We start from the raw sequence: 72,089 nt of genomic DNA, 5'->3' as shown, positions 1-72,089 counted from the left end.
CTACCCACCCATTTATCTATCTAATGATTCACTATCTATCCACCTACCCAACCACCCTCCCATTTATCTACCTATCTATCTGTCTATCCACATTTAGTTTGCTCAGTGAAAAAATATGTGGGTGCCAAAGGATAACAACTCCCTGCTGGCCGAGCTGCACTATTACACAAGGAGTGAGGTATCACCCACATATTCTTTTACAGTTATTGAAATCCACCCACCAAACTATCAATCAATCTAATGATTTAACATTTATCCACCCAACCGCCCAGTTATTTGTCTATCTAATGATTCACTAACTATACACCTACCCACCCATTTGTCTACCTACCCATCTATCTATCTACAGATAATGTGCTCAGTGAAAAAATATGTGGGGCCCAAAGGATAACAACTCCCTGCTGGCTAAGCTGCACTATAACACAAGGAGTGAGGGATCACCCACATATTTTTTTACAGGTATTGCGCTTCACCCACTCACCTATCTATCTAATAATTTACCATTTATCTACTCACCCACCCATTAATCTGTCTATCTAATGATTCACTATCTATCCGACCTACCCAACCACCCTCCCATTTATCTACCTACCTATCTATCTATCTATCTATCTACAGATAGTGCGCTCAGTGAAAAAATATGTGGGGCCCAAAGGATAACAACTCCCTGCTGGCTGAGCTGCACTATAACACAAGGAGTGAGGGATCACCCACATATTTTTTTACAGGTATTGAGATTCACCCACCCAACTATCTATCTAATGATTTACCATTTATCCACCCACCCGCCCATTTATCTGTCTATCTAATGATTCACTAGCTATACACCTACCCACCCAACATCCCACCCATTTATCTACCTAACCATCTATCTATCCATATATCTATTTATCTATCTACAGTTAATGCGCTCAGTGAAAAAATATGAGGGGCCCAAAGGATAACAACTCCCTGCTGGCTGAGCTGCACTATAACACAAGGAGTGAGGGATCACCCACATATTTTTTTACAGGTATTGAGCTTCACCCACCCAACTATCTATCTATCTAATGATTTACCATTTATCCACCCACCGCCCATTTATCTGTCTATCTAATGATTCACTATCTATACACCTACCAACCCAACAACCCACCCATTTGTCTACCTACCCATCTATCTATCTACAGATAATATGCTCAGTGAAAAAATATGTGGGGCCCAAAGGATAACAACTCCCTGCTGGCTGAGCTGCACTATAACACAAGGAGTGAGGGATCCCCCACATATTTTTTTTACAGGTATTGCGCTTCACCCACTCACCTATCTATCTAATGATTTACCATTTATCTACTCACCCACCCATTTATCTGTCTGTCTAATGATTCACTATCTATCCAACCTACCCAACCACCCTCCCATTTATCTACCTACCTATCTATCTACAGTTAGTGCGCTCAGTGAAAAAATATGTGGGGCCCAAAGGATAACAACTCCCTGCTGGCTGAGCTGCACTATAACACAAGGAGTGAGGGATCACCCACATATTTTTTTACAGGTATTGAGATTCACCCACCCAACTATCTATCTAATGATTAACCATTTATCCACCCACCCGCCCATTTATCTGTCTATCTAATGATTCACTAGCTATACACCTACCCACCCAACATCCCACCCATTTATCTACCTAACCATCTATCTATCCATATATCTATTTATCTATCTACAGTTAATGCGCTCAGTGAAAAAATATGAGGGGCCCAAAGGATAACAACTCCCTGCTGGCTGAGCTGCACTATAACACAAGAAGTGAGAGATCCCCCACATATTTTTTTACAGGTATTGCGCTTCGCCCACTCACCTATCTATCTAATGAGTTACCATTTATCTACTCACCCACCCATTTATCTGTCTGTCTATCTAATGATTCACTATCTATCCAACCTACCCAACCACCCTCCCATTTATCTACCTACCTATCTATCTATCTACAGTTAGTGCGCTCAGTGAAAAAATATGTGGGGCCCAAAGGATAACAACTTCCTGCTGGCTGAGCTGCACTATAACACAAGGAGTGAGGGATCACCAACATATTTTTTTACAGGTATTGAGATTCACCCACCCAACTATCTATCTAATGATTTACCATTTATCCACCCACCCGCCCATTTATCTGTCTATCTAATGATTCACTAGCTATACACCTACCCACCCAACATCCCACCCATTTATCTACCTAACCATCTATCTATCCATATATCTATTTATCTGTCTACAGTTAATGCGCTCAGTGAAAAAATATGAGGGGCCCAAAGGATAACAACTCCCTGCTGGCTGAGCTGCACTATAACACAAGGAGTGAGGGATCACCCACATATTTATTTACAGGTATTGAGCTTCACCCACCCACCCAACTATCTATCTATCTAATGATTTACCATTTATCCACCCACCGCCCATTTATCTGTCTATCTAATGATTCACTATCTATACACCTACCCACCCAACAACCCATCCATTTGTCTACCTACCCATCTATCTATCTACAGATAATATGCTCAGTGAAAAAATATGTGGGGCCCAAAGGATAACAACTCCCTGCTGGCTGAGCTGCACTATAACACAAGGAGTGAGGGATCCCCCACATATTTTTTTACAGGTATTGCGCTTCACCCACTCACCTATCTATCTAATGATTTACCATTTATCTACTCACCCACCCATTTATCTGTCTGTCTAATGATTCACTATCTATCCAACCTACCCAACCACCCTCCCATTTATCTACCTACCTATCTATCTATCTACAGTTAGTGCGCTCAGTGAAAAAATATGTGGGGCCCAAAGGATAAAAACTCCCTGCTGGCTGAGCTGCACCATAACACAAGGAGTGAGGGATCACCCACATATTTTTTTACAGGTATTGAGATTCACCCACCCAACTATCTATCTAATGATTTACCATTTATCCACCCACCCGCCCATTTATCTGTCTATCTAATGATTCACTAGCTATACACCTACCCACCCAACATCCCACCCATTTATCTACCTAACCATCTATCTATCCATATATCTATTTATCTATCTACAGTTAATGCGCTCAGTGAAAAAATATGAGGGGCCCAAAGGATAACAACTCCCTGCTGGCTGAGCTGCACTATAACACAAGAAGTGAGGGATCACCCACATATTTTTTTACAGGTATTGAGCTTCACCCACCCACCTATCTATCTAATAATTTACCTTTTATCTACCCACCCACCCATTTATCTGTCTATCTAATGATTCACTATCTATACACCTACCCACCCAACATCCCACCCATTTATTTACCTAAACATCTATCTATCTATCTATCTATCCATATATCTATCTATCTATCTATCTATCTACAGTTAATATGCTCAGTAAAAAAAAGGGGTCCCAAAGGATAACAATTCCCTGCTGGCCGAGCTGTACTTTTACACAAGGAGTGAGGGATCACCCACATATCTTTTACAGATATTGCACTTCAACCACCTAGCCATTTTCTATTTCATGATTTACCATCTACCTACCTACCCAGTTAAGGATCCCACCCTCCCTGCTGGTCAAGCTGCAACATTACAAAGGGAAGAAAGTTGCTGACTGAAAAAAAGTGGGTTACTGACTTCCCTCCCACCCCTATGTCCATTAAGCTGCCTTAGCGGACAGTGGAGGAAGGTATCAGTTTATCTTTTACTCTTTCTATTTATCTCTACCTATCTCTATCTATTTAACTGTACACTAAGTAATCACAAAGTACAATAATAGAAGAGTTCATAGCTAGAAGTCCTATTTGTGAAGACCAAATGTATACCAAAAACATATTATCAGTAATTAATTTTCATTAATTACCTGACTTCGGTCTCCTGTTGCTGTGCTTAATCTTTGTTTTTTGACTTGAGGAGGATTCTGCAGTCCAGGTCACTTTGCAGTAGTCAGCTGTTATGACCTCATCACATGTTTTATGGAGAATTCTCACCTAAAAAATGGAAATAGGCATGATAATATGTTCTCAGTATACATTGACCCTAAAGCCCTGTACACACTGGGAGTCTAGGGGCACCATCTATATAGTCAACTATATCTGTGGTTCCACTATTCACACTGAAAGAAATCTGTTACCGATATCATTCAATGATGTCCCAGTGACCTGCTGAACATGCGGGTAATAGGCTATATGGCCAAAGATGACCTGTATGTTCAGGTGAAGGGGCAGGAGGGTGGTCGTTAAGGATGCGCGGGAGCACACATCATTAACTATATTGAGTATACATACTACAGATTTGTTTTAAAGAAAAGAGATAGCTCAAAAATGCCATTCTGAGCGATAACTTTTCTTTTTGAGTAGCGTTTATGGGGCTTTAGAAAAATGAGAGGGATCCCTCACCTCTTTATCCATGCCTCTACTTTAAGAACTATTCTAGCTATGATTTGTCTATTTAATTAATAATTTACCATCTATCTACCTATCCACCCAATTTATCTGTCTATCCAATGATTTACTATCCATGTGCCTACACATCCATCTATCTATCTATCTATCTACGGTTAGTGCGCTCAGTTAAAAAATATGTGGGTCCCAAAGGATAACTCCCTGCTGGCCGAGCTGCACTATTACACAAGGAGTGAGGGATCACCCAAATATATTTTTACAGCTATTGCACTTCTACCACCCACCTATCTATCTAACGATTTAACATATATCTACCCACCCATTTATCTGTCTATCTAATGATTCACTATCTATCCACCTACCCAACCACCCTCCCATTTATCTACCTACCTATCTATCTGTCTATCCACATTTAGTTTGCTCAGTGAAAAAATATGTGGGTGCCAAAGGATAACAACTCCCTGCTGGCCGAGCTGCACTATTACACAAGGAGTGAGGTATCACCCACATATTCTTTTACAGTTATTTAAATCCACCCACCAAACTATCAATCAATCTAATGATTTAACATTTATCCACCCAACCGCCCAGTTATCTGTCTATCTAATGATTCACTATCTATACACCTACCCACCCATTTGTCTACCTACCCATCTATCTATCTACAGATAATGTGCTCAGTGAAAAAATATGTGGGTCCCAAAGGATAACAACTCCCTGCTGGCCGAGCTGCACTATTACACAAGGAGTGAGGGATCACCCAAATATATTTTTACAGCTATTGCACTTCTACCACCCACCTATCTATCTAACGATTTAACATATATCTACCCACCCATTTATCTGTCTATCTATTGATTCACTATCTATCAGACCTACCCAACCACCCTCCCATTTATCTACCTACCTATCTATCTATCTATCTATCTACAGTTAGTGCGCTCAGTGAAAAAATATGTGGGGCCCAAAGGATAACAACTCCCTGCTGGCTGAGCTGCACTATAACACAAGGAGTGAGGGATCACCCACATATTTTTTTACAGGTATTGAGATTCACCCACCCAACTATCTATCTAATGATTTACCATTTATCCACCCACCCGCCCATTTATCTGTCTATCTAATGATTCACTATCTATACACCTACCCACACAACAACCCACCCATTTGTCTACCTACCCATCTATCTATCTACAGATAATATGCTCAGAGAAAAAATATGTGGGGCCCAAAGGATAACAACTCCCTGCTGGCTGAGCTGCACTATAACACAAGGAGTGAGGGATCCCCCACATATTTTTTTACAGGTATTGCGCTTCACCCACTCACCTATCTATCTAATGAGTTACCATTTATCTACTCACCCACCCATTTATTTGTCTGTCTATCTAATGATTCACTATCTATCCAACCTACCCAACCACCCTCCCATTTATCTACCTACCTATCTATCTATCTACAGTTATTGCGCTCAGTGAAAAAATATGTGGGGCCCAAAGGATAACAACTCCCTGCTGGCTGAGCTGCACTATAACACAAGGAGTGAGGGATCACCCACATATTTTTTTACAGGTATTGAGATTCCCCCACCCAACTATCTATCTAATGATTTACCATTTATCCACCCACCCGCCCATTTATCTGTCTATCTAATGATTCACTAGCTATACACCTACCCACCCAACATCCCACCCATTTATCTACCTAACCATCTATCTATCCATATATCTATTTATCTATCTACAGGTAATGCGCTCAGTGAAAAAATATGAGGGGCCCAAAGGATAACAACTCCCTGCTGGCTGAGCTGCAAAATAACACAAGGAGTGAGGGATCACCCACATATTTTTTTACAGGTATTGAGCTTCACCCACCCAACTATCTATCTATCTAATGATTTACCATTTATCCACCCACCGCCCATTTATCTGTCTATCTAATGATTCACTATCTATACACCTACCCACCCAACAACCCACCCATTTGTCTACCTACCCATCTATCTATCTACAGATAATATGCTCAGTGAAAAAATATGTGGGGCCCAAAGGATAACTCCCTGCTGGCTGAGCTGCACTATAACACAAGGAGTGAGGGATCCCCCACATATTTTTTTACAGGTATTGCGCTTCACCCACTCACCTATCTATCTAATGATTTACCATTTATCTACTCACCCACCTATTTATCTGTCTGTCTGTCTAATGATTCACTATCTATCCAACCTACCCAACCACCCTCCCAATTATCTACCTACCTATCTATCTATCTATCTATCTACAGTTAGTGCGCTCAGTGAAAAAATATGTGGGGCCCAAAGGATAACAACTCCCTGCTGGCTGAGCTGCACTATAACACAAGGAGTGAGGGATCACCCACATATTTTTTTACAGGTATTGAGATTCACCCACCCAACTATCTATCTAATGATTTACCATTTATCCACCCACCCGCCCATTTATCTGTCTATCTAATGATTCACTAGCTATACACCTACCCACCCAACATCCCACCCATTTATCTACCTAACCATCTGTAATACCTGCAAAGTGTATGCGGTCATGTTGTTAAGAAAATAAGTATGTGATGGTTAGGGTAAAGTTATGTCGACAAGACAACCAGTTGATCCATGAGGGTTATAAAGGACATATAGGTATAAATACGTGCCTTCACAGAAGGCAATAGAAACTTTCATGAAAAGTAAAACTGAAACCCCTCCCAGAGGGAAGTGGACTGGTCTCATCAGAAAATCCACACCAATTGATAGTGACCGCTTGGTCCAACACCGCTGACTGCAGGGGAGGATTGTTTTGAGCCCCAAACGGACAGGCGGGTGTGCACAAGTAAAATAAAGTTTTCCTGCTCGAGGGGAGAGCGGGTAGGCAGGGGCACGAGGAGAAGGATATAAGAAGGCTGAGCCGGTAACGGCTGTTGCGCAGTTTCGGAGGAGAGCTTGGGATTCGGCAGAGCTGCGCAGCAGGGAAGCTGGAAGGGTATGCGGAAAGACGCTGAGTGACTCACCCGGTGCAAGTGGAGTAGCCAGCTGGAAATCCGGTGTCCGGCAGCGACAGGCGGCGGCGAAAGGGAAGCCCTGACGGAGATCCTGCACGGAGGCGGGCGCCGGCTGGTAGTGACGCAGTACCGGAGGCGGGGTTCCGGCATTGAAATCCGGCAAGGAGACGATCGCTGAAGGCTGGGAGGCGGGCCGCGGCTGGCGGTGACGCAGCAGCGGAGGCGGGGTCCCGGCCAAGCTACAGAGCCGATCAGCTGGGGGATGACGACGCTGAGTGAACAAGGAGGCGGTGTCAGCTGAGAAAGGAGGTGGTGAGTGTGAATCTTACCCCAGTTAACCCTTATCCAGATAACTGCCCTCAGTGGGTCCTGCCATCTGTACCTTACTAACGCATAGAAGGCGAAACCCGACCTACTTGGTCAGGGGAGGCCATAAAGGAGATCATCCCTAACCCTTCGTTTAGGCAGCCACTACCAAGCCTCATTCAGCACTTAGTCGCAGCACCGCATAGCAGGCGAAACCCGACCTACGTGGTCAGGGGAGGCCATAAAGGAGATATTACCAACCCCTTCGTGTAGGCAGTCACTACCAAGTCTCATTCAGCACGTAGTCGCAGCACCGCATAGAAGGCGAAACCCGACCTACTTGGTCAGGGGAGGCCATAAAGGAGATCACCCCTAACCCTTCGTTTAGGCAGCCACTACCAAGCTTCAGTCGGCACTTAGTCGCAGCACCGCATAGAGGGTTAAACCCGGCTCGGAGGCCAGGGGAAGCCCGCAAGAAAAGCAGTACAGCCGTAATATCTCGTGCAGGTTAGGAGAACAGGATATTCTGACTAGGAGTTTCTGTTTAAATCATCATTCTCAGTGCCAGAAAGCAGAGGGTGAATCATACTCCGTAGGTCACTAGATACGGAACAGACTCGCTGCAGGACTGGTATAGTAACTGTATCAACCTCAACTAAAGAACTAAACTGGAGGGATACAAAACAATTACTCTGCAGTTCACATAGGGAGCACTCTGAGATTGAATGTTTGAAACATAGTAAATTTATAGAGAATTTCATTATAATATATTTGTACTTACCTGGAGTTAGATTGTAGTGTGAGTTAGAGTTGATAAGGAACCTGTAATAAGAGAAAAGTTAAAAGTTTAGTATTTTTATAAAATAAGCTAGACATTATTGCGCAATAATACCATAATACACCCGGGTTAAGAATTTGGTGAAAGGCCTATCACAAAGTAGAGTCGATTGTGCATTATAAATAGTGTTATGTCTAACTGTTATTGAGCCACAAAGGTAAGCGTTATTGTGGTCCACGGACGGAACAGCGAGGGAGAGCAGAAAACCTGGGAAACCAGGTCACGTTCCGGTATAATAAAACTTTTGTGGCTATTGTCGTTTGGCTTGCACGCCAGTATATTATTGTTAATATTTGCTTGTTACTCTTGTTTATAAATAAATATTGTTGAACTACATCCCTGTGCATCCTTGGAAGAAACAACTGAAAGCTATATTACCCTATCTGTTGGGGACTGATCCGAAAAGAAACAAAAGGAGTTTACATAAAAATTGGCGTCACACGAACAGGATCCGACCGAAGAAAAGATGGCGGATGAAGAAGCAGAGAGAGGAAAGGCATCAGGGAGTCAGGAACAACCAGAACAGCCCGTGTTGATTAGCTCCTCGGTTCCAGAACAACCCGTGTTGGTACCAAACCCGATACCTGGTCAGAATGTTACAATTGGAGGAAATGCTATTACAATGCCATATTACTTTGGCACGCCCTGGTTACCAACGTTCTCGGGAGAGTATCCAAGGAAAGAAACCACCACTTTTACGGATTTCCAAAAGAAAATGCGGTCTACGTTTAAAATATACCCGTTGACGGTACCACAGCAAATAGAGATTCTAGTTGGCCAGTTGAAGGGGTCGGCACTAAGGGAAGTGTTATCCTGGCCAGATACAGAAAAAGAAACTGTAGAGCATATATTTAAAAGGTTAGGCACCACTTTTGATGTTACTACCCTATCCGAGCTAAAATCTAGATTCTATTCGAGGAAACAGAAGGCCACGGAGACATTGAGAGACTTTGCCCTGAGTATCTTGGAAGCATATCAGGATATTAAAGCTATAAGCAACACCGAGATTGCTGATGTGGATAACACCCTGATCAGCCGACTCGTTGAGGGAGTCTATTGCAATAATATCAAGTCGCAGCTGAAGCTATTACGGCTACAGAAAACAGGAGTTTCGTTTCTAGACTTTAAAGAGGCCGCTATTAAATTGTTTGGGACAGTACCAAATGCGGAGGTGTCGTTTCCAGAACTACCGGGTTATCAAGAAACAAGTGCAAATGAGGAAGGGGAACACTCAGGAATCCCCCGGAATACCCCCACCGCCACCCAACATGCTCAGGCGTCCGCTCCTGATTCGCAAGGTGTGCTAAAAAGTCAGATAGAGGACCTCTCCATGGAGATGGCCAATATGAGGAGGGACATACAGAGGTTGGTGGAACAAGGGTCCTCGGGGAGGCGCGACAGTGGCTGGCATTCCGGGTCTCGCAGATCTAGAAACGAATGGCAAGGTCGCACCCAAGGGCCGGGGAGAAGGGCCTCTGACCAGTTTGATCCCCAGGGGCGACCCATTTGTAGGCGATGTGGCCGTGCTGGACATGTAGAGAGGTTTTGTCGAGAGGAGGAGCCTTTAAACATGAAGACCCCGGGGACAGGGACCGACCCTCGGGGGTCGTCACCCCAATAGGTCAACAACCCGATGGCTGGTATGAGAAGTATGTGGGACCATGCCCCATCATACCAGTCCAGATTGGAGGAGTGAACTTCGTGGCAACTCTAGATACCGGGTCCCAGGTGTCTACTATCCAGAGTAATACGTATCAACACTTCTGGGGCTTGCAGAACCCGTCACCTCCTCCTCCCACATGGATGCGGTTACTAGCCGGTAACGGCCTCGACATTAACTGTATTGGATACTGCGAATTTGACTTTAAAGTAGGCCCGGCCCTCTTGTCCAAACAGGGTTTTATTGTCACCGACATAGATGACCCCACTGTCCCCGCCATCATAATAGGCATGAACATTTTGGCATGTTGTCCAGAAGCACTAATTGCGGCTTTGACATTTGAGGTCCGACACCTGCCTCCAGAACAGAAATTGCCTCTACAAAGAGTTATTCGGATTCTTCAAGCACAACAGTGCTTCCTAAACACAGAGGGGGGAGTGGGGAGGATCAAAACAACAGATCACAAAGCCATTTTCCTCCAACCAAATTCTGAGACTGTCGTGTGGGGTAAAGCGCGATGCGGTCCCGCGGGTGCCTCATATGACGCTATTGTGGAGCCTTGTCTTATGCCCAGCAGGACTGATATTATCATCGCACGCGCACTGGTGACGGTGCATAACGGCCGAGTCCCGGTTCGGATCTTAAACCCTCACAATTATGTTGTGAGGTTGCATCGCAATTACACCCTAGCTGCATTATCGTACGTCACGTTTCAGGACATTTACGATGCAGTAACTTTAAATATGATGCCGACGGAAGGGGACTCCGCCGCTGAAGAGTCGAGATGGTGGAAAGAGCTCCACATCGGAGAGGAACACACCCCCATTGAACTGAAAGAAGGCATACTCAGACTTGTACAGGATAATGCAGATACTTTCAGTAAGCACGCAGCAGACTTTGGCAAAGTAGAGAACGTCAGACATTACATTCCAACCGGAAGTGCACCCCCCATCAAAGAGAGGTATAGGCCCATAGCCCCGGCTCTTTACCAACCTGTTCGGAAATTGTTGGAGGAGATGAAGGCCTCAGGGGTGGTACATGAAAGCCATAGCCCGTGGGCTGCGCCAATTGTGATTGTAAAAAAAAAAGATGGGACTTTGCGTTTTTGCGTAGATTATCGCAAATTGAATCAGATCACGCATAAAGACGCGTATCCACTACCGCGCATTGAAGAGTCACTTACAGCCCTAAAGGCGGCCACTTACTTTTCGACACTCGATCTCACGTCAGGGTATTGGCAGATTCAGATGGCAGAGGAGGACAGGGAAAAAACAGCCTTCACTACACCCATGGGACTCTACGAGTTCGACCGCATGCCATTCGGGTTATGCAATGCCCCCGGGACATTCCAACGAGCCATGGAGCACTGCCTGGGGTACAAAAATTTCGATATGGTGCTTTTATATCTGGACGATATTATTATTTTCTCAGAGACCTATCATGAGCACCTGACCCACTTAAATGAAGTGTTCAAACGTCTGGCTGAATATGGGTTAAAAGTCAAGCCTTCCAAGTGCCATTTGTTAAAAGAAAGTGTAAAGTACTTGGGCCATGTAGTTAGTGCTGCTGGCGTGGTTCCGGATCCCGAGAAGATTGAAGTGATTAAAGACTGGCCTGTACCCAACAACATTAGGGAGGTCCGCAGCTTCCTGGGGTTTGTGGGGTATTACCGCAGATTCGTCCAGAACTTTGCACAAGTAGTAAACCCCATCCATGAATTACTGCGTGGAGTTGATAAAAGACATAACAGCAAGCATCAGCCAATTCAATGGACCGAGCGCCAACAAAGTGCATTTGATACGTTAAAGGAAAGGATGACCGAGACGCCTGTGCTGGCTTATCCGGACTTCAGCCAGCCTTTCATATTGCATACGGATGCTAGTTATTTGGGGTTGGGAGCTGTTCTGTCCCAACGACAGCAGGGCCAGGAGCGCGTCATTGCCTTCGCCAGCCGAAGCCTTAAGAAAACAGAAAGGAATGATGCCAATTACAGTGCTTTCAAACTCGAACTCCTGGCACTAGTGTGGGCCATTACCGAAAAATTCAAGAACTACTTATTCTCCAACTCCTTTGTAGCCTACACAGACAACAACCCGGTCGCCCATTTGGCCACTGCTCAGTTGGGTGCGCTGGAACAGCGATGGTGTTCCAGATTGGCTAATTACGACTTCACCATAAAATATCGCAGTGGGAAAATTAACAAGAATGCTGATGCGTTATCACGACTTCCTCAGAAGGACCATGTGGAGGAAAAGGAGTCGGACGTGTGGGAGGAACTGGAAATGCCTGCCTTTTACACACTCCTTGACTGCCAGTCTGGCTTAGACTCTCCACCGCAGCAGATGTTTATGACAAGTGCGGTAACAGTCAGTGAGGATGACCATGAATCGCGATGGGTCCGACTTCAGGCTGAAAGTACTGTATTAAGGGAATTAAAGGCACTGCTCGCCTCTAAACAGAGCTGGAGTAAGGAAAAACGGCAACAGGCCGACCCCGAGCTGATAAAATTGTGGGGCCAGCGAGATAAAATACGGTGTAAAAAAGGTCTACTCATCAGGTCCACCGTTCACCCGAAAACTCACATGCCTCTCACTCAAATTATCGTCCCCCGACAGCAGAGAGATGAAATCCTCCAAGCGTATCACGATTGCTCGGGACATTTCAGCACTGGGAAAATGGAAACTACGATCCGTCGGCGGTTTTACTGGATTAATATGGCCTCGGATATCGAAGAGTGGTGTCGGTGTTGCTCTACCTGTGCTGTCAAAAGACCTCCTTCGGGGAGACAGAAAGCTCCTTTGCATTCCATCGTCAGTCACCAACCATTAGAAATAGTTTCAATTGATCACGTGAAGCTGGAACCCAGTTTAGGCGGCTACCAATACGCCATAACTATCATCGACCACTTTTCCAAATTTGCTGTGGCCCTTCCGGTAAAAAACTTATCAGCGAGCACCACCGCGGAGATTGTGTGGAGGGCCTTTGTGCGGCCCTATGGCTATCCGCAGAAGATTCTGACTGATCAGGGACCAGCTTTCGAATCCCGCCTTTTTCATGAGTTGTGTCATCTGTATGGCTGTAAAAAAATACACACTACAGCTTATCATCCCCAGGGGAATGGCACGTGTGAGAGAATGAATAGATCGTTAATCAGTATTTTGAGAGCCATACCCGATTCAGAACGGAGAAGCTGGCCGACGTTACTACCGGAAATAACCTTCATTTACAATAACACTGAACACAGCACCACAGGCTTCACACCATATTACTTGCTATTTGGAAGAGAAGGGAAGTTGCCTGTTGACCTCAGGTTGGAGGTCTCCCCGGAGCATAGTTCTGAGGAATTGTTACAGAGTGATTGGGTGCGAGATCATCAGAAGCGACTCCAGGCCGCATATAAGATTGTTGACCACACGTCCAAGCAAGCTCAGCACCGTCAGACAGAACAGTATAATGAGATGGCTAAGGCTGCACCTTTAGACGTCGGTGAACTTGTATGGAAGAGAAATAACCGGCGGCACAGCAAATTGGATCCGTTTTGGGAAGATATTCCGTACAGAATTATCGACAATGCCAAGATGGATATAGATGTATATCGAGTGGCCAAACTAGGTGAAACTGCAGCCATTAACGTCCACCGAAACCAACTAAAGAAATGCTACCAGGCGGATATTGAAACACGTAGGGTCTCCACAGAAATAAGGGAGAGCCCAAAGCCCATTGAGGACGTTACCAGTCAACAATTCTTTAATGAAATGTTAAAAATGTTCTGGCCTATTCATGGGAATCTGATAATAACTTCCCCTGATGTGAACTCAAATGCTGTGATAAAAACTGTTCATGTGAATGTGGGAGGAGAAGCTGATGCTCCCCTGCGTGAGTCGGCTGTCCTGTCTCCCGGGCCTAGAGCTATCCCGATTGGGGGGCCGGGGAATAGCACAGCCGATGGCACTGTTAAGTTAAGAAGGTCCACTAGGACCACTAAAGGGGTTTTACCCCATCGATATTGTGTTTAATCGTTATTGAGTGCTGGAGGACCAGCAAGCTTTAGCGGGGAAGTGTGTAATACCTGCAAAGTGTATGCGGTCATGTTGTTAAGAAAATAAGTATGTGATGGTTAGGGTAAAGTTATGTCGACAAGACAACCAGTTGATCCATGAGGGTTATAAAGGACATATAGGTATAAATACGTGCCTTCACAGAAGGCAATAGAAACTTTCATGAAAAGTAAAACTGAAACCCCTCCCAGAGGGAAGTGGACTGGTCTCATCAGAAAATCCACACCAATTGATAGTGACCGCTTGGTCCAACACCGCTGACTGCAGGGGAGGATTGTTTTGAGCCCCAAACGGACAGGCGGGTGTGCACAAGTAAAATAAAGTTTTCCTGCTCGAGGGGAGAGCGGGTAGGCAGGGGCACGAGGAGAAGGATATAAGAAGGCTGAGCCGGTAACGGCTGTTGCGCAGTTTCGGAGGAGAGCTTGGGATTCGGCAGAGCTGCGCAGCAGGGAAGCTGGAAGGGTATGCGGAAAGACGCTGAGTGACTCACCCGGTGCAAGTGGAGTAGCCAGCTGGAAATCCGGTGTCCGGCAGCGACAGGCGGCGGCGAAAGGGAAGCCCTGACGGAGATCCTGCACGGAGGCGGGCGCCGGCTGGTAGTGACGCAGTACCGGAGGCGGGGTTCCGGCATTGAAATCCGGCAAGGAGACGATCGCTGAAGGCTGGGAGGCGGGCCGCGGCTGGCGGTGACGCAGCAGCGGAGGCGGGGTCCCGGCCAAGCTACAGAGCCGATCAGCTGGGGGATGACGACGCTGAGTGAACAAGGAGGCGGTGTCAGCTGAGAAAGGAGGTGGTGAGTGTGAATCTTACCCCAGTTAACCCTTATCCAGATAACTGCCCTCAGTGGGTCCTGCCATCTGTACCTTACTAACGCATAGAAGGCGAAACCCGACCTACTTGGTCAGGGGAGGCCATAAAGGAGATCATCCCTAACCCTTCGTTTAGGCAGCCACTACCAAGCCTCATTCAGCACTTAGTCGCAGCACCGCATAGCAGGCGAAACCCGACCTACGTGGTCAGGGGAGGCCATAAAGGAGATATTACCAACCCCTTCGTGTAGGCAGTCACTACCAAGTCTCATTCAGCACGTAGTCGCAGCACCGCATAGAAGGCGAAACCCGACCTACTTGGTCAGGGGAGGCCATAAAGGAGATCACCCCTAACCCTTCGTTTAGGCAGCCACTACCAAGCTTCAGTCGGCACTTAGTCGCAGCACCGCATAGAGGGTTAAACCCGGCTCGGAGGCCAGGGGAAGCCCGCAAGAAAAGCAGTACAGCCGTAATATCTCGTGCAGGTTAGGAGAACAGGATATTCTGACTAGGAGTTTCTGTTTAAATCATCATTCTCAGTGCCAGAAAGCAGAGGGTGAATCATACTCCGTAGGTCACTAGATACGGAACAGACTCGCTGCAGGACTGGTATAGTAACTGTATCAACCTCAACTAAAGAACTAAACTGGAGGGATACAAAACAATTACTCTGCAGTTCACATAGGGAGCACTCTGAGATTGAATGTTTGAAACATAGTAAATTTATAGAGAATTTCATTATAATATATTTGTACTTACCTGGAGTTAGATTGTAGTGTGAGTTAGAGTTGATAAGGAACCTGTAATAAGAGAAAAGTTAAAAGTTTAGTATTTTTATAAAATAAGCTAGACATTATTGCGCAATAATACCATAATACACCCGGGTTAAGAATTTGGTGAAAGGCCTATCACAAAGTAGAGTCGATTGTGCATTATAAATAGTGTTATGTCTAACTGTTATTGAGCCACAAAGGTAAGCGTTATTGTGGTCCACGGACGGAACAGCGAGGGAGAGCAGAAAACCTGGGAAACCAGGTCACGTTCCGGTATAATAAAACTTTTGTGGCTATTGTCGTTTGGCTTGCACGCCAGTATATTATTGTTAATATTTGCTTGTTACTCTTGTTTATAAATAAATATTGTTGAACTACATCCCTGTGCATCCTTGGAAGAAACAACTGAAAGCTATATTACCCTATCTGTTGGGGACTGATCCGAAAAGAAACAAAAGGAGTTTACACATCTATCTATCCATATATCTATTTATCTATCTACAGTTAATGCGCTCAGTGAAAAAATATGAGGGGCCCAAAGGATAACAACTCCCTGCTGGCTGAGCTGCACTATAACACAAGAAGTGAGAGATCCCCCACATATTTTTTTACAGGTATTGCGCTTCACCCACTCATCTATCTATCTAATGAGTTACCATTTATCTACTCACCCACCCATTTATCTGTCTGTCTATCTAATGATTCACTATCTATCCAACCTACCCAACCACCCTCCCATTTATCTACCTATCTATCTATCTATCTACAGTTAGTGCGCTCAGTGAAAAAATATGTGGGGCCCAAAGGATAACAACTCCCTGCTGGCTGAGCTGCACTATAACACAAGGAGTGAGGGATCACCCACATATTTATTTACAGGTATTGAGCTTCACCCACCCAACTATCTATCTATCTAATGATTTACCATTTATCCACCCACCGCCCATTTATCTGTCTATCTAATGATTCACTATCTATACACCTACCCACCCAACAACCCATCCATTTGTCTACCTACCCATCTATCTTTCTACAGATAATATGCTCAGTGAAAAAATATGTGGTGCCCAAAGGATAACATCTCCCTGCTGGCTGAGCTGCACTATAACACAAGGAGTGAGGGATCACCCACATATTTTTTTACAGGTATTGAGATTCACCCACCCAACTATCTATCTAATGATTTACCATTTATCCACCCACCCGCCCATTTATCTGTCTATCTAATGATTCACTAGCTATACACCTACCCACCCAACATCCCACCCATTTATCTACCTAACCATCTATCTATCCATATATCAATTTATCTATCTACAGTTAATGCGCTCAGTGAAAAAATATGAGGGGCCCAAAGGATAACAACTCCCTGCTGGCTGAGCTGCACTATAACACAAGAAGTGAGGGATCACACACATATTTTTTTACAGGTATTGAGCTTCACCCACCCACCTATCTATCTAATAATTTACCTTTTATCTACCCACCCACCCATTTATCTGTCTATCTAATGATTCACTATCTATACACCTACCCACCCAACATCCCACCCATTTATTTACCTAAACATCTATCTATCTATCCATATATCTATCTATCTATCTATCTATCTATCTACAGTTAATATGCTCAGTAAAAAAAAGGGGTCCCAAAGGATAACAATTCCCTGCTGGCCGAGCTGTACTTTTACACAAGGAGTGAGGGATCACCCACATATCTTTTACAGATATTGCACTTCAACCTACCCAGTTAAGGATCCCACCCTCCCTGCTGGTCAAGCTGCAACATTACAAAGGGAAGAAAGTTGCTGACTGAAAAAAAGTGGGTTACTGACTTCCCTCCCACCCCCATGTCCGTTAAGCTGCCTTAGCGGACAGTGGAGTAAGGTATCAGTTTATCTTTTACTCTTTCTATTTATCTCTACCTATCTCTATCTATTTAACTGTACACTAAGTAATCACAAAGTACAATAATAGAAGAGTTCATAGCTAGAAGTCCTATTTGTGAAGACCAAATGTATACCAAAAACATATTATCAGTAATTAATTTTCATTAATTACCTGACTTCGGTCTCCTGTTGCTGTGCTTAATCTTTGTTTTTTGACTTGAGGAGGATTCTGCAGTCCAGGTCACTTTGCAGTAGTCAGCTGTTATGACCTCATCACATGTTTTATGGAGAATTCTCACCTAAAAAAATGGAAATAGGCATGATAATATGTTCTCAGTATACATTGACCCTAAAGCCCTGTACACACTGGGAGTCTAGGGGCACCATCTATATAGTCAACTATATCTGTGGTTCCACTATTCACACTGAAAGAAATCTGTTACCGATATCATTCAATGATGTCCCAGTGACCTGCTGAACATGCGGGTCATAGGCTATATGGCCAAAGATGACCTGTATGTTTAGGTGAAGGGGCAGGAGGGTGGTCGTTAAGGATGCGCGGGAGCACACATCATTAACTATATTGAGTATACATACTACAGATTTGTTTTAAAGAAAAGAGATCGCTCAAAAATGCCATTCTGAGCGATAACTTTTCTTTTTGAGTAGCGTTTATGGGGCTTTAGAAAAATGAGAGGGATCCCTCACCTCTTTATCCATGCCTCTACTTTATGAACTATTCTAGCTATGATTTGTCTATTTAATTAATAATTTACCATCTATCTACCTATCCACCCAATTTATCTGTCTATCCAATGATTTACTATCCATGTGCCTACACATCCATCTATCTAACTATCTACAGTTAGTGCACTCAGTTAAAAAATATGTGGGTCCCAAAGGATAACTCCCTGCTGGCCGAGCTGCACTATTACACAAGGAGTGAGGGATCACCCAAATATATTTTTACAGCTATTGCACTTCTACCACCCACCTATCTATCTAATGATTTAACATATATCTACCCACCCATTTATCTATCTAATGATTCACTATCTATCCACCTACCCAACCACCCTCCCATTTATCTACCTATCTATCTGTCTATCCACATTTAGTTTGCTCAGTGAAAAAATATGTGGGTGCCAAAGGATAACAACTCCCTGCTGGCCGAGCTGCACTATTACACAAGGAGTGAGGTATCACCCACATATTCTTTTACAGTTATTGAAATCCACCCACCAAACTATCAATCAATCTAATGATTTAACATTTATCCACCCAACCGCCCAGTTATTTGTCTATCTAATGATTCACTAACTATACACCTACCCACCCATTTGTCTACCTACCCATCTATCTATCTACAGATAATGTGCTCAGTGAAAAAATATGTGGGGCCCAAAGGATAACAACTCCCTGCTGGCTAAGCTGCACTATAACACAAGGAGTGAGGGATCACCCACATATTTTTTTACAGGTATTGCGCTTCACCCACTCACCTATCTATCTAATAATTTACCATTTATCTACTCACCCACCCATTAATCTGTCTATCTAATGATTCACTATCTATCCGACCTACCCAACCACCCTCCCATTTATCTACCTACCTATCTATCTATCTATCTACAGATAGTGCGCTCAGTGAAAAAATATGTGGGGCCCAAAGGATAACAACTCCCTGCTGGCTGAGCTGCACTATAACACAAGGAGTGAGGGATCACCCACATATTTTTTTACAGGTATTGAGATTCACCCACCCAACTATCTATCTAATGATTTACCATTTATCCACCCACCCGCCCATTTATCTGTCTATCTAATGATTCACTAGCTATACACCTACCCACCCAACATCCCACCCATTTATCTACCTAACCATCTATCTATCCATATATCTATTTATCTATCTACAGTTAATGCGCTCAGTGAAAAAATATGAGGGGCCCAAAGGATAACAACTCCCTGCTGGCTGAGCTGCACTATAACACAAGGAGTGAGGGATCCCCCACATATTTTTTTTACAGGTATTGCGCTTCACCCACTCACCTATCTATCTAATGATTTACCATTTATCTACTCACCCACCCATTTATCTGTCTGTCTAATGATTCACTATCTATCCAACCTACCCAACCACCGTCCCATTTATCTACCTACCTATCTATCTACAGTTAGTGCGCTCAGTGAAAAAATATGTGGGGCCCAAAGGATAACAACTCCCTGCTGGCTGAGCTGCACTATAACACAAGGAGTGAGGGATCCCCCACATATTTTTTTACAGGTATTGCGCTTCACCCACTCACCTATCTATCTAATGATTTACCATTTATCTACTCACCCACCCATTTATCTGTCTGTCTAAAGATTCACTATCTATCCAACCTACCCAACCACCCTCCCATTTATCTACCTACCTATCTATCTATCTACAGTTAGTGCGCTCAGTGAAAAAATATGTGGGGCCCAAAGGATAAAAACTCCCTGCTGGCTGAGCTGCACCATAACACAAGGAGTGAGGGATCACCCACATATTTTTTTACAGGTATTGAGATTCACCCACCCAACTATCTATCTAATGATTTACCATTTATCCACCCACCCGCCCATTTATCTGTCTATCTAATGATTCACTAGCTATACACCTACCCACCCAACATCCCACCCATTTATCTACCTAACCATCTATCTATCCATATATCTATTTATCTATCTACAGTTAATGCGCTCAGTGAAAAAATATGAGGGGCCCAAAGGATAACAACTCCCTGCTGGCTGAGCTGCACTATAACACAAGAAGTGAGAGATCCCCCACATATTTTTTTACAGGTATTGCGCTTCGCCCACTCACCTATCTATCTAATGAGTTACCATTTATCTACTCACCCACCCATTTATCTGTCTGTCTATCTAATGATTCACTATCTATCCAACCTACCCAACCACCCTCCCATTTATCTACCTACCTATCTATCTATCTACAGTTAGTGCGCTCAGTGAAAAAATATGTGGGGCCCAAAGGATAACAACTTCCTGCTGGCTGAGCTGCACTATAACACAAGGAGTGAGGGATCACCAACATATTTTTTTACAGGTATTGAGATTCACCCACCCAACTATCTATCTAATGATTTACCATTTATCCACCCACCCGCCCATTTATCTGTCTATCTAATGATTCACTAGCTATACACCTACCCACCCAACATCCCACCCATTTATCTACCTAACCATCTATCTATCCATATATCTATTTATCTATCTACAGTTAATGCGCTCAGTGAAAAAATATGAGGGGCCCAAAGGATAACAACTCCCTGCTGGCTGAGCTGCACTATAACACAAGGAGTGAGGGATCACCCACATATTTATTTACAGGTATTGAGCTTCACCCACCCACCCAACTATCTATCTATCTAATGATTTACCATTTATCCACCCACCGCCCATTTATCTGTCTATCTAATGATTCACTATCTATACACCTACCCACCCAACAACCCATCCATTTGTCTACCTACCCATCTATCTATCTACAGATAATATGCTCAGTGAAAAAATATGTGGGGCCCAAAGGATAACAACTCCCTGCTGGCTGAGCTGCACTATAACACAAGGAGTGAGGGATCCCCCACATATTTTTTTACAGGTATTGCGCTTCACCCACTCACCTATCTATCTAATGATTTACCATTTATCTACTCACCCACCCATTTATCTGTCTGTCTAAAGATTCACTATCTATCCAACCTACCCAACCACCCTCCCATTTATCTACCTACCTATCTATCTATCTACAGTTAGTGCGCTCAGTGAAAAAATATGTGGGGCCCAAAGGATAAAAACTCCCTGCTGGCTGAGCTGCACCATAACACAAGGAGTGAGGGATCACCCACATATTTTTTTACAGGTATTGAGATTCACCCACCCAACTATCTATCTAATGATTTACCATTTATCCACCCACCCGCCCATTTATCTGTCTATCTAATGATTCACTAGCTATACACCTACCCACCCAACATCCCACCCATTTATCTACCTAACCATCTATCTATCCATATATCTATTTATCTATCTACAGTTAATGCGCTCAGTGAAAAAATATGAGGGGCCCAAAGGATAACAACTCCCTGCTGGCTGAGCTGCACTATAACACAAGAAGTGAGGGATCACCCACATATTTTTTTACAGGTATTGAGCTTCACCCACCCACCTATCTATCTAATAATTTACCTTTTATCTACCCACCCACCCATTTATCTGTCTATCTAATGATTCACTATCTATACACCTACCCACCCAACATCCCACCCATTTATTTACCTAAACATCTATCTATCTATGTATCCATATATCTATCTATCTATCTATCTACAGTTTATATGCTCAGTAAAAAAAAGGGGTCCCAAAGGATAACAATTCCCTGCTGGCCGAGCTGTACTTTTACACAAGGAGTGAGGGATCACCCACATATCTTTTACAGATATTGCACTTCAACCACCTAGCCATTTTCTATTTCATGATTTACCATCTACCTACCTACCCAGTTAAGGATCCCACCCTCCCTGCTGGTCAAGCTGCAACATTACAAAGGGAAGAAAGTTGCTGACTGAAAAAAAGTGGGTTACTGACTTCCCTCCCACCCCTATGTCCATTAAGCTGCCTTAGCGGACAGTGGAGGAAGGTATCAGTTTATCTTTTACTCTTTCTATTTATCTCTACCTATCTCTATCTATTTAACTGTACACTAAGTAATCACAAAGTACAATAATAGAAGAGTTCATAGCTAGAAGTCCTATTTGTGAAGACCAAATGTATACCAAAAACATATTATCAGTAATTAATTTTCATTAATTACCTGACTTCGGTCTCCTGTTGCTGTGCTTAATCTTTGTTTTTTGACTTGAGGAGGATTCTGCAGTCCAGGTCACTTTGCAGTAGTCAGCTGTTATGACCTCATCACATGTTTTATGGAGAATTCTCACCTAAAAAATGGAAATAGGCATGATAATATGTTCTCAGTATACATTGACCCTAAAGCCCTGTACACACTGGGAGTCTAGGGGCACCATCTATATAGTCAACTATATCTGTGGTTCCACTATTCACACTGAAAGAAATCTGTTACCGATATCATTCAATGATGTCCCAGTGACCTGCTGAACATGCGGGTAATAGGCTATATGGCCAAAGATGACCTGTATGTTCAGGTGAAGGGGCAGGAGGGTGGTCGTTAAGGATGCGCGGGAGCACACATCATTAACTATATTGAGTATACATACTACAGATTTGTTTTAAAGAAAAGAGATCGCTCAAAAATGCCATTCTAAACGATAACTTTTCTTTTTGAGTAGCGTTTATGGGGCTTTAGAAAAATGAGAGGGATCCCTCACCTCTTTATCCATGCCTCTACTTTATGAACTATTCTAGCTATGATTTGTCTATTTAATTAATAATTTACCATCTATCTACCTATCCACCCAATTTATCTGTCTATCCAATGATTTACTATCCATGTGCCTACACATCCATCTATCTATCTATCTATCTATCTACGGTTAGTGCGCTCAGTTAAAAAATATGTGGGTCCCAAAGGATAACTACCTGCTGGCCGAGCTGCACTATTACACAAGGAGTGAGGGATCACCCAAATATATTTTTACAGCTATTGCACTTCTACCACCCACCTATCTATCTAATGATTTAACATATATCTACCCACCCATTTATCTATCTAATGATTCACTATCTATCCACCTACCCAACCACCCTCCCATTTATCTACCTACCTATCTATCTGTCTATCCACATTTAGTTTGCTCAGTGAAAAAATATGTGGGTGCCAAAGGATAACAACTCCCTGCTGGCCGAGCTGCACTATTACACAAGGAGTGAGGTATCACCCACATATTCTTTTACAGTTATTGAAATCCACCCACCAAACTATCAATCAATCTAATGATTTAACATTTATCCACCCAACCGCCCAGTTATCTGTCTATCTAATGATTCAATATCTATACACCTACCCACCCATTTGTCTACCTACCCATCTATCTATCTACAGATAATGTGCTCAGTAAAAGAATGTGGGGCCCAAAGGATAAAAACTCCCTGCTGGCTAAGCTGCACTATAACACAAGGAGTGAGGGATCACCCACATATTTTTTTACAGGTATTGCGCTTCACCCACTCACCTATCTATCTAATAATTTACCATTTATCTACTCACCCACCCATTTATCTGTCTATCTAATGATTCACTATCTATCTGACCTACTTAACCACCCTCCCATTTATCTACCTACCTATCTATCTATCTATCTACCGTTAGTGCGCTCAGTGAAAAAAATATGTGGGGCCCAAAGGATAACAACTCCCTGCTGGCTGAGCTGCACTATAACACAAGGAGTGAGGGATCACCCACATATTTTTTTACAGGTATTGAGATTCCCCCACCCAACTATCTATCTAATGATTTACCATTTATCCACCCACCCGCCCATTTATCTGTCTATCTAATGATTCACTAGCTATACACCTACCCACCCAACATCCCACCCATTTATCTACCTAACCATCTATCTATCCATATATCTATTTATCTATCTACAGTTAATGCGCTCAGTGAAAAAATATGAGGGGCCCAAAGGATAACAACTCCCTGCTGGCTGAGCTGCACTATAACACAAGGAGTGAGGGATCCCCCACATATTTTTTTTACAGGTATTGCGCTTCACCCACTCACCTATCTATCTAATGATTTACCATTTATCTACTCACCCACCCATTTATCTGTCTGTCTAATGATTCACTATCTATCCAACCTACCCAACCACCCTCCCATTTATCTACCTACCTATCTATCTACAGTTAGTGCGCTCAGTGAAAAAATATGTGGGGCCCAAAGGATAACAACTCCCTGCTGGCTGAGCTGCACTATAACACAAGGAGTGAGGGATCACCCACATATTTTTTTACAGGTATTGAGATTCACCCACCCAACTATCTATCTAATGATTAACCATTTATCCACCCACCCGCCCATTTATCTGTCTATCTAATGATTCACTAGCTATACACCTACCCACCCAACATCCCACCCATTTATCTACCTAACCATCTATCTATCCATATATCTATTTATCTATCTACAGTTAATGCGCTCAGTGAAAAAATATGAGGGGCCCAAAGGATAACAACTCCCTGCTGGCTGAGCTGCACTATAACACAAGAAGTGAGAGATCCCCCACATATTTTTTTACAGGTATTGCGCTTCGCCCACTCACCTATCTATCTAATGAGTTACCATTTATCTACTCACCCACCCATTTATCTGTCTGTCTATCTAATGATTCACTATCTATCCAACCTACCCAACCACCCTCCCATTTATCTACCTACCTATCTATCTATCTATCTACAGTTAGTGCGCTCAGTGAAAAAATATGTGGGGCCCAAAGGATAACAACTTCCTGCTGGCTGAGCTGCACTATAACACAAGGAGTGAGGGATCACCAACATATTTTTTTACAGGTATTGAGATTCACCCACCCAACTATCTATCTAATGATTTACCATTTATCCACCCACCCGCCCATTTATCTGTCTATCTAATGATTCACTAGCTATACACCTACCCACCCAACATCCCACCCATTTATCTACCTAACCATCTATCTATCCATATATCTATTTATCTATCTACAGTTAATGCGCTCAGTGAAAAAATATGAGGGGCCCAAAGGATAACAACTCCCTGCTGGCTGAGCTGCACTATAACACAAGGAGTGAGGGATCACCCACATATTTATTTACAGGTATTGAGCTTCACCCACCCACCCAACTATCTATCTATCTAATGATTTACCATTTATCCACCCACCGCCCATTTATCTGTCTATCTAATGATTCACTATCTATACACCTACCCACCCAACAACCCATCCATTTGTCTACCTACCCATCTATCTATCTACAGATAATATGCTCAGTGAAAAAATATGTGGGGCCCAAAGGATAACAACTCCCTGCTGGCTGAGCTGCACTATAACACAAGGAGTGAGGGATCCCCCACATATTTTTTTACAGGTATTGCGCTTCACCCACTCACCTATCTATCTAATGATTTACCATTTATCTACTCACCCACCCATTTATCTGTCTGTCTAATGATTCACTATCTATCCAACCTACCCAACCACCCTCCCATTTATCTACCTACCTATCTATCTATCTACAGTTAGTGCGCTCAGTGAAAAAATATGTGGGGCCCAAAGGATAAAAACTCCCTGCTGGCTGAGCTGCACCATAACACAAGGAGTGAGGGATCACCCACATATTTTTTTACAGGTATTGAGATTCACCCACCCAACTATCTATCTAATGATTTACCATTTATCCACCCACCCGCCCATTTATCTGTCTATCTAATGATTCACTAGCTATACACCTACCCACCCAACATCCCACCCATTTATCTACCTAACCATCTATCTATCCATATATCTATTTATCTATCTACAGTTAATGCGCTCAGTGAAAAAATATGAGGGGCCCAAAGGATAACAACTCCCTGCTGGCTGAGCTGCACTATAACACAAGAAGTGAGGGATCACCCACATATTTTTTTACAGGTATTGAGCTTCACCCACCCACCTATCTATCTAATAATTTACCTTTTATCTACCCACCCACCCATTTATCTGTCTATCTAATGATTCACTATCTATACACCTACCCACCCAACATCCCACCCATTTATTTACCTAAACATCTATCTATCTATGTATCCATATATCTATCTATCTATCTATCTACAGTTTATATGCTCAGTAAAAAAAAGGGGTCCCAAAGGATAACAATTCCCTGCTGGCCGAGCTGTACTTTTACACAAGGAGTGAGGGATCACCCACATATCTTTTACAGATATTGCACTTCAACCACCTAGCCATTTTCTATTTCATGATTTACCATCTACCTACCTACCCAGTTAAGGATCCCACCCTCCCTGCTGGTCAAGCTGCAACATTACAAAGGGAAGAAAGTTGCTGACTGAAAAAAAGTGGGTTACTGACTTCCCTCCCACCCCTATGTCCATTAAGCTGCCTTAGCGGACAGTGGAGGAAGGTATCAGTTTATCTTTTACTCTTTCTATTTATCTCTACCTATCTCTATCTATTTAACTGTACACTAAGTAATCACAAAGTACAATAATAGAAGAGTTCATAGCTAGAAGTCCTATTTGTGAAGACCAAATGTATACCAAAAACATATTATCAGTAATTAATTTTCATTAATTACCTGACTTCGGTCTCCTGTTGCTGTGCTTAATCTTTGTTTTTTGACTTGAGGAGGATTCTGCAGTCCAGGTCACTTTGCAGTAGTCAGCTCTTATGACCTCATCACATGTTTTATGGAGAATTCTCACCTAAAAAATGGAAATAGGCATGATAATATGTTCTCAGTATACATTGACCCTAAAGCCCTGTACACACTGGGAGTCTAGGGGCACCATCTATATAGTCAACTATATCTGTGGTTCCACTATTCACACTGAAAGAAATCTGTTACCGATATCATTCAATGATGTCCCAGTGACCTGCTGAACATGCGGGTAATAGGCTATATGGCCAAAGATGACCTGTATGTTCAGGTGAAGGGGCAGGAGGGTGGTCGTTAAGGATGCGCTGGAGCACACATCATTAACTATATTGAGTATACATACTACAGATTTGTTTTAAAGAAAAGAGATCGCTCAAAAATGCCATTCTAAACGATAACTTTTCTTTTTGAGTAGCGTTTATGGGGCTTTAGAAAAATGAGAGGGATCCCTCACCTCTTTATCCATGCCTCTACTTTATGAACTATTCTAGCTATGATTTGTCTATTTAATTAATAATTTACCATCTATCTACCTATCCACCCAATTTATCTGTCTATCCAATGATTTACTATCCATGTGCCTACACATCCATCTATCTATCTATCTATCTATCTACGGTTAGTGCGCTCAGTTAAAAAATATGTGGGTCCCAAAGGATAACTCCCTGCTGGCCAAGCTGCACTATTACACAAGGAGTGAGGGATCACCCAAATATATTTTTACAGCTATTGCACTTCTACCACCCACCTATCTATCTAATGATTTAACATATATCTACCCACTCATTTATCTATCTAATGATTCACTATCTATCCACCTACCCAACCACCCTCCCATTTATCTACCTACCTATCTATCTGTCTATCCACATTTAGTTTGCTCAGTGAAAAAATATGTGGGTGCCAAAGGATAACAACTCCCTGCTGGCCGAGCTGCACTATTACACAAGGAGTGAGGTATCACCCACATATTCTTTTACAGTTATTGAAATCCACCCACCAAACTATCAATCAATCTAATGATTTAACATTTATCCACCCAACCGCCCAGTTATCTGTCTATCTAATGATTCAATATCTATACACCTACCCACCCATTTGTCTACCTACCCATCTATCTATCTACAGATAATGTGCTCAGTAAAAGAATGTGGGGCCCAAAGGATAACAACTCCCTGCTGGCTAAGCTGCACTATAACACAAGGAGTGAGGGATCACCCACATATTTTTTTACAGGTATTGCGCTTCACCCACTCACCTATCTATCTAATAATTTACCATTTATCTACTCACCCACCCATTTATCTGTCTATCTAATGATTCACTATCTATCTGACCTACCCAACCACCCTCCCATTTATCTACCTACCTATCTATCTATCTATCTACCGTTAGTGCGCTCAGTGAAAAAAATATGTGGGGCCCAAAGGATAACAACTCCCTGCTGGCTGAGCTGCACTATAACACAAGGAGTGAGGGATCACCCACATATTTTTTTACAGGTATTGAGATTCCCCCACCCAACTATCTATCTAATGATTTACCATTTATCCACCCACCCGCCCATTTATCTGTCTATCTAATGATTCACTATCTATACACCTACCCACCAAACATCCCACCCATTTATTTACCTAAACATCTATCTATCTATCTATCAATCTATCTACAGTTAATGCACTCAGTGAAAAAATATGTGGGGCCCAAAGGATAACAACTCCCTGCTGGCTGAGCTGCACTATAACACAAGGAGTGAGGGATCACCCACATCGTTTTTTACAGGTATTGAGCTTCACCCACCCAACTATCTATCTATCTAATGATTTACCATTTATCCACCCACCGCCCATTTATCTGTCTATCTAATGATTCACTATCTATACACCTACCCACCGAACAACCCACCCATTTGTCTACCTACCCATCTATCTATCTACATAATAAAATTCTCAGTGAAAAAATATGTGGGGCCCAAAGGATAACAACTCCCTGCTGGCTGAGCTGCACTATAACACAAGGAGTGAGGGATCACCCACATATTTTTTTACAGGTATTGAGATTCACCCACCCAACTATCTATCTAATGATTTACCATTTATCCACCCACCCGCCCATTTATCTGACTATCTAATAATTCACTAGCTATACACCTACCCACCCAACATCCCACCCATTTATCTACCTAACCATCTATCTATCCATATATCTATTTATCTATCTGCAGTTAATGCGCTCAGTGAAAAAATATGAGGGGCCCAAAGGATAACAACTCCCTGCTGGCTGAGCTGCACTATAACACAAGAAGTGAGGGATCACCCACATATTTTTTTACAGGTATTGAGCTTCACCCACCCACCTATCTATCTAATAATTTACCTTTTATCTACCCACCCACCCATTTATCTGTCTATCTAATGATTCACTATCTATACACCTACCCACCCAACATCCCACCCATTTATTTACCTAAACATCTATCTATCTATCCATATATCTGTGAGGTTATCAGATTCACTGTAAATCTGTAATTACTATATTTTATTAGGTGTAGTAATTAATGTACTATTTTAGTCCGTCGGTACCCTCTTGTTCTCCATATATGTCTATATACTCCCTATATGTGTGTGTAGTTCCAGATCATATATTATTAGGCTGTATAATCCCACCTCAAATGTAATGTCTGTATTTCCCAGGACTTTATTCATGTAAGCATTGTACCATTGGCAATCTCCCCAGGGGGGTTTACAATTCTTTGTAAACCTCTGGGCTCTAGCAGACTTTGTGGAACCGGCCACCACAGGGGGTGATCAGCCCATAATGTAATCAGCCGATTATTGTTCCTGCTGTTTACATGAGGGGGATAGCTGAAGGACAATCACCACAGGGGGTGATCAAATTCCCCTACTATCAACAGGAGGGTTGTCCACAGGGGGTGACCACCACATAATGTAATCAGACTGTGTTTTATATCTTGGGTTGACTCTGCTATGCATATCTTGGCCACTTCCAGACTTTCTGGAACCGACCCCAGCAGGGGGCAGAAGCAGATGGGCAGCAGCAGTACCTGGGAGGGGGGATAAACCTGACTTGAATCCACCAATAGGGATTGAGTGCAAGCCCACTGATGGTATGGAGAAGCGTGGGAATTGGAAGTTTTTAAAATGACTCGCACACAAGCCAGGAGGAGAATTTGATGGACTGTCCTGGACTAAGAGGTTATGCTCTGTCTGGGTATCGTGTGGACTTATATGCTATCACAGCTGTGTGGCTAAGTGATAGTTTGCCCTGTGGAACTGATCTGGGACTGTGACTATACAAGGACTGTCTGTTTGGGCCTGCTACCTGAATATCTTTCTACTCTGCAATTTACATTTGCCACTGTTTATTGACTATTTGTGCGTGCTGTGGAAAATAAACCATTCTTCTGGTTTCATCTGCTCGGTGTCTGAGTGATTGAGGAACTCGTACCCTCACATTTGGCGGCAGCGACAGTGGGATCATTCAGACACCAACCATCGAGCACAGAAAGCACAGAGAACAGAGGATCAGACCATATGTAAGGAAACGGAAAATGCAATAAGGTGATGTTCAGCAAGTGAGCAGGTGTCAGTCCTGTGAAAGGGAAAATGTTTCCAAGGAAAGAAAATCGATGCCTCAAGACCCCTGTAGCAGAGGAGCTCAGGGATGGAGGTTCTTCAGTGTATCGGCAGGCTGGGAAGCCGGATCTGTTATTTATTGTCAGGAAAATGCAGTATATCTGGAAGTACTGGGAAGACGCTCAGCAGATGGTCAGCGGGTGGAGAGTATCCAGCATACAGGACAAAGTGTGTTACCTGGGGGATGCATTCCTGCACTGTAAAGGTGAGGCCACTTCTTGGAATCTGCTAGGAGAGCCAGAGTTTGTAGAATTTACAGAGGAAGTGATTGCTACAGTTACCCAGATGCTACAAAGAGGACAATATTCTGAGGCTGAAGGACAAGTCCAGAATAAATTGATGCCCCAGATAGAACCAGAGGAAAGGTCTAGAAGGGGGCTACTGCAATCTGGGCAGACAACCGAGGGGTCTGCCACAGAATTAATTGTTACCGCAAGAGAAGGGTCGTTGTCAGGGGGGCCCCTAACTGCCCTTGAAGAAATGAGTATGGAGGAGCTGATAGCAGAAGGTCAGCTGCGAGGTATACCCATCCAATCCTGCACTCGCGGGGAAATCCTTCAGCAGATCCTTCACGATCAGGGAGATCCTACAAATGCATTTGCTGATTATCGAGCCTGGATCCTCCATTTCGGTGCCCAGTTGAGTGTGTGGGAACAATTGCAGTGTCTGGAGGAGTGCTTCGTGGTGGCAGAGGAAGAGGCGATTGATCGGGGGCTCCTGGATACCCCAGCATGGCAAGATCAGTGTCGCAGGGGGCGTGATGAAAGGCACCGTTTGCAATTGCTTCTCCCCCATCCTAGGGAGGAGCTGCACTACTGCTTCCCTTTTGCTGAGGTGGGAGATGCAGAGCTATTATCCTGCTGCCAGGGGATCTATGAGGACTGCGTCCAAGAAGAGATCGCCGTGGTTAGAGGAGTATCCGACAACATCCAGGCCACCAGCCCACCAGTCACAGATGACGTCGTGTTTCGGGCTGCCCAGCATACTCAGCTGGGGAAGGAGGCTATCGCGGAGAAGGAGGTGTGCGCAGAAGTAGCTGCAGGTGAGCATCTGGCTTTTAAGGGGACAGAGCTGACACAGCCTGTCCTGCAGCCACCAGCGGAATTGTTTGTGATGGAGGGTCCCTCCTCAGCCCTGGACATTGAGACCAAATGCTGGACTGAAATGTGCCATGCCCCTAGTTTGGGTTTGGGGGAGGAAGGACATGACGGGGTGGTGGAAGTGCCAGGGCCAGAGCCCCTATATTGGCCTGCTGTTTGGCCCCTGTTCCTTGGGCAAGAGGGGGAGGTGGAAAGTGGTCCCTGCCCCATTGTGCCCGAGGCAAAAGTATTAGTAGGTTACAATGTTGCAGAGGGGGGGTACCCAGAATCCGAAGAAGAGGAATTGCTACAGCCCTTGTTAGTTCCAATGTATGACTTAGACTGTAATCATGCCCTTGCTGGTTCTGCAAACCAGCCGCCTTTTACAAGATGGGTTTGGTATGATGTCACCCTGTGGGACTCAGGTGGTATATCCAAACCCCAGATTCTCGGCTCTGCATCCCGCTATTCCAGGTTGTTATTGGTTCCTGAACAGCTGGGTACCGGGACTACAATAGTAGGGGAAGGAATGTGAGGTTATCAGATTCACTGTAAATCTGTAATTACTATATTTTATTAGGTGTAGTAATTAATGTACTATTTTAGTCCGTCGGTACCCTCTTGTTCTCCATATATGTCTATATACTCCCTATATGTGTGTGTAGTTCCAGATCATATATTATTAGGCTGTATAATCCCACCTCAAATGTAATGTCTGTATTTCCCAGGACTTTATTCATGTAAGCATTGTACCATTGGCAATCTCCCCAGGGGGGTTTACAATTCTTTGTAAACCTCTGGGCTCTAGCAGACTTTGTGGAACCGGCCACCACAGGGGGTGATCAGCCCATAATGTAATCAGCCGATTATTGTTCCTGCTGTTTACATGAGGGGGATAGCTGAAGGACAATCACCACAGGGGGTGATCAAATTCCCCTACTATCAACAGGAGGGTTGTCCACAGGGGGTGACCACCACATAATGTAATCAGACTGTGTTTTATATCTTGGGTTGACTCTGCTATGCATATCTTGGCCACTTCCAGACTTTCTGGAACCGACCCCAGCAGGGGGCAGAAGCAGATGGGCAGCAGCAGTACCTGGGAGGGGGGATAAACCTGACTTGAATCCACCAATAGGGATTGAGTGCAAGCCCACTGATGGTATGGAGAAGCGTGGGAATTGGAAGTTTTTAAAATGACTCGCACACAAGCCAGGAGGAGAATTTGATGGACTGTCCTGGACTAAGAGGTTATGCTCTGTCTGGGTATCGTGTGGACTTATATGCTATCACAGCTGTGTGGCTAAGTGATAGTTTGCCCTGTGGAACTGATCTGGGACTGTGACTATACAAGGACTGTCTGTTTGGGCCTGCTACCTGAATATCTTTCTACTCTGCAATTTACATTTGCCACTGTTTATTGACTATTTGTGCGTGCTGTGGAAAATAAACCATTCTTCTGGTTTCATCTGCTCGGTGTCTGAGTGATTGAGGAACTCGTACCCTCACAATATCTATCTATCTATCTACAGTTAATATGCTCAGTAAAATAAAAGGGGTCCCAAAGGATAACAATTCCCTGCTGGCCGAGCTGTACTTTTACACAAGGAGTGAGGGATCACCCACATATCTTTTACAGATATTGCACTTCAACCACCTAGCCATTTTCTATTTCATGATTTACCATCTACCTACCTACCCAGTTAAGGATCCCACCCTCCCTGCTGGTCAAGCTGCAACATTACAAAGGGAAGAAAGTTGCTGACTGAAAAAAAGTGGGTTACTGACTTCCCTCCCACCCCCATGTCCGTTAAGCTGCCTTAGCGGACAGTGGAGGAAGGTATCAGTTTATCTTTTACTCTTTCTATTTATCTCTACCTATCTCTATCTATTTAACTGTACACTAAGTAATCACAAAGTACAATAATAGAACAGTTCATAGCTAGAAGTCCTATTTGTGAAGACCAAATGTATACCAAAAACATATTATCAGTAATTAATTTTCATTAATTACCTGACTTCGGACTCCTGTTGCTGTGCTTAATCTTTGTTTTTTGACTTGAGGAGGATTCTGCAGTCCAGGTCACTTTGCAGTAGTCAGCTGTTATGACCTCATCACATGTTTTATGGAGAATTCTCACCTAAAATATGGAAATAGGCATGATAATATGTTCTCAGTATACATTGACCCTAAAGCCCTGTACACACTGGGAGTCTAGGGGCACCATGTATATAGTCAACTATATCTGTGGTTCCACTATTCACACTGAAAGAAATCTGTTACCGATATCATTCAATGATATCCCAGTGACCTGCTGAACATGCGGGTCATAGGCTATATGGCCAAAGATGACCTGTATGTTCAGGTGAAGGGGCAGGAGGGTGGTCGTTAAGGATGCGCGGGAGCACACATCATTAACTTTATTGAGTATACATACTACAGATTTGTTTTAAAGAAAAGAGATCGCTCAAAAATGCCATTCTGAGCGATAACTTTTCTTTTTGAGTAGCGTTTATGGGGCTTTAGAAAAATGAGAGGGATCCCTCACCTCTTTATCCATGCCTCTACTTTATGAACTATTCCCAATTATCCCAATTTATCTGTCTATCCAATGATTTACTATCCATGTGCCTACACATCCATCTATCTATCTATCTACGGTTAGTGCGCTCAGTTAAAAAATATGTGGGTCCCAAAGGATAACTCCCTGCTGGCCGAGCTGCACTATTACACAAGGAGTGAGGGATCACCCAAATATATTTTTACAGCTATTGCACTTCTACCACCCACCTATCTATCTAACGATTTAACATATATCTACCCACCCATTTATCTGTCTATTTAATGATTCACTATCTATCCACCTACCCAACCACCCTCCCATTTATCTACCTACCTATCTATCTGTCTATCCACATTTAGTTTGCTCAGTGAAAAAATATGTGGGTGCCAAAGGATAACAACTCCCTGCTGGCCGAGCTGCACTATTACACAAGGAGTGAGGTATCACCCACATATTCTTTTACAGTTATTGAAATCCACCCACCAAACTATCAATCAATCTAATGATTTAACATTTATCCACCCAACCGCCCAGTTATCTGTCTATCTAATGATTCACTATCTATACACCTACCCACCCATTTGTCTACCTACCCATCTATCTATCTACAGATAATGTGCTCAGTGAAAAAATATGTGGGGCCCAAAGGATAACAACTCCCTGCTGGCTAAGCTGCACTATAACACAAGGAGTGAGGGATCACCCACATATTTTTTTACAGGTATTGAGATTCACCCACCCAACTATCTATCTAATGATTTACCAATTATCCACCCACCCGCCCATTTATCTGTCTATCTAATGATTCACTAGCTATACACCTACCCACCCAACATCACACCCATTTATCTACCTAACCATCTATCTATCCATATATCTATTTATCTATCTACAGGTAATGCGCTCAGTGAAAAAATATGAGGGGCTCAAAGTATAACAACTCCCTGCTGGCTGAGCTGCACTATAACACAAGGAGTGAGGGATCACCCACATATTTTTTTACAGGTATTGAGCTTCACCCACCCAACTATCTATCTATCTAATGATTTACCATTTATCCACCCACCGCCCATTTATCTGTCTATCTAATGATTCACTATCTATACACCTACCCACCCAACAACCCACCCATTTGTCTACCTACCCATCTATCTATCTACAGATAATATGCTCAGTGAAAAAATATGTGGGGCCCAAAGGATAACAACTCCCTGCTGGCTGAGCTGCACTATAACACAAGGAGTGAGGGATCACCCACATATTTTTTTTACAGGTATTGAGATTCACCCACCCAACTATCTATCTAATGATTTACCATTTATCCACCCACCCGCCCATTTATCTGTCTATCTAATGATTCACTAGCTATACACCTACCCACCCAACATCCCACCCATTTATCTACCTAACCATCTATCTATCCATATATCTATTTATCTATCTACAGGTAATGCGCTCAGTGAAAAAATATGAGGGGCCCAAAGGATAACAACTCCCTGCTGGCTGAGCTGCACTATAACACAAGGAGTGAGGGATCACCCACATATTTTTTTACAGGTATTGAGCTTCACCCACCCAACTATCTATCTATCTATCTAATGATTTACTATTTATCCACCCAGCGCCCATTTATCTGTCTATCTAATGATTCACTATCTATACACCTACCCACCCAACAACCCACCCATTTGTCTACCTACCCATCTATCTATCTACAGATAATATGCTCTTTGAAAAAATATGTGGGGCCCAAAGGATAACAACTCCCTGCTGGCTGAGCTGCACTATAACACAAGGAGTGAGGGATCCCCCACATATTTTTTTACAGGTATTGCGCTTCACCCACTCACCTATCTATCTAATGATTTACCATTTATCTACTCACCCACCCATTTATCTGTCTGTCTAATGATTCACTATCTATCCAACCTACATAACCACCCTCCCATTTATCTACCCACCTATCTATCTATCTACAGTAAGTGCGCTCAGTGAAAAAATATGTGGGGCCCAAAGGATAACAACTCCCTGCTGGCTGAGCTGCACTATAACACAAGGAGTGAGGGATCCCCCACATATTTTTTTACAGGTATTGCGCTTCACCCACTCACCTATCTATCCAATGATTTACCATTTATCTACTCACCCACCCATTTATCTGTCTGTCTAATGATTCACTATCTATCCAACCTACATAACCACCCTCCCATTTTTTTACCTACCTATCTATCTATCTACAGTTAGTGCGCTCAGTGAAAAAATATGTGGGTCCCAAAGGATAACTCCCTGCTGGCCGAGCTGCACTATTACACAAGGAGTGAGGGATCACCCAAATATATTTTTACAGCTATTGCACTTCTACCACCCACCTATCTATCTACTGATTTAACATATATCTACCCACCCATTTATCTATCTAATGATTCACTATCTATCCACCTACCCAACCACCCTCCCATTTATCTACCTACCTATCTATCTGTCTATCCACATTTAGTTTGCTCAGTGAAAAAATATGTGGGTGCCAAAGGATAACAACTCCCTGCTGGCCGAGCTGCACTATTACACAAGGAGTGAGGTATCACCCACATATTCTTTTACAGTTATTGAAATCCACCCACCAAACTATCAATCAATCTAATGATTTAACATTTATCCACCCAACCGCCCAGTTATCTGTCTATCTAATGATTCACTATCTATACACCTGCCCACCCATTTGTCTACCTACCCATCTATCTATCTACAGATAATGTGCTCAGTGAAAAAAATATGTGGGGCCCAAAGGATAACAACTCCCTGCTGGCTGAGCTGCACTATAACACAAGAAGTGAGGGATCACCCACATATTTTTTTACAGGTATTGAGCTTCACCCACCCACCTATCTATCTAATAATTTACCTTTTATCTACCCACCCACCCATTTATCTGTCTATCTAATGATTCACTATCTATACACCTACCCACCCAACATCCCACCCATTTATTTACCTAAACATCTATCTATCTATCCATATATCTATCTATCTATCTACAGTTAATATGCTCAGTAAAATAAAAGGGGTCCCAAAGGATAACAATTCCCTGCTGGCCGAGCTGTACTTTTACACAAGGAGTGAGGGATCACCCACATATCTTTTACAGATATTGCACTTCAACCACCTAGCCATTTTCTATTTCATGATTTACCATCTACCTACCTACCCAGTTAAGGATCCCACCCTCCCTGCTGGTCAAGCTGCAACATTACAAAGGGAAGAAAGTTGCTGACTGAAAAAAAGTGGGTTACTGACTTCCCTCCCACCCCCATGTCCGTTAAGCTGCCTTAGCGGACAGTGGAGGAAGGTATCAGTTTATCTTTTACTCTTTCTATTTATCTCTACCTATCTCTATCTATTTAACTGTACACTAAGTAATCACAAAGTACAATAATAGAACAGTTCATAGCTAGAAGTCCTATTTGTGAAGACCAAATGTATACCAAAAACATATTATCAGTAATTAATTTTCATTAATTACCTGACTTCGGACTCCTGTTGCTGTGCTTAATCTTGTTTTTTGACTTGAGGAGGATTCTGCAGTCCAGGTCACTTTGCAGTAGTCAGCTGTTATGACCTCATCACATGTTTTATGGAGAATTCTCACCTAAAAAATGGAAATAGGCATGATAATATGTTCTCAGTATACATTGACCCTAAAGCCCTGTACACACTGGGAGTCTAGGGGCACCATGTATATAGTCAACTATATCTGTGGTTCCACTATTCACACTGAAAGAAATCTGTTACCGATATCATTCAATGATGTCCCAGTGACCTGCTGAACATGCGGGTCATAGGCTATATGGCCAAAGATGACCTGTATGTTCAGGTGAAGGGGCAGGAGGGTGGTCGTTAAGGATGCGCGGGAGCACACATCATTAACTATATTGAGTATACATACTACAGATTTGTTTTAAAGAAAAGAGATCGCTCAAAAATGCCATTCTGAGCGATAACTTTTCTTTTTGAGTAGCGTTTATGGGGCTTTAGAAAAATGAGAGGGATCCCTCACCTCTTTATCCATGCCTCTACTTTATGAACTATTCTAGCTATGATTTGTCTATTTAATTAATAATTTACCATCTATCTACCTATCCACCCAATTTATCTGTCTATCCAATGATTTACTATCCATGTGCCTACACATCCATCTATCTATCTATCTACGGTTAGTGCGCTCAGTTAAAAAATATGTGGGTCCCAAAGGATAACTCCCTGCTGGCCGAGCTGCACTATTACACAAGGAGTGAGGGATCACCCAAATATATTTTTACAGCTATTGCACTTCTACCACCCACCTATCTATCTAACGATTTAACATATATCTACCCACCCATTTATCTGTCTATCTAATGATTCACTATCTATCCACCTACCCAACCACCCTCCCATTTATCTACCTACCTATCTATCTGTCTATCCACATTTAGTTTGCTCAGTGAAAAAATATGTGGGTGCCAAAGGATAACAACTCCCTGCTGGCCGAGCTGCACTATTACACAAGGAGTGAGGTATCACCCACATATTCTTTTACAGTTATTGAAATCCACCCACCAAACTATCAATCAATCTAATGATTTAACATTTATCCACCCAACCGCCCAGTTATCTGTCTATCTAATGATTCACTATCTATACACCTACCCACCCATTTGTCTACCTACCCATCTATCTATCTACAGATAATGTGCTCAGTGAAAAAATATGTGGGGCCCAAAGGATAACAACTCCCTGCTGGCTAAGCTGCACTATAACACAAGGAGTGAGGGATCACCCACATATTTTTTTTACAGGTATTTAGATTCACCCACCCAACTATCTATCTAATGATTTACCATTTATCCACCCACCCGCCCATTTATCTGTCTATCTAATGATTCACTAGCTATACACCTACCCACCCAACATCCCACCCATTTATCTACCTAACCATCTATCTATCCATATATCTATTTATCTATCTACAGGTAATGCGCTCAGTGAAAAAATATGAGGGGCCCAAAGGATAACAACTCCCTGCTGGCTGAGCTGCACTATAACACAAGGAGTGAGGGATCACCCACATATTTTTTTACAGGTATTGAGCTTCACCCACCCAACTATCTATCTATCTAATGATTTACCATTTATCCACCCACCGCCCATTTATCTGTCTATCTAATGATTCACTATCTATACACCTACCCACCCAACAACCCACCCATTTGTCTACCTACCTATCTATCTATCTACAGATAATATGCTCAGTGAAAAAATATGTGGGGCCCAAAGGATAACAACTCCCTGCTGGCTGAGCTGCACTATAACACAAGGAGTGAGGGATCACCCACATATTTTTTTACAGGTATTGAGATTCACCCACCCAACTATCTATCTAATGATTTACCATTTATCAACCCACCCGCCCATTTATCTGTCTATCTAATGATTCCCTAGCTATACACCTACCCACCCAACATCCCACCCATTTATCTACCTAACCATCTATCTATCCATATATCTATTTATCTATCTACAGTTAATGCGCTCAGTGAAAAAATATGAGGGGCCCAAAGGATAACAACTCCCTGCTGGCTGAGCTGCACTATAACACAAGAAGTGAGAGATCCCCCACATATTTTTTTACAGGTATTGCGCTTCACCCACTCACCTATGTATCTAATGAGTTACCATTTATCTACTCACCCACCCATTTATCTGTCTGTCTATCTAATGATTCACTATCTATCCAACCTACCCAACCACCCTCCCATTTATCTACCTACCTATCTATCTATCTATCTATCTACAGTTAGTGCGCTCAGTGAAAAAATATGTGGGGTCCAAAGGATAACAACTCCCTGCTGGCTGAGCTGCACTATAACACAAGGAGTGAGGGATCACCCACATATTTTTTTACAGGTATTGAGATTCACCCACCCAACTATCTATCTAATGATTTACCATTTATCCACCCACCCGCCCATTTATCTGTCTATCTAATGATTCACTAGCTATACACCTACCCACCCAACATCCCACCCATTTATCTACCTAACCATCTATCTATCCATATATCTATTTATCTATCTACAGGTAATGCGCTCAGTGAATAAATATGAGGGGCCCAAAGGATAACAACTCCCTGCTGGCTGAGCTGCACTATAACACAAGGAGTGAGGAATCACCCACATATTTTTTTACAGGTATTGAGCTTCACCCACCCAACTATCTATCTATCTAATGATTTACCATTTATCCACCCAGCGCCCATTTATCTGTCTATCTAATGATTCACTATCTATACACCTACCCACCCAACAACCCACCCATTTGTCTATCTACCCATCTATCTATCTACAGATAATATGCTCTTTGAAAAAATATGTGGGGCCCAAAGGATAACAACTCCCTGCTGGCTGAGCTGCACTATAACACAAGGAGTGAGGGATCCCCCACATATTTTTTTACAGGTATTGCGCTTCACCCACTCACCTATCTATCTAATGATTTACCATTTATCTACTCACCCACCTATTTATCTGTCTGTCTGTCTAATGATTCACTATCTATCCAACCTACATAACCACCTTCCCATTTATCTACCCACCTATCTATCTATCTACAGTAAGTGCGCTCAGTGAAAAAATATGTGGGGCCCAAAGGATAACAACTCCCTGCTGGCTGAGCTGCACTATAACACAAGGAGTGAGGGATCCCCCACATATTTTTTTACAGGTATTGCGCTTCACCCACTCACCTATCTATCTAATGATTTACCATTTATCTACTCACCCACCCATTTATCTGTCTGTCTGTCTAATGATTCACTATCTACCCAACCTACATAACCACCCTCCCATTTATCTACCTACCTATCTATCTATCTACAGTTAGTGCGCTCAGTGAAAAAATATGTGGGTCCCAAAGGATAACTTCCTGCTGGCCGAGCTGCACTATTACACAAGGAGTGAGGGATCACCCAAATATATTTTTACAGCTATTGCACTTCTACCACCCACCTATCTATCTAATGATTTAACATATATCTACCCATCCATTTATCTATCTAATGATTCACTATCTATCCACCTACCCAACCACCCTCCCATTTATCTACCTACCTATCTATCTGTCTATCCACATTTAGTTTGCTCAGTGAAAAAATATGTGGGGCCCAAAGGATAACAACTCCCTGCTGGCTGAGCTGCACTATAACACAAGGAGTGAGGGATCCCCCACATATTTTTTTACACGTATTGCGCTTCACCCACTCACCTATCTATCTAATGATTTACCATTTATCTACTCACCCACCCATTTATCTGTCTGTCTGTCTAATGATTCACTATCTATCCAACCTACATAACCACCCTCCCATTTATCTACCTACCTATCTATCTATCTACAGTTAGTGCGCTCAGTGAAAAAATATGTGGGTCCCAAAGGATAACTCCCTGCTGGCCGAGCTGCACTATTACACAAGGAGTGAGGGATCACCCAAATATATTTTTACAGCTATTGCACTTCTACCACCCACCTATCTATCTAATGATTTAACATATATCTACCCACCCATTTATCTATCTAATGATTCACTATCTATCCACCTACCCAACCACCCTCCCATTTATCTACCTACCTATCTATCTGTCTATCCACATTTAGTTTGCTCAGTGAAAAAATATGTGGGTGCCAAAGGATAACAACTCCCTGCTGGCCGAGCTGCACTATTACACAAGGAGTGAGGTATCACCCACATATTCTTTTACAGTTATTGAAATCCACCCACCAAACTATCAATCAATCTAATGATTTAACATTTATCCACCCAACCGCCCAGTTATCTGTCTATCTAATTATTCACTATCTATACACCTGCCCACCCATTTGTCTACCTACCCATCTATCTATCTACAGATAATGTGCTCAGTGAAAACAATATGTGGGGCCCAAAGGATAACAACTCCCTGCTGGCTGAGCTGCACTATAACACAAGAAGTGAGGGATCACCCACATATTTGTTTACAGGTATTGAGCTTCACCCACCCACCTATCTATCTAATAATTTACCTTTTATCTACCCACCCACCCATTTATCTGTCTATCTAATGATTCACTATCTATACACCTACCCACCCAACATCCCACCCATTTATTTACCTAAACATCTATCTATCTATCCATATATCTATCTATCTATCTACAGTTAATATGCTCAGTAAAAAAAAGGGGTCCCAAAGGATAACAATTCCCTGCTGGCCGAGCTGTACTTTTACACAAGGAGTGAGGGATCACCCACATATCTTTTACAGATATTGCACTTCAACCACCTAGCCATTTTCTATTTCATGATTTACCATCTACCTACCTACCCAGTTAAGGATCCCACCCTCCCTGCTGGTCAAGCTGCAACATTACAAAGGGAAGAAAGTTGCTGACTGAAAAAAAGTGGGTTACTGACTTCCCTCCCACCCCCATGTCCGTTAAGCTGCCTTAGCGGACAGTGGAGGAAGGTATCAGTTTATCTTTTACTCTTTCTATTTATCTCTACCTATCTCTATCTATTTAACTGTACACTAAGTAATCACAAAGTACAATAATAGAAGAGTTCATAGCTAGAAGTCCTATTTGTGAAGACCAAATGTATACCAAAAACATATTATCAGTAATTAATTTTCATTAATTACCTGACTTCGGTCTCCTGTTGCTGTGCTTAATCTTTGTTTTTTGACTTGAGGAGGATTCTGCAGTCCAGGTCACTTTGCAGTAGTCAGCTGTTATGACCTCATCACATGTTTTATGGAGAATTCTCACCTAAAAAATGGAAATAGGCATGATAATATGTTCTCAGTATACATTGACCCTAAAGCCCTGTACACACTGGGAGTCTAGGGGCACCATGTATATAGTCAACTATATCTGTGGTTCCACTATTCACACTGAAAGAAATCTGTTACCGATATCATTCAATGATGTCCCAGTGACCTGCTGAACATGCGGGTCATAGGCTATATGGCCAAAGATGACCTGTATGTTCAGGTGAAGGGGCAGGAGGGTGGTCGTTAAGGATGCGCGGGACGGGAGCACACATCATTAACTATATTGAGTATACATACTACAGATTTGTTTTAAAGAAAAGAGATCGCTCAAAAATGCCATTCTGAGCGATAACTTTTCTTTTTGAGTAGCGTTTATGGGGCTTTAGAAAAATGAGAGGGATCCCTCACCTCTTTATCCATGCCTCTACTTTATGAACTATTCTAGCTATGATTTGTCTATTTAATTAATAATTTACCATCTATCTACCTATCCACCCAATTTATCTGTCTATCCAATGATTTACTATCCATGTGCCTACACATCCATCTATCTATCTATCTATCTATCTATGTACGGTTAGTGCGCTCAGTTAAAAAATATGTGGGTCCCAAAGGATAACTCCCTGCTGGAAGAGCTGTACTATTACACAAGGAGTGAGGGATCACCCAAATATATTTTTACAGCTATTGCACTTCTACCACCCACCTATCTATCTAACGATTTAACATATATCTACCCACCCATTTATCTGTCTATCTAATGATTCACTATCTATCCACCTACCCAACCACCCTCCCATTTATCTACCTACCTATCTACCGTTAGTGCGCTCAGTGAAAAAAATATGTGGGGCCCAAAGGATAAAAACTCCCTGCTGGCTGAGCTGCATTATAACACAAGGAGTGAGGGATCACCCACATATTTTTTTACAGGTATTGAGATTCCCCCACCCAACTATCTATCTAATGATTTACCATTTATCCACCCACCCGCCCATTTATCTGTCTATCTAATGATTCACTATCTATACACCTACCCACCCAACATCCCACCCATTTATTTACCTTAACATCTATCTATCTATCTATCTATCTATCTATCTACAGTTAATGCACTCAGTGAAAAAATATGTGGGGCCCAAAGGATAACAACTCCCTGCTGGCTGAGCTGCACTATAACACAAGGAGTGAGGGATCACCCACATATTTTTTTACAGGTATTGAGATTCACCCACCCAACTATCTATCTAATGATTTACCATTTATCCACCCACCCGCCCATTTATCTGTCTATCAAATGATTCACTAGCTATACACCTACCCACCCAACATCCCACCCATTTATCTACCTAACCATCTATCTATCCATATATCTATTTATCTATCTACAGTTAATGCGCTCAGTGAAAAAATATGAGGGGGCCAAAGGATAACAACTCCCTGCTGGCTGAGCTGCACTATAACACAAGAAGTGAGGGATCACCCACATATTTTTTTACAGGTATTGAGCTTCACCCACCCACCTATCTATCTAATAATTTACCTTTTATCTACCCACCCACCCATTTATCTGTCTATCTAATGATTCACTATCTATACACCTACCCACCCAACATCCCACCCATCTATTTACCTAAACATCTATCTATCCATATATCTATCTATCTATCTACAGTTAATATGCTCAGTAAAAAAAAAAGGGGTCCCAAAGGATAACAATTCCCTGCTGGCCGAGCTGTACTTTTACACAAGGAGTGAGGGATCACCCACATATCTTTTACAGATATTGCACTTCAACCACCTAGCCATTTTCTATTTCATGATTTACCATCTACCTACCTACCCAGTTAAGGATCCCACCCTCCCTGCTGGTCAAGCTGCAACATTACAAATGGAAGAAAGTTGCTGACTGAAAAAAAGTGGGTTACTGACTTCCCTCCCACCCCCATGTCCGTTAAGCTGCCTTAGCGGACAGTGGAGGAAGGTATCAGTTTATATTTTACTCTTTCTATTTATCTCTACCTATCTCTATCTATTTAACTGTACACTAAGAAATCACAAAGTACAATAATAGAAGAGTTCATAGCTAGAAGTCCTATTTGTGAAGACCAAATGTATACCAAAAACATATTATCAGTAATTAATTTTCATTAATTACCTGACTTCGGTCTCCTGTTGCTGTGCTTAATCTTTGTTTTTTGACTTGAGGAGGATTCTGCAGTCCAGGTCACTTTGCAGTAGTCAGCTGTTATGACCTCATCACATGTTTTATGGAGAATTCTCACCTAAAAAATGAAAATAGGCATGATAATATGTTCTCAGTATACATTGACCCTAAAGCCCTGTACACACTGGGAGTCTAGGGACACCATCTATATAGTCAACTATATCTGTGGTTCCACTATTCACACTGAAAGAAATCTGTTACCGATATCATTCAATGATGTCCCAGTGACCTGCTGAACATGCGGGTCATAGGCTATATGGCCAAAGATGACCTGTATGTTCAGGTGAAGGGGCAGGAGGGTGGTCGTTAAGGATGCGCGGGAGCACACATCATTAACTATATTGAGTATACATACTACAGATTTGTTTTAAAGAAAAGAGATCGCTCAAAAATGCCATTCTGAGCGATAACTTTTCTTTTTGAGTAGCGTTTATGGGGCTTTAGAAAAATGAGAGGGATCCCTCACCTCTTTATCCATGCCTCTACTTTATGAACTATTCTAGCTATGATTTGTCTATTTAATTAATAATTTACCATCTATCTACCTATGCACCCAATTTATCTGTCTATCCAATGATTTACTATCCATGTGCCTACACATCCATCTATCTATCTATCTATCTACGGTTAGTGCACTCAGTTAAAAAATATGTGGGTCCCAAAGGATAACTCCCTGCTGGCCGAGCTGCACTATTACACAAGGAGTGAGGGATCACCCAAATATATTTTTACAGCTATTGCACTTCTACCACCCACCTATCTATCTAACGATTTAACATATATCTACCCACCCATTTATCTGTCTATCTAATGATTCACTATCTATCCACCTACCCAACCACCCTCCCATTTATCTACCTACCTATCTATCTGTCTATCCACATTTAGTTTGCTCAGTGAAAAAATATGTGGGTGCCAAAGGATAACAACTCCCTGCTGGCCGAGCTGCACTATTACACAAGGAGTGAGGTATCACCCACATATTCTTTTACAGTTATTGAAATCCACCCACCAAACTATCAATCAATCTAATGATTTAACATTTATCCACCCAACCGCCCAGTTATCTGTCTATTTAATGATTCACTATCTATACACCTACCCACCCATTTGTCTACCTACCCATCTATCTATCTACAGATAATGTGCTCAGTGAAAAAATATGTGGGGCCCAAAGGATAACAACTCCCTGCTGGCTAAGCTGCACTATAACACAAGGAGTGAGGGATCACCCACATATTTTTTTTACAGGTATTTAGATTCACCCACCCAACTATCTATCTAATGATTTACCATTTATCCACCCACCCGCCCATTTATCTGTCTATCTAATGATTCACTAGCTATACACCTACCCACCCAACATCCCACCCATTTATCTACCTAACCATCTATCTATCCATATATCTATTTATCTATCTACAGGTAATGCGCTCAGTGAAAAAATATGAGGGGCCCAAAGGATAACAACTCCCTGCTGGCTGAGCTGCACTATAACACAAGGAGTGAGGGATCACCCACATATTTTTTTACAGGTATTGAGCTTCACCCACCCAACTATCTATCTATCTAATGATTTACCATTTATCCACCCACCGCCCATTTATCTGTCTATCTAATGATTCACTATCTATACACCTACCCACCCAACAACCCACCCATTTGTCTACCTACCTATCTATCTATCTACAGATAATATGCTCAGTGAAAAAATATGTGGGGCCCAAAGGATAACAACTCCCTGCTGGCTGAGCTGCACTATAACACAAGGAGTGAGGGATCACCCACATATTTTTTTACAGGTATTGAGATTCACCCACCCAACTATCTATCTAATGATTTACCATTTATCAACCCACCCGCCCATTTATCTGTCTATCTAATGATTCCCTAGCTATACACCTACCCACCCAACATCCCACCCATTTATCTACCTAACCATCTATCTATCCATATATCTATTTATCTATCTACAGTTAATGCGCTCAGTGAAAAAATATGAGGGGCCCAAAGGATAACAACTCCCTGCTGGCTGAGCTGCACTATAACACAAGAAGTGAGAGATCCCCCACATATTTTTTTACAGGTATTGCGCTTCACCCACTCACCTATGTATCTAATGAGTTACCATTTATCTACTCACCCACCCATTTATCTGTCTGTCTATCTAATGATTCACTATCTATCCAACCTACCCAACCACCCTCCCATTTATCTACCTACCTATCTATCTATCTATCTATCTACAGTTAGTGCGCTCAGTGAAAAAATATGTGGGGTCCAAAGGATAACAACTCCCTGCTGGCTGAGCTGCACTATAACACAAGGAGTGAGGGATCACCCACATATTTTTTTACAGGTATTGAGATTCACCCACCCAACTATCTATCTAATGATTTACCATTTATCCACCCACCCGCCCATTTATCTGTCTATCTAATGATTCACTAGCTATACACCTACCCACCCAACATCCCACCCATTTATCTACCTAACCATCTATCTATCCATATATCTATTTATCTATCTACAGGTAATGCGCTCAGTGAATAAATATGAGGGGCCCAAAGGATAACAACTCCCTGCTGGCTGAGCTGCACTATAACACAAGGAGTGAGGAATCACCCACATATTTTTTTACAGGTATTGAGCTTCACCCACCCAACTATCTATCTATCTAATGATTTACCATTTATCCACCCAGCGCCCATTTATCTGTCTATCTAATGATTCACTATCTATACACCTACCCACCCAACAACCCACCCATTTGTCTATCTACCCATCTATCTATCTACAGATAATATGCTCTTTGAAAAAATATGTGGGGCCCAAAGGATAACAACTCCCTGCTGGCTGAGCTGCACTATAACACAAGGAGTGAGGGATCCCCCACATATTTTTTTACAGGTATTGCGCTTCACCCACTCACCTATCTATCTAATGATTTACCATTTATCTACTCACCCACCTATTTATCTGTCTGTCTGTCTAATGATTCACTATCTATCCAACCTACATAACCACCTTCCCATTTATCTACCCACCTATCTATCTATCTACAGTAAGTGCGCTCAGTGAAAAAATATGTGGGGCCCAAAGGATAACAACTCCCTGCTGGCTGAGCTGCACTATAACACAAGGAGTGAGGGATCCCCCACATATTTTTTTACAGGTATTGCGCTTCACCCACTCACCTATCTATCTAATGATTTACCATTTATCTACTCACCCACCCATTTATCTGTCTGTCTGTCTAATGATTCACTATCTACCCAACCTACATAACCACCCTCCCATTTATCTACCTACCTATCTATCTATCTACAGTTAGTGCGCTCAGTGAAAAAATATGTGGGTCCCAAAGGATAACTTCCTGCTGGCCGAGCTGCACTATTACACAAGGAGTGAGGGATCACCCAAATATATTTTTACAGCTATTGCACTTCTACCACCCACCTATCTATCTAATGATTTAACATATATCTACCCATCCATTTATCTATCTAATGATTCACTATCTATCCACCTACCCAACCACCCTCCCATTTATCTACCTACCTATCTATCTGTCTATCCACATTTAGTTTGCTCAGTGAAAAAATATGTGGGGCCCAAAGGATAACAACTCCCTGCTGGCTGAGCTGCACTATAACACAAGGAGTGAGGGATCCCCCACATATTTTTTTACACGTATTGCGCTTCACCCACTCACCTATCTATCTAATGATTTACCATTTATCTACTCACCCACCCATTTATCTGTCTGTCTGTCTAATGATTCACTATCTATCCAACCTACATAACCACCCTCCCATTTATCTACCTACCTATCTATCTATCTACAGTTAGTGCGCTCAGTGAAAAAATATGTGGGTCCCAAAGGATAACTCCCTGCTGGCCGAGCTGCACTATTACACAAGGAGTGAGGGATCACCCAAATATATTTTTACAGCTATTGCACTTCTACCACCCACCTATCTATCTAATGATTTAACATATATCTACCCACCCATTTATCTATCTAATGATTCACTATCTATCCACCTACCCAACCACCCTCCCATTTATCTACCTACCTATCTATCTGTCTATCCACATTTAGTTTGCTCAGTGAAAAAATATGTGGGTGCCAAAGGATAACAACTCCCTGCTGGCCGAGCTGCACTATTACACAAGGAGTGAGGTATCACCCACATATTCTTTTACAGTTATTGAAATCCACCCACCAAACTATCAATCAATCTAATGATTTAACATTTATCCACCCAACCGCCCAGTTATCTGTCTATCTAATTATTCACTATCTATACACCTGCCCACCCATTTGTCTACCTACCCATCTATCTATCTACAGATAATGTGCTCAGTGAAAACAATATGTGGGGCCCAAAGGATAACAACTCCCTGCTGGCTGAGCTGCACTATAACACAAGAAGTGAGGGATCACCCACATATTTGTTTACAGGTATTGAGCTTCACCCACCCACCTATCTATCTAATAATTTACCTTTTATCTACCCACCCACCCATTTATCTGTCTATCTAATGATTCACTATCTATACACCTACCCACCCAACATCCCACCCATTTATTTACCTAAACATCTATCTATCTATCCATATATCTATCTATCTATCTACAGTTAATATGCTCAGTAAAAAAAAGGGGTCCCAAAGGATAACAATTCCCTGCTGGCCGAGCTGTACTTTTACACAAGGAGTGAGGGATCACCCACATATCTTTTACAGATATTGCACTTCAACCACCTAGCCATTTTCTATTTCATGATTTACCATCTACCTACCTACCCAGTTAAGGATCCCACCCTCCCTGCTGGTCAAGCTGCAACATTACAAAGGGAAGAAAGTTGCTGACTGAAAAAAAGTGGGTTACTGACTTCCCTCCCACCCCCATGTCCGTTAAGCTGCCTTAGCGGACAGTGGAGGAAGGTATCAGTTTATCTTTTACTCTTTCTATTTATCTCTACCTATCTCTATCTATTTAACTGTACACTAAGTAATCACAAAGTACAATAATAGAAGAGTTCATAGCTAGAAGTCCTATTTGTGAAGACCAAATGTATACCAAAAACATATTATCAGTAATTAATTTTCATTAATTACCTGACTTCGGTCTCCTGTTGCTGTGCTTAATCTTTGTTTTTTGACTTGAGGAGGATTCTGCAGTCCAGGTCACTTTGCAGTAGTCAGCTGTTATGACCTCATCACATGTTTTATGGAGAATTCTCACCTAAAAAATGGAAATAGGCATGATAATATGTTCTCAGTATACATTGACCCTAAAGCCCTGTACACACTGGGAGTCTAGGGGCACCATGTATATAGTCAACTATATCTGTGGTTCCACTATTCACACTGAAAGAAATCTGTTACCGATATCATTCAATGATGTCCCAGTGACCTGCTGAACATGCGGGTCATAGGCTATATGGCCAAAGATGACCTGTATGTTCAGGTGAAGGGGCAGGAGGGTGGTCGTTAAGGATGCGCGGGACGGGAGCACACATCATTAACTATATTGAGTATACATACTACAGATTTGTTTTAAAGAAAAGAGATCGCTCAAAAATGCCATTCTGAGCGATAACTTTTCTTTTTGAGTAGCGTTTATGGGGCTTTAGAAAAATGAGAGGGATCCCTCACCTCTTTATCCATGCCTCTACTTTATGAACTATTCTAGCTATGATTTGTCTATTTAATTAATAATTTACCATCTATCTACCTATCCACCCAATTTATCTGTCTATCCAATGATTTACTATCCATGTGCCTACACATCCATCTATCTATCTATCTATCTATCTATGTACGGTTAGTGCGCTCAGTTAAAAAATATGTGGGTCCCAAAGGATAACTCCCTGCTGGAAGAGCTGTACTATTACACAAGGAGTGAGGGATCACCCAAATATATTTTTACAGCTATTGCACTTCTACCACCCACCTATCTATCTAACGATTTAACATATATCTACCCACCCATTTATCTGTCTATCTAATGATTCACTATCTATCCACCTACCCAACCACCCTCCCATTTATCTACCTACCTATCTACCGTTAGTGCGCTCAGTGAAAAAAATATGTGGGGCCCAAAGGATAAAAACTCCCTGCTGGCTGAGCTGCATTATAACACAAGGAGTGAGGGATCACCCACATATTTTTTTACAGGTATTGAGATTCCCCCACCCAACTATCTATCTAATGATTTACCATTTATCCACCCACCCGCCCATTTATCTGTCTATCTAATGATTCACTATCTATACACCTACCCACCCAACATCCCACCCATTTATTTACCTTAACATCTATCTATCTATCTATCTATCTATCTATCTACAGTTAATGCACTCAGTGAAAAAATATGTGGGGCCCAAAGGATAACAACTCCCTGCTGGCTGAGCTGCACTATAACACAAGGAGTGAGGGATCACCCACATATTTTTTTACAGGTATTGAGATTCACCCACCCAACTATCTATCTAATGATTTACCATTTATCCACCCACCCGCCCATTTATCTGTCTATCAAATGATTCACTAGCTATACACCTACCCACCCAACATCCCACCCATTTATCTACCTAACCATCTATCTATCCATATATCTATTTATCTATCTACAGTTAATGCGCTCAGTGAAAAAATATGAGGGGGCCAAAGGATAACAACTCCCTGCTGGCTGAGCTGCACTATAACACAAGAAGTGAGGGATCACCCACATATTTTTTTACAGGTATTGAGCTTCACCCACCCACCTATCTATCTAATAATTTACCTTTTATCTACCCACCCACCCATTTATCTGTCTATCTAATGATTCACTATCTATACACCTACCCACCCAACATCCCACCCATCTATTTACCTAAACATCTATCTATCCATATATCTATCTATCTATCTACAGTTAATATGCTCAGTAAAAAAAAAAGGGGTCCCAAAGGATAACAATTCCCTGCTGGCCGAGCTGTACTTTTACACAAGGAGTGAGGGATCACCCACATATCTTTTACAGATATTGCACTTCAACCACCTAGCCATTTTCTATTTCATGATTTACCATCTACCTACCTACCCAGTTAAGGATCCCACCCTCCCTGCTGGTCAAGCTGCAACATTACAAATGGAAGAAAGTTGCTGACTGAAAAAAAGTGGGTTACTGACTTCCCTCCCACCCCCATGTCCGTTAAGCTGCCTTAGCGGACAGTGGAGGAAGGTATCAGTTTATATTTTACTCTTTCTATTTATCTCTACCTATCTCTATCTATTTAACTGTACACTAAGAAATCACAAAGTACAATAATAGAAGAGTTCATAGCTAGAAGTCCTATTTGTGAAGACCAAATGTATACCAAAAACATATTATCAGTAATTAATTTTCATTAATTACCTGACTTCGGTCTCCTGTTGCTGTGCTTAATCTTTGTTTTTTGACTTGAGGAGGATTCTGCAGTCCAGGTCACTTTGCAGTAGTCAGCTGTTATGACCTCATCACATGTTTTATGGAGAATTCTCACCTAAAAAATGAAAATAGGCATGATAATATGTTCTCAGTATACATTGACCCTAAAGCCCTGTACACACTGGGAGTCTAGGGACACCATCTATATAGTCAACTATATCTGTGGTTCCACTATTCACACTGAAAGAAATCTGTTACCGATATCATTCAATGATGTCCCAGTGACCTGCTGAACATGCGGGTCATAGGCTATATGGCCAAAGATGACCTGTATGTTCAGGTGAAGGGGCAGGAGGGTGGTCGTTAAGGATGCGCGGGAGCACACATCATTAACTATATTGAGTATACATACTACAGATTTGTTTTAAAGAAAAGAGATCGCTCAAAAATGCCATTCTGAGCGATAACTTTTCTTTTTGAGTAGCGTTTATGGGGCTTTAGAAAAATGAGAGGGATCCCTCACCTCTTTATCCATGCCTCTACTTTATGAACTATTCTAGCTATGATTTGTCTATTTAATTAATAATTTACCATCTATCTACCTATGCACCCAATTTATCTGTCTATCCAATGATTTACTATCCATGTGCCTACACATCCATCTATCTATCTATCTATCTACGGTTAGTGCACTCAGTTAAAAAATATGTGGGTCCCAAAGGATAACTCCCTGCTGGCCGAGCTGCACTATTACACAAGGAGTGAGGGATCACCCAAATATATTTTTACAGCTATTGCACTTCTACCACCCACCTATCTATCTAACGATTTAACATATATCTACCCACCCATTTATCTGTCTATCTAATGATTCACTATCTATCCACCTACCCAACCACCCTCCCATTTATCTACCTACCTATCTATCTGTCTATCCACATTTAGTTTGCTCAGTGAAAAAATATGTGGGTGCCAAAGGATAACAACTCCCTGCTGGCCGAGCTGCACTATTACACAAGGAGTGAGGTATCACCCACATATTCTTTTACAGTTATTGAAATCCACCCACCAAACTATCAATCAATCTAATGATTTAACATTTATCCACCCAACCGCCCAGTTATCTGTCTATTTAATGATTCACTATCTATACACCTACCCACCCATTTGTCTACCTACCCATCTATCTATCTACAGATAATGTGCTCAGTGAAAAAATATGTGGGGCCCAAAGGATAACAACTCCCTGCTGGCTAAGCTGCACTATAACACAAGGAGTGAGGGATCACCCACATATTTTTTTTTACAGGTATTGCGCTTCACCCACTCACCTATCTATCTAATAATTTACCATTTATCTACTCACCCACCCATTTATCTGTCTATCTAATGATTCACTATCTATCCGACCTACCCAACCACCCTCCCATTTATCTACCTACCTATCTATCTATCTACAGTTAGTGCGCTCAGTGAAAAAATATGTGGGGCCCAAAGGATAACAACTCCCTGCTGGCTGAGCTGCACTATAACACAAGGAGTGAGGGATCACCCACATATTTTTTTTTACAGGTATTGAGCTTCACCCACCCACCTATCTATCTAATAATTTACCATTTATCTACTCACCCACCCATTTATCTGTCTATCTAATGATTCACTATCTATCCGACCTACCCAACCACCCTCCCATTTATCTACCTACCTATCTATCTATCTACCCTTAGTGCGCTCAGTGAAAAAAATATGTGGGGCCCAAAGGATAACAACTCCCTGCTGGCTGAGCTGCACTATAACACAAGGAGTGAGGGATCACCCACATATTTTTTTACAGGTATTGAGATTCCCCCACCCAACTATCTATCTAATGATTTACCATTTATCCACCCACCCGCCCATTTATCTGTCTATCTAATGATTCACTATCTATACACCTACCCACCCAACATCCCACCCATTTATTTACCTTAACATCTATCTATCTATCTATCTACAGTTAATGCACTCAGTGAAAAAATATGTGGGGCCCAAAGGATAACAACTCCCTGCTGGCTGAGCTGCACTATAACACAAGGAGTGAGGGATCACCCACATATTTTTTTACAGGTATTGAGCTTCACCCACCCAACTATCTATCTATCTAATGATTTACCATTTATCCACCCACCGCCCATTTATCTGTCTATCTAATGATTCACTATCTATACACCTACCCACCCAACAACCCACGCATTTGTCTACCTACCCATCTATCTATCTACAGATAATGTGCTCAGTGAAAAAATATGTGGGGCCCAAACGATAACAACTCCCTGCTGGCTGAGCTGCACTATAACACAAGGAGTGCGGGATCCCCCACATATTTTTTTACAGGTATTGCGCTTCACCCACTCACCTATCTATCTAATGATTTACCATGTATCTACTCACCCACCCATTTATCTGTCTGTCTATCTAATGATTCACTATCTATCCAACCTACCCAACAACCCTCCCATTTATCTACCTACCTATCTATCTATCTACAGTTAGTGCGCTCAGTGAAAAAATATGTGGGGCCCAAAGGATAACAACTCCCTGCTGGCTGAGCTGCACTATAACACAAGGAGTGAGGGATCACCCACATATTTTTTTACAGGTATTGAGCTTCACCCACCCAACTATCTATCTATCTAATGATTTACCATTTATCCACCCACCGCCCATTTATCTGTCTATCTAATGATTCACTATCTATACACCTACCCACCCAACAACCCACCCATTTGTCTACCTACCCATCTATCTATCTACAGATAATGTGCTCAGTGAAAAAATATGTGGGGCCCAAACGATAACAACATCACCCACATATTCTTTTACAGTTATTGAAATCCACCCACCAAACTATCAATCAATCTAAAGATTTAACATTTATCCACCCAACCGCCCAGTTATCTGTCTATCTAATGATTCACTATCTATACACCTACCCACCCATTTGTCTACCTACCCATCTATCTATCTACAGATAATGTGCTCAGTGAAAAAATATGTGGGGCCCAAACGATAACAACTCCCTGCTGGCTGAGCTGCACTATAACACAAGGAGTGCGGGATCCCCCACATATTTTTTTACAGGTATTGCGCTTCACCCACTCACCTATCTATCTAATGATTTACCATGTATCTACTCACCCACCCATTTATCTGTCTGTCTATCTAATGATTCACTATCTATCCAACCTACCCAACAACCCTCCCATTTATCTACCTACCTATCTATCTATCTACAGTTAGTGCGCTCAGTGAAAAAATATGTGGGGCCCAAAGGATAACAACTCCCTGCTGGCTGAGCTGCACTATAACACAAGGAGTGAGGGATAACCTACATATTTTTTTACAGGTATTGAGATTCACCCACCCAACTATCTATCTAATGATTTACCATTTATCCACCCACCCGCCCATTTATCTGTCTATCTAATGATTCACTAGCTATACACCTACCCACCCAACATCCCACCCATTTATTTACCTAAACATCTATCTATCTATCTATCTATCTATCTATCAATATATCTACAGTTAATATGCTCAATAAAAAAAAGGGGTCCCAAAGGATAACAATTCCCTGCTGGCCGAGCTGTACTTTTACACAAGGAGTGAGGGATCACCCACATATCTTTTACAGATATTGCACTTCAACCACCTAGCCATTTTCTATTTCATGATTTACCATCTACCTACCTACCCAGTTAAGGATCCCACCCTCCCTGCTGGTCAAGCTGCAACATTACAAAGGGAAGAAAGTTGCTGACTGAAAAAAAGTGGGTTACTGACTTCCCTCCCACCCCCATGTCCGTTAAGCTGCCTTAGCGGACAGTGGAGGAAGGTATCAGTTTATCTTTTACTCTTTCTATTTATCTCTACCTATCTCTATCTATTTAACTGTACACTAAGTAATCACAAAGTACAATAATAGAAGAGTTCATAGCTAGAAGTCCTATTTGTGAAGACCAAATGTATACCAAAAACATATTATCAGTAATTAATTTTCATTAATTACCTGACTTCGGTCTCCTGTTGCTGTGCTTAATCTTTGTTTTTTGACTTGAGGAGGATTCTGCAGTCCAGGTCACTTTGCAGTAGTCAGCTGTTATGACCTCATCACATGTTTTATGGAGAATTCTCACCTAAAAAATGGAAATAGGCATGATAATATGTTCTCAGTATACATTGACCCTAAAGCCCTGTACACACTGGGAGTCTAGGGGCACCATCTATATAGTCAACTATATCTGTGGTTTCACTATTCACACTGAAAGAAATCTGTTACCGATATCATTCAATGATGTCCCAGTGACCTGCTGAACATGCGGGTCATAGGCTATATGGCCAAAGATGACCTGTATGTTCAGGTGAAGGGGCAGGAGGGTGGTCGTTAAGGATGCGCGGGAGCACACATCATTAACTATATTGAGTATACATACTACAGATTTGTTTTAAAGAAAAGAGATCGCTCAAAAATGCCATTCTGAGCGATAACTTTTCTTTTTGAGTAGCGTTTATGGGGCTTTAGAAAAATGAGAGGGATCCCTCACCTCTTTATCCATGCCTCTACTTTATGAACTATTCTAGCTATGATTTGTCTATTTAATTAATAATTTACCATCTATCTACCTATCCACCCAATTTATCTGTCTATCCAATGATTTACTATCCATGTGCCTACACATCCATCTATCTATCTATCTATCTACGGTTAGTGCGCTCAGTTAAAAAATATGTGGGTCCCAAAGGATAACTCCCTGCTGGCCGAGCTGCACTATTACACAAGGAGTGAGGGATCAACCAAATATATTTTTACAGCTATTGCACTTCTACCACCCACCTATCTATCTAATGATTTAACATATATCTACCCACCCATTTATCTGTCTATCTAATGATTCACTATCTATCCACCTACCCAACCACCCTCCCATTTATCTACCTACCTATCTATCTGTCTATCCACATTTAGTTTGCTCAGTGAAAAAATATGTGGGTGCCAAAGGATAACAACTCCCTGCTGGCCGAGCTGCACTATTACACAAGGAGTGAGGTATCACCCACATATTCTTTTACAGTTATTGAAATCCACCCACCAAACTATCAATCAATCTAATGATTTAACATTTATCCACCCAACCGCCAAGTTATCTGTCTATCTAATGATTCACTATCTATACACCTACCCACCCATTTGTCTACCTACCCATCTATCTTTCTACAGATAATGTGCTCAGTGAAAAAATATGTGGGACCCAAAGGATAACAACTCCCTGCTGGCTGAGCTGCACTATAACACAAGGAGTGAGGGACCCACATATTTTTTTACAGGTATTGCGCTTCACCCACTCACCTATCTATCTAATGATTTACCATGTATCTACTCACCCACCCATTTATCTGTCTGTCTATCTAATGATTCACTATCTATCCAACCTACCCAACCACCCTCCCATTTATCTACCTACCTATCTATCTATCTACAGTTAGTGCGCTCAGTGAAAAAATATGTGGGGCCCAAAGGATAACAACTCCCTGCTGGCTGAGCTGCACTATAACACAAGGAGTGAGGGATCACCCACATATTTTTTTACAGGTATTGAGATTCACCCACCCAACTATCTATCTAATGATTTACCATTTATCTACTCACCCACCAATTTATCTGTCTGTCTATCTAATGATTCACTATCTATCCAACCTACCCAACCGCCCTCCCATTTATCTACCTACCTATCTATCTATCTACAGTTTGTGTGCTCAGTGAAAAAATATGTGGGTGCCAAAGGATAACAACTCCCTGCTGGCCGAGCTGCACTATTACATAAGGAGTGAGGTATCACCCACATATTCTTTTACAGTTATTGAAATCCACCCACCAAACTATCAATCAATCTAAAGATTTAACATTTATCCACCCAACCGCCCAGTTATCTGTCTATCTAATGATTCACTATCTATACACCTACCCACCCATTTGTCTACCTACCCATCTATCTATCTACAGATAATGTGCTCAGTGAAAAAATATGTGGGGCCCAAACGATAACAACTCCCTGCTGGCTGAGCTGCACTATAACACAAGGAGTGCGGGATCCCCCACATATTTTTTTACAGGTATTGCGCTTCACCCACTCACCTATCTATCTAATGATTTACCATGTATCTACTCACCCACCCATTTATCTGTCTGTCTATCTAATGATTCACTATCTATCCAACCTACCCAACAACCCTCCCATTTATCTACCTACCTATCTATCTATCTACAGTTAGTGCGCTCAGTGAAAAAATATGTGGGGCCCAAAGGATAACAACTCCCTGCTGGCTGAGCTGCACTATAACACAAGGAGTGAGGGATCACCTACATATCTTTGTACAGGTATTGAGATTCACCCACCCAACTATCTATCTAATGATTTACCATTTATCCACCCACCCGCCCATTTATCTGTCTATCTAATGATTCACTAGCTATACACCTACCCACCCAACATCCCACCCATTTATTTACCTAAACATCTATCTATCTATCTATCCATATATCTATCTATCTATCTATCTATCAATCAATATATCTACAGTTAATATGCTCAGTAAAAAAAAGGGGTCCCAAAGGATAACAATTCCCTGCTGGCCGAGCTGTACTTTTACACAAGGAGTGAGGGATCACCCACATATCTTTTACAGATATTGCACTTCAACCACCTAGCCATTTTCTATTTCATGATTTACCATCTACCTACCTACCCAGTTAAGGATCCCACCCTCCCTGCTGGTCAAGCTGCAACATTACAAAGGGAAGAAAGTTGCTGACTGAAAAAAAGTGGGTTACTGACTTCCCTCCCACCCCCATGTCCGTTAAGCTGCCTTAGCGGACAGTGGAGGAAGGTATCAGTTTATCTTTTACTCTTTCTATTTATCTCTACCTATCTCTATCTATTTAACTGTACACTAAGTAATCACAAAGTACAATAATAGAAGAGTTCATAGCTAGAAGTCCTATTTGTGAAGACCAAATGTATACCAAAAACATATTATCAGTAATTAATTTTCATTAATTACCTGACTTCGGTCTCCTGTTGCTGTGCTTAATCTTTGTTTTTTGACTTGAGGAGGATTCTGCAGTCCAGGTCACTTTGCAGTAGTCAGCTGTTATGACCTCATCACATGTTTTATGGAGAATTCTCACCTAAAAAATGGAAATAGGCATGATAATATGTTCTCAGTATACATTGACCCTAAAGCCCTGTACACACTGGGAGTCTAGGGGCACCATCTATATAGTCAACTATATCTGTGGTTCCACTATTCACACTGAAAGAAATCTGTTACCGATATCATTCAATGATGTCCCAGTGACCTGCTGAACATGCGGGTCATAGGCTATATGGCCAAAGATGACCTGTATGTTCAGGTGAAGGGGCAGGAGGGTGGTCGTTAAGGATGCGCGGGAGCACACATCATTAACTATATTGAGTATACATACTACAGATTTGTTTTAAAGAAAAGAGATCGCTCAAAAATGCCATTCTGAGCGATAACTTTTCTTTTTGAGTAGCGTTTATGGGGCTTTAGAAAAATGAGAGGGATCCCTCACCTCTTTATCCATGCCTCTACTTTATGAACTATTCTAGCTATGATTTGTCTATTTAATTAATAATTTACCATCTATCTACCTATCCACCCAAATTCATCTGTCTATCCAATGATTTACTATCCATGTGCCTACACATCCATCTATCTATCTATCTATCTATCTATCTATCTACGGTTAGTGTGCTCAGTTAAAAAATATGTGGGTCCCAAAGGATAACTCCCTGCTGGCCGAGCTGCACTATTACACAAGGAGTGAGGGATCACCCAAATATATTTTTACAGCTATTGCACTTCTACCACCCACCTATCTATCTAATGATTTAACATATATCTACCCACCCATTTATCTGTCTATCTAATGATTCACTATCTATCCACCTACCCAACCACCCTCCCATTTATCTACCTACCTATCTATCTGTCTATCCACATTTAGTTTGCTCAGTGAAAAAATATGTGGGTGCCAAAGGATAACAACTCCCTGCTGGCCGAGCTGCACTATTACACAAGGAGTGAGGTATCACCCACATATTCTTTTACAGTTATTGAAATCCACCCACCAAACTATCAATCAATCTAATGATTTAACATTTATCCACCCAACCGCCAAGTTATCTGTCTATCTAATGATTCACACCAAACTATCAATCAATCTAATGATTTAACATTTATCCACCCAACCGCCAAGTTATCTGTCTATCTAAAGATTCACTATCTATACACCTACCCACCCATTTGTCTACCTACCCATCTATCTTTCTACAGATAATGTGCTCAGTGAAAAAATATGTGGGGCCCAAAGGATAACAACTCACTGCTGGCTGAGCTGCACTATAACACAAGGAGTGAGGGACCCACATATTTTTTTACAGGTATTGCGCTTCACCCACTCACCTATCTATCTAATGATTTACCATGTATCTACTCACCCACCCATTTATCTGTCTGTCTATCTAATGATTCACTATCTATCCAACCTACCCAACCACCCTCCCATTTATCTACCTACCTATCTATCTATCTACAGTTAGTGCGCTCAGTGAAAAAATATGTGGGGCCCAAAGGATAACAACTCCCTGCTGGCCGAGCTGCACTATTACACAATCAGTGAGGTATCACCCACATATTCTTTTACAGTTATTGAAATCCACCCACCAAACTATCAATCAATCAATCTAAAGATTTAACATTTTTACACCCAACCGCCCAGTTATCTGTCTATCTAATGATTCACTATCTATACACCTACCCACCCATTTGTCTACCTACCTATCTATCTATCTACAGATAATGTGCTCAGTGAAAAAATATGTGGGGCCCAAAGGATAACAACTCCCTGCTGGCTGAGCTGCACTATAACACAAGGAGTGAGGGATCACCCACATATTTTTTTACAGGTATTGAGATTCACCCACCAAACTATCTATCTAATGATTTACCATTTATCCACCCACCCGCCCATTTATCTGTCTATCTAATGATTCACTAGCTATACACCTACCCACCCATTTATCTACCTAACCATCTATCTATCCATATATCTATTTATCTAGCTACAGTTAATGCGCTCAGTGAAAAAATATGAGGGGCCCAAAGGATAACAACTCCCTGCTGGCTGAGCTGCACTATAACACAAGAAGTGAGGGATCACCCACATATTTTTTTACAGGTATTGCGCTTCACCCACTCACCTATCTATCTAATGATTTACCATTTATCTACTCACCCACCCATTTATTTGTCTGTCTATCTAATGATTCACTATCTATCCAACCTACCCAACCACCCTCCCATTTATCTACCTACCTATCTATCTATCTACAGTTAGTGCGCTCAGTGAAAAAATATGTGGGGCCCAAAGGATAACAACTCCCTGCTGGCTGAGCTGCACTATAACACAAGGAGTGAGGGATCCCCCACATATTTTTTTACAGGTATTGCGCTTCACCCACTCACCTATCTATCTAATGATTTACCATTTATCTACTCACCCACCAATTTATCTGTCTGTCTATCTAATGATTCACTATCTATCCAACCTACCCAACCACCCTCCCATTTATCTACCTACCTATCTATCTATCTACAGTTAGTGTGCTCAGTGAAAAAATATGTGGGGCCCAAAGTATAACAACTCCCTGCTGGCTGAGCTGCACTATAACACAAGGAGTGAGGGATCACCCACATATTTTTTTACAGGTATTGAGCTTCACCCACCCAACTATCTATCTATCTAATGATTTACCATTTATCCACCCACCGCCCATTTATCTGTCTATCTAATGATTCACTATCTATACACCTACCCACCCAAGAACCCACCCATTTGTCTACCTACCCATCTATCTATCTACAGATAATATGCTCAGTGAAAAAATATGTGGGGCCCAAAGGATAACAACTCCCTGCTGGCTGAGCTGCACTATAACACAAGGAGTGAGGGATCCCCCACATATGTTTTTACAGGTATTGCGCTTCACTCACTCACCTATCTATCTAATGATTTACCATTTATCCACCCACCCGCCCATTTATCTGTCTGTCTGTCTAATGATTAGCTAGCTATCCAACCTACCCAACCACCCTCCCATTTATTTACCTAAACATCTATCTATCTACAGTTAGTGCGCTCAGTGAAAAAATATGTGGGGCCCAAAGGATAACAACTCCCTGCTGGCTGAGCTGCACTATAACACAAGGAGTGAGGGATCACCCACATATTTTTTTACAGGTATTGAGATTCACCCATCCAACTATCTATCTAATGATTTACCATTTATCCACCCACCCGCCCATTTATCTGTCTATCTAATGATTCACTAGCTTTACACCTACCCACCCAACATCCCACCCATTTATCTACCTAACCATCTATCTATCCATATATCCATTTATCTATCTACAGTTAATACGCTCAGTGAAAAAATATGAGGGGCCCAAAGGATAACAACTCCCTGCTGGCTGAGCTGCACTATAACACAAGAAGTGAGGGATCACCCACATATTTTTTTACAGGTATTGAGCTTCACCCACCCACCTATCTAATAATTTACCTTTTATCTACCCACCCACCCATTTATCTGTCTATCTAATGATTCACTATCTATACACCTACCCACCCAACATCCCACCCATTTATTTACCTAAACATCTATCTATCTATCCATATATCTATCTATCTATCTACAGTTAATGTGCTCAGTAAAAAAAAAGGGGTCCCAAAGGATAACAATTCCCTGCTGGCCGAGCTGTACTTTTACACAAGGAGTGAGGGATCACCCACATATCTTTTACAGATATTGCACTTCAACCACCTAGCCATTTTCTATTTCATGATTTACCATCTACCTACCTACCCAGTTAAGGATCCCACCCTCCCTGCTGGTCAAGCTGCAACATTACAAAGGGAAGAAAGTTGCTGACTGAAAAAAAGTGGGTTACTGACTTCCCTCCCACCCCCATGTCCGTTAAGCTGCCTTAGCGGACAGTGGAGGAAGGTATCAGTTTATCTTTTACTCTTTCTATTTATCTCTACCTATCTCTATCTATTTAACTGTACACTAAGTAATCACAAAGTACAATAATAGAAGAGTTCATAGCTAGAAGTCCTATTTGTGAAGACCAAATGTATACCAAAAACATATTATCAGTAATTAATTTTCATTAATTACCTGACTTCGGTCTCCTGTTGCTGTGCTTAATCTTTGTTTTTTGACTTGAGGAGGATTCTGCAGTCCAGGTCACTTTGCAGTAGTCAGCTGTTATGACCTCATCACATGTTTTATGGAGAATTCTCACCTAAAAAATGGAAATAGGCATGATAATATGTTCTCAGTATACATTGACCGTAAAGCCCTGTACACACTGGGAGTCTAGGGGCACCATCTATATAGTCAACTATATCTGTGGTTTCACTATTCACACTGAAAGAAATCTGTTACCGATATCATTCAATGATGTCCCAGTGACCTGCTGAACATGCGGGTCATAGGCTATATGGCCAAAGATGACCTGTATGTTCAGGTGAAGGGGCAGGAGGGTGGTCTTTAAGGATGCGCGGGAGCACACATCATTAACTATATTGAGTATACATACTACAGATTTGTTTTAAAGAAAAGAGATCGCTCAAAAATGCCATTCTGAGCGATAACTTTTCTTTTTGAGTAGCGTTTATGGGGCTTTAGAAAAATTAGAGGGATCCCTCACCTCTTTATTCATGCCTCTACTTTATGAACTATTCTAGCTATGATTTGTCTATTTAATAAATAATTTACCATCTATCTACCTATCCACCCAATGTATCTGTCTATCCAATGATTTACTATCCATGTGCCTACACATCCATCTATCTATCTATCTATCTATCTATCTATCTATCTATCTATCTATCTATCTACGGTTAGTGCGCTCAGTTAAAAAATATGTGGGTCCCAAAGGATAACTCCCTGCTGGCCGAGCTGCACTATTACACAAGGAGTGAGGGATCACCCAAATATATTTTTACAGCTATTGCACTTCTACCACCCACCTATCTATCTAATGATTTAACATATATCTACCCACCCATTTATCTGTCTATCTAATGATTCACTATCTATCCACCTACCCAACCACCCTCCCATTTATCTACCTATCTATCTGTCTATCAACATTTAGTTTGCTCAGTGAAAAAATATGTGGGTGCCAAAGGATAACAACTCCCTGCTGGCCGAGCTGCACTATTACACAAGGAGTGAGGTATCACCCACATATTCTTTTACAGTTATTGAAATCCACCCACCAAATTATCAATCAATCTAATGATTTAACATTTATCCACCCAACCGCCCAGTTATCTGTCTATCTAATGATTCACTATCTATACACCTACCCACCCATTTGTCTACCTACCCATCTATCTATCTACAGATAATATGCTCAGTGAAAAAATATGTGGGGCCCAAAGGATAACAACTCCCTGCTGGCTGAGCTGCACTATAACACAAGGAGTGAGGGATCCCCCACATATTTTTTTACAGATATTGCGCTTCACCCACTCACCTATCTATCTAATAATTTACCATTTATCTACTCTCCCACCCATTTATCTGTCTATCTAATGATTCACTATCTATCCGACCTACCCAACCACCCTCCCATTTATCTACCTACCTATCTATCTATCTACCGTTAGTGTGCTCAGAGAAAAAAATATGTGGGGCCCAAAGGATAACAACTCCCTGCTGGCTGAGCTGCACTATAACACAAGGAGTGAGGGATCACCCACATATTTTTTTTCAGGTATTGAGCTTCACCCACCCAACTATCTATCTATCTAATGATTTACCATTTATCCACCCACCGCCCATTTATCTGTCTATCTAATGATTCACTATCCATACACCCACCCAACAACCCACCCATTTGTCTACCTACCCATCTATCTATCTACAGATAATGTGCTCAGTGAAAAAATATGTGGGGCCCAAACGATAACAACTCCCTGCTGGCTGAGCTGCACTATAACACAAGGAGTGAGGGACCCACATTTTTTTTTACTGGTATTGCGCTTCACCCACTCACCTATCTATCTAATGATTTACCATGTATCTACTCACCCACCCATTTATCTGTCTGTCTATCTAATGATTCACTATCTATCCAACCTACCCAACAACCCTCCCATTTATCTACCTATCTATCTATCTACAGTTAGTGCGCTCAGTGAAAAAATATGTGGGGCCCAAAGGATAACAACTCCCTGCTGGCTGAGCTGCACTATAACACAAGGAGTGAGGGATCACCCACATATTTTTTTACAGGTATTGAGCTTCACCCACCCAACTATCTATCTATCTAATGATTTACCATTTATCCACCCACCGCCCATTTATCTGTCTATCTAATGATTCACTATCTATACACCTACCCACCCAACAACCCACCCATTTGTCTACCTACCCATCTATCTATCTACAGATAATGTGCTCAGTGAAAAAATATGTGGGGCCCAAACGATAACAACTCCCTGCTGGCTGAGCTGCACTATAACACAAGGAGTGTGGGATCCCCCACATATTTTTTTACAGGTATTGCGCTTCACCCACTCACCTATCTATCTAATGATTTACCATGTATCTACTCACCCACCCATTTATCTGTCTGTCTATCTAATGATTCACTATCTATCCAACCTACCCAACAACCCTCCCATTTATCTACCTACCTATCTATCTATCTACAGTTAGTGCGCTCAGTGAAAAAATATGTGGGGCCCAAAGGATAACAACTCCCTGCTGGCTGAGCTGCACTATAACACAAGGAGTGAGGGATAACCTACATATTTTTTTACAGGTATTGAGATTCACCCACCCAACTATCTATCTAATGATTTACCATTTATCCACCCACCCGCCCATTTATCTGTCTATCTAATGATTCACTAGCTATACACCTACCCACCCAACATCCCACCCATTTATTTACCTAAACATCTATCTATCTATCTATCTATCAATATATCTACAGTTAATATGCTCAATAAAAAAAAAAGGTCCCAAAGGATAACAATTCCCTGCTGGCCGAGCTGTACTTTTACACAAGGAGTGAGGGATCACCCACATATCTTTTACAGATATTGCACTTCAACCACCTAGCCATTTTCTATTTCATGATTTACCATCTACCTACCTACCCAGTTAAGGATCCCACCCTCCCTGCTGGTCAAGCTGCAACATTACAAAGGGAAGAAAGTTGCTGACTGAAAAAAAGTGGGTTACTGACTTCCCTCCCACCCCCATGTCCGTTAAGCTGCCTTAGCGGACAGTGGAGGAAGGTATCAGTTTATCTTTTACTCTTTCTATTTATCTCTACCTATCTCTATCTATTTAACTGTACACTAAGTAATCACAAAGTACAATAATAGAAGAGTTCATAGCTAGAAGTCCTATTTGTGAAGACCAAATGTATACCAAAAACATATTATCAGTAATTAATTTTCATTAATTACCTGACTTCGGTCTCCTGTTGCTGTGCTTAATCTTTGTTTTTTGACTTGAGGAGGATTCTGCAGTCCAGGTCACTTTGCAGTAGTCAGCTGTTATGACCTCATCACATGTTTTATGGAGAATTCTCACCTAAAAAATGGAAATAGGCATGATAATATGTTCTCAGTATACATTGACCCTAAAGCCCTGTACACACTGGGAGTCTAGGGGCACCATCTATATAGTCAACTATATCTGTGGTTCCACTATTCACACTGAAAGAAATCTGTTACCGATATCATTCAATGATGTCCCAGTGACCTGCTGAACATGCGGGTCATAGGCTATATGGCCAAAGATGACCTGTATGTTCAGGTGAAGGGGCAGGAGGGTGGTCGTTAAGGATGCGCGGGAGCACACATCATTAACTATATTGAGTATACATACTACAGATTTGTTTTAAAGAAAAGAGATCGCTCAAAAATGCCATTCTGAGCGATAACTTTTCTTTTTGAGTAGCGTTTATGGGGCTTTAGAAAAATGAGAGGGATCCCTCACCTCTTTATCCATGCCTCTACTTTATGAACTATTCTAGCTATGATTTGTCTATTTAATTAATAATTTACCATCTATCTACCTATCCACCCAATTTATCTGTCTATCCAATGATTTACTATCCATGTGCCTACACATCCATCTATCTATCTATCTATCTACGGTTAGTGCGCTCAGTTAAAAAATATGTGGGTCCCAAAGGATAACTCCCTGCTGGCCGAGCTGCACTATTACACAAGGAGTGAGGGATCACCCAAATATATTTTTACAGCTATTGCACTTCTACCACCCACCTATCTATCTAATGATTTAACATATATCTACCCACCCATTTATCTGTCTATCTAATGATTCACTATCTATCCACCTACCCAACCACCCTCCCATTTATCTACCTACCTATCTATCTGTCTATCCACATTTAGTTTGCTCAGTGAAAAAATATGTGGGTGCCAAAGGATAACAACTCCCTGCTGGCCGAGCTGCACTATTACACAAGGAGTGAGGTATCACCCACATATTCTTTTACAGTTATTGAAATCCACCCACCAAACTATCAATCAATCTAATGATTTAACATTTATCCACCCAACCGCCAAGTTATCTGTCTATCTAATGATTCACTATCTATACACCTACCCACCCATTTGTCTACCTACCCATCTATCTTTCTACAGATAATGTGCTCAGTGAAAAAATATGTGGGACCCAAAGGATAACAACTCCCTGCTGGCTGAGCTGCACTATAACACAAGGAGTGAGGGACCCACATATTTTTTTACAGGTATTGCGCTTCACCCACTCACCTATCTATCTAATGATTTACCATGTATCTACTCACCCACCCATTTATCTGTCTGTCTATCTAATGATTCACTATCTATCCAACCTACCCAACCACCCTCCCATTTATCTACCTACCTATCTATCTATCTACAGTTAGTGCGCTCAGTGAAAAAATATGTGGGGCCCAAAGGATAACAACTCCCTGCTGGCTGAGCTGCACTATAACACAAGGAGTGAGGGATCACCCACATATTTTTTTACAGGTATTGAGATTCACCCACCCAACTATCTATCTAATGATTTACCATTTATCTACTCACCCACCAATTTATCTGTCTGTCTATCTAATGATTCACTATCTATCCAACCTACCCAACCGCCCTCCCATTTATCTACCTACCTATCTATCTATCTACAGTTTGTGTGCTCAGTGAAAAAATATGTGGGTGCCAAAGGATAACAACTCCCTGCTGGCCGAGCTGCACTATTACACAAGGAGTGAGGTATCACCCACATATTCTTTTACAGTTATTGAAATCCACCCACCAAACTATCAATCAATCTAAAGATTTAACATTTATCCACCCAACCGCCCAGTTATCTGTCTATCTAATGATTCACTATCTATACACCTACCCACCCATTTGTCTACCTACCCATCTATCTATCTACAGATAATGTGCTCAGTGAAAAAATATGTGGGGCCCAAACGATAACAACTCCCTGCTGGCTGAGCTGCACTATAACACAAGGAGTGCGGGATCCCCCACATATTTTTTTACAGGTATTGCGCTTCACCCACTCACCTATCTATCTAATGATTTACCATGTATCTACTCACCCACCCATTTATCTGTCTGTCTATCTAATGATTCACTATCTATCCAACCTACCCAACAACCCTCCCATTTATCTACCTACCTATCTATCTATCTACAGTTAGTGCGCTCAGTGAAAAAATATGTGGGGCCCAAAGGATAACAACTCCCTGCTGGCTGAGCTGCACTATAACACAAGGAGTGAGGGATCACCTACATATCTTTGTACAGGTATTGAGATTCACCCACCCAACTATCTATCTAATGATTTACCATTTATCCACCCACCCGCCCATTTATCTGTCTATCTAATGATTCACTAGCTATACACCTACCCACCCAACATCCCACCCATTTATTTACCTAAACATCTATCTATCTATCTATCCATATATCTATCTATCTATCTATCTATCAATCAATATATCTACAGTTAATATGCTCAGTAAAAAAAAGGGGTCCCAAAGGATAACAATTCCCTGCTGGCCGAGCTGTACTTTTACACAAGGAGTGAGGGATCACCCACATATCTTTTACAGATATTGCACTTCAACCACCTAGCCATTTTCTATTTCATGATTTACCATCTACCTACCTACCCAGTTAAGGATCCCACCCTCCCTGCTGGTCAAGCTGCAACATTACAAAGGGAAGAAAGTTGCTGACTGAAAAAAAGTGGGTTACTGACTTCCCTCCCACCCCCATGTCCGTTAAGCTGCCTTAGCGGACAGTGGAGGAAGGTATCAGTTTATCTTTTACTCTTTCTATTTATCTCTACCTATCTCTATCTATTTAACTGTACACTAAGTAATCACAAAGTACAATAATAGAAGAGTTCATAGCTAGAAGTCCTATTTGTGAAGACCAAATGTATACCAAAAACATATTATCAGTAATTAATTTTCATTAATTACCTGACTTCGGTCTCCTGTTGCTGTGCTTAATCTTTGTTTTTTGACTTGAGGAGGATTCTGCAGTCCAGGTCACTTTGCAGTAGTCAGCTGTTATGACCTCATCACATGTTTTATGGAGAATTCTCACCTAAAAAATGGAAATAGGCATGATAATATGTTCTCAGTATACATTGACCCTAAAGCCCTGTACACACTGGGAGTCTAGGGGCACCATCTATATAGTCAACTATATCTGTGGTTCCACTATTCACACTGAAAGAAATCTGTTACCGATATCATTCAATGATGTCCCAGTGACCTGCTGAACATGCGGGTCATAGGCTATATGGCCAAAGATGACCTGTATGTTCAGGTGAAGGGGCAGGAGGGTGGTCGTTAAGGATGCGCGGGAGCACACATCATTAACTATATTGAGTATACATACTACAGATTTGTTTTAAAGAAAAGAGATCGCTCAAAAATGCCATTCTGAGCGATAACTTTTCTTTTTGAGTAGCGTTTATGGGGCTTTAGAAAAATGAGAGGGATCCCTCACCTCTTTATCCATGCCTCTACTTTATGAACTATTCTAGCTATGATTTGTCTATTTAATTAATAATTTACCATCTATCTACCTATCCACCCAAATTCATCTGTCTATCCAATGATTTACTATCCATGTGCCTACACATCCATCTATCTATCTATCTATCTATCTATCTATCTATCTATCTACGGTTAGTGCGCTCAGTTAAAAAATATGTGGGTCCCAAAGGATAACTCCCTGCTGGCCGAGCTGCACTATTACACAAGGAGTGAGGGATCACCCAAATATATTTTTACAGCTATTGCACTTCTACCACCCACCTATCTATCTAATGATTTAACATATATCTACCCACCCATTTATCTGTCTATCTAATGATTCACTATCTATCCACCTACCCAACCACCCTCCCATTTATCTACCTATCTATCTGTCTATCAACATTTAGTTTGCTCAGTGAAAAAATATGTGGGTGCCAAAGGATAACAACTCCCTGCTGGCCGAGCTGCACTATTACACAAGGAGTGAGGTATCACCCACATATTCTTTTACAGTTATTGAAATCCACCCACCAAATTATCAATCAATCTAATGATTTAACATTTATCCACCCAACCGCCCAGTTATCTGTCTATCTAATGATTCACTATCTATACACCTACCCACCCATTTGTCTACCTACCCATCTATCTATCTACAGATAATATGCTCAGTGAAAAAATATGTGGGGCCCAAAGGATAACAACTCCCTGCTGGCTGAGCTGCACTATAACACAAGGAGTGAGGGATCCCCCACATATTTTTTTACAGATATTGCGCTTCACCCACTCACCTATCTATCTAATAATTTACCATTTATCTACTCTCCCACCCATTTATCTGTCTATCTAATGATTCACTATCTATCCGACCTACCCAACCACCCTCCCATTTATCTACCTACCTATCTATCTATCTAC

General features: G+C 41.8%; 1 long non-coding RNA gene across 1 annotated transcript; it reads right to left on the bottom strand.

Moving 5' to 3' along the window:
- Positions 1-27,059: 27,059 nt before the first annotated feature.
- LOC146053277 (uncharacterized) lies at positions 27,060-38,077 on the bottom strand. Its single transcript, XR_014467716.1, has 3 exons — positions 37,956-38,077; positions 33,886-34,012; positions 27,060-27,182 (listed from the first exon to the last, which is right to left on the bottom strand). It is a non-coding gene; the product is annotated as an uncharacterized LOC146053277 (long non-coding RNA).
- Between the last annotated feature and the right edge of the window lie 34,012 nt (positions 38,078-72,089).

Source organism: Crinia signifera, unplaced genomic scaffold, assembly GCF_055691185.1.
Source record: "Crinia signifera unplaced genomic scaffold, ASM5569118v1 HAP2_SCAFFOLD_142, whole genome shotgun sequence".
Taxonomy (NCBI): domain Eukaryota; kingdom Metazoa; phylum Chordata; class Amphibia; order Anura; family Myobatrachidae; genus Crinia; species Crinia signifera.
Note: the sequence above shows the minus strand (reverse complement) of the source record. Positions and strands in the feature narration are given on the sequence as shown.